This window comes from Ranitomeya imitator, chromosome 2, assembly GCF_032444005.1.
Source record: "Ranitomeya imitator isolate aRanImi1 chromosome 2, aRanImi1.pri, whole genome shotgun sequence".
In the NCBI taxonomy this organism is placed as follows: Eukaryota; Metazoa; Chordata; class Amphibia; order Anura; family Dendrobatidae; genus Ranitomeya; species Ranitomeya imitator.
In genome coordinates, this window is record NC_091283.1 from 286546820 (window position 1) to 286618908 (window position 72089).

General features: G+C 44.5%; 1 protein-coding gene across 1 annotated transcript; it reads right to left on the reverse strand.

Moving 5' to 3' along the window:
- Window positions 1-15186: 15186 nt before the first annotated feature.
- On the reverse strand, window positions 15187-47938 carry LOC138663198 (oocyte zinc finger protein XlCOF22-like). Its single transcript, XM_069749354.1, has 7 exons — window positions 47866-47938; window positions 46485-46637; window positions 46174-46353; window positions 45968-46091; window positions 45787-45884; window positions 36824-36914; window positions 15187-16984 (listed from the first exon to the last, which is right to left on the reverse strand). The coding sequence occupies exons 2-7, from the start codon at window positions 46554-46556 to the stop codon at window positions 15627-15629; spliced, it is 1923 nt and encodes a 640-aa protein (XP_069605455.1). The 5' UTR covers window positions 46557-46637; window positions 47866-47938; the 3' UTR covers window positions 15187-15626.
- Between the last annotated feature and the right edge of the window lie 24151 nt (window positions 47939-72089).

Here is a 72089-nt window from a genome sequence, read left to right on the forward strand (position 1 = left end):
GGGGGATGATGAGACCCTGTGTGGGGAATAGGGGGATGATGAGACGCTGTGTGGGGAATGGGGGCTGATGAGACGCTGTGTGGGGAATAGGGGCTGATGAGACGCTGTGTGGGGAATAGGGGCTGATGAGACGCTGTGTGGGGAATAGGGGCTGATGAGACGCTGTGTGGGGAATGGGGGCTGATGAGACACTGTGTGGGGAATGGGGGCTGATGAGACGCTGTGTGGGGAATGGGGAGATGATGAGACCCTGTGTGGGGAATAGGGGGATGATGAGACGCTGTGTGGGGAATGGGGGCTGATGAGATGCTGTGTGTGGGGAATTGGGAGATGATGAGATGCTGTGTGGGGAATGAGGAGATGATGAGACGCTATGTGGGGAATAGGGGAGATGATGAGATGCTGTGTGGGGAATGAGGAGATGATGAGACGCTATGTGGGGAATAGGGGAGATGATGAGATGCTGTGTGGGGAATAGGGGGATGATGAGACCCTGTGTGGGGAATAGGGGGATGATGAGACGCTATGTGGGGAATGGGGAGATGATGAGATGCTGTGTGGGGAATAGGGGGATGATGAGACCCTGTGTGGGGAATAGGGGGATGATGAGACGCTGTGTGGGGAATGGGGGCTGATGAGACGCTGTGTGTGGGGAATTGGGAGATGATGAGATGCTGTGTGGGGAATGAGGAGATGATGAGACGCTATGTGGGGAATAGGGGAGATGATGAGATGCTGTGTGGGGAATGAGGAGATGATGAGACGCTATGTGGGGAATAGGGGAGATGATGAGATGCTGTGTGGGGAATAGGGGGATGATGAGACCCTGTGTGGGGAATAGGGGGATGATGAGACGCTATGTGGGGAATGGGGAGATGATGAGATGCTGTGTGGGGAATAGGGGGATGATGAGACCCTGTGTGGGGAATAGGGGGATGATGAGGAGTTGTCTGGGGAATAGGGGAATGATGAGGAGCTGTCTGGGGAATAGGGGCTGATGAGACGCTGTGTGGGGAATGGGGGCTGATGAGACGCTGTGTGGGGAATTGGGAGATGATGAGACGCTATGTGGGGAATGGGGAGATGATGAGACGCTATGTGGGGAATGGGGAGATGATGAGATGCTGTGTGGGGAATGGGGGGAATGATGTGGAGCTGTGTGGGGAATGGGGGACATATATGAGGAAACAGTACAGGGGAATGGGTTGGCATGTATGAGGAAACAGTATTTTAAGGACACAAAATGAAGAGCAAAGGGGGAGATGGGGGGCATATATGAGGAAACAGTACAGGGGAATGGGTTGGCATGTATGAGGAAACAGTATTGGGGAACGAGGGCAGACTTCTGAGTTCTCACAGTGCGCACTGCACACTGTCAGAATTCTCTCATGCTGGCGATTTACATACATGCGGTCACATGCTGACTAGACGTGTGTGGCCTCACTCAATGAAAATTAACTGAGCGAGGTCAGACACGTCTAGTCGGAATGTGGCCAGAAGTATACAAATCACATACTTTTGCTGACATGACTGTCCACAGGCAAGGGAGAATCCTAAAAATGTGCAGCACATTAGTTGTGAGAATTCAGAAGCCTGCGATGTCAGGATTCAGCTCTGCATGTTCCAGTAGTCATCACATGGACACTTCTCTCATATGCGACTTTCATACTTACGGTCCTGTGACAACGAGCTTCTCTTCTGCTTCTCCGTTTTTCACTGAACATTGAGAGCATTAGGGAGAGGAGCTTGAAGGTACATGACTAAGTGTGAAAATCGCATATGTCCTGGGGGGGGGGGGGGGCGCCAAAATGAATTCTTGCCCTGGGTGCCAGAAGCCCTAGATACGCCTCTGAGACAGACTACAGTACACTGTGGCATAACGCGGTGTAACGTAATCCGTTAACACCGTCATTTAGTCCAATTTCAGGCGCATCGCTAGCGCACGCCCACAATATGCAGCCATTGAGTGACGGACCCTGAGACGCGGGCTGCAGCGGTTCTGAGTCTGTCACTGCTAGCGCAGATAGAGCATCTGCTAGCTCTATCTGCGCTAGCGGTATGACAAGTCGGCACTTGCGTTAACAGCAGCCCGGTAACGCATGTGTTGATCGGGCTGCTGTTAACGCAATTTGATCCCGGCCTAAATGGGGGAATTATTCTACTTTTTGCAATGTACTTGTTCTTAAAGGAGCAACTCCAGCAGACGAGCCGAATGGCTGTTCTGTGCGCACAGGACCTGTGATGAGGTCACAGGAGGGGAGGAGTCAGGGTCACATGATCAGGGGCCTCAGTGTATGCAGGACTCTGCTGTGCTGGTTGTCATGGTGCTGGATGAGGGGAAGTTTATGTGTGGGGTCAGGAGGGGTTTACAGTGTGGATGTAGCAGAGCCGTATGTGTGAGGTGTATGGAGCGGAGCCGCGTGTGTGTATGAGGTGTACGGAGCGGAGCCGCACATGTACAGAGTGGAGCCGCGTGTGTACAAGGTGTACGGAGCATTGCCGCACGTGTGCGAAGTGTGCGGAGCGGAGCTGCACATGTACAAAATGTACGGAGCAGAGCCGCGTGTGTATGAGGTGTATGGAGCGTTGCCGCATGTGTACTGGGTGTGTGGAGCTGTGTGTATACGAGTTGTACAGAGTGGAGCCGCATGTGTGCGAGGCATACGGAGTGGAGCCGTGTGTTTACGAGGTGTACGGAGCGTTGCCACGTGTGTAGTGGGTGTACGGAGTGGAGCTGCGTTTGTACAGAGCGGAGCCACGTGCGTGCAAGGTGTATGGAGCAGAGCCACGTGTGTGTGAGGTGTACGGAACGGAGCTGCATGTGTACGAGGTGTATGGAGCGGAGCCGTGCATGTACCAGGTGTATGGAGCAGAGTTGTGCATGTATGAGGTGTACAAAGCGGAGCTGCATGTGTACGAAGCGGAGCTGCATGTGTAGGTGTACGGAGCGGAGCTGCATGTTTACGAGGTGTACAGAGCGGAGCTGCATGTGTACGAGGAGTATGGAGTGGAGCTGCATTGTACGAGGTGTACGGAGCGGATCTGCATGTGTACGGAGCGGAGCTGCATGTTTACGAGGTGTACAGAGCGGAGCTGCATGTGTACGAGGTGTATGGAGTGGAGCTGCATTGTACGAGGTGTACGGAGCGGATCTGCATGTGTGCGAGGTGTACGGAGCAGAGCTGCATGTGTATGAGGTGTACGGAGCAAAGCTGCATGTGTACGGAGCAGAGCGTGTGTGTACGAGGTGTAGGAGCGGAGCTGCATGTGTACGAGGTGTACGGAGCGGAGCTGCATGTGTACAAGGTGTAGGAGCGGAGCTGCATGTGTACAAGGTGTACGGAGCGGAGCTGCATGTGTACGAGGTATACACAGCGGAGCTGCATGTGTACGAGGTGTACGGAGCAGAGCTGCAGGTGTACGGAGCGGAGCTGCAGGTGTATGAGGTGTACGGAGCAGAGCCGTGTGTGTACGAGGAATACAGAGCGGAGCTGCATGTGTATGAGGTGTATGGAGCCGAGCCGTATGTGTACAGAGCAGTCCATATAACATGAACTTCATGACATTTTGGTGTAATGACCTTTCTCAGACACTCGCTGGATGGGGGCGCTGTGGGCAGGAATATCTTATAGGACGCTGCACAATTTATAAAGCAATTTCTGGAGAATGAGGCGACCCCCCAGAATGTGGCAGGAGATCTCGCGGCTCCGGAGGGAAGAATCACCGTTTGGTTTCTGGATTGTACATTTGTTTGGAATAATGTGCGGCTGCAAGAACAGTGACCCCCCTGCTTTTGGAGCAGTAATTTGGCAGTCCTCGCTTGTGGGGCCAATTACAAAGCCCCCGTGGTGTGTGAACACATACAACCCCCTAAAGTGACCCCATTTTGGACCCTGCACCCACCAGGGAAGTCATCTCAGGGTGTAATGGGCATTTTTATCCCAAAGCCCCAGAAAAAGACCGGCATAGGCGGGCGCAAATGCCGCACCCATGGCGGTCCCCTGGAGCTGAAGGTAGAAGGACCCCTTAAACACAAAAAAGTTGTGGGTGAGAGTGAACTCCAATAGTGAAGGGAGAGGGACCTCTTCCTGTCTAATGAACAGGGGTTAATGGACCGTGTCCCATTTTGGACACGGTACATTGACGACATCTTCTTCATTTGCAGGGCACTCCCGTCGACCTTGAGCAACTGATTCTTACGCTGAACAGCAATGACCTCAATGTGCATTTGACTTTTTCTTTTGATTACCAGTCATTAGACTTTCTCGATGTCACCATCAGACGGGATATTTCCGGTGTTTTACAAACGGATATTTTTAGAAAGAAGACGGCTACTAACACACTGCTTCTTGCCTCCTCGGGTCATCCTAGGCACATGATTCGCTCTGTGCCAGTGGGGCAATTTCTCCGTCTCCGTAGAATATGCTCGTCTGATGGTGACTTCGAGTATAGGGCTGAGGAGCTTAGGCAGCGCTTCTATGCATGTGGGTATAGTCGTAGGATGGTGAAGGTAGCATACCATCGAGCTAAGTATGCTTCTCGCCATAACCTCCTATATGACAACGCACCCAGGCGGAGGAAGAATGATGATACTATTAGATTTGTGACGACATTTAGTTCCCGCTCCGATAGGGTTCGTTCCAGTTTGCAAAAGGCATGGCCGATTCTTAAAGTCGACCCAGTTCTCAAGAAGTTGATTCCTCCGGTACCATTGATATCCTTTAAGAGGGCAAAAAATCTTAGAGACCATTTGGTCTCTAGCCATTATCCTGAGCAGGTGTTACCTACCTTTTTGGATAATTTTTCTATGAGGGGTGGTTGTGTTCCGTGTGGCAAATGTGTCGCCTGTCCTAATGTGGTACGGTGTGATAGATTTACTAACGCTGATGGTACGAAATCTTTTAATATCCGTCAGCGTATCACGTGTACCACAAGATACGTCATCTACTATGCAACGTGCCCGTGTAAACTTATTTACGTTGGTTTAACTACATGCCAACTCAAAGTGAGGATTCGCGAGCACGTACTAGGGATTCAGGCGGCAATTGGTCACACGGACGCTTCCACCCTGAAAACAATACCACGCCACTTCAAGGACTTTGACAATTCTGATGGTACTCTTTTGAAGGTGCGTGGGATTGAGTCCTTGAAAATAAATATACGTGGTGGTGGTTTATCTAAACGCCTGTCTCAACTTGAGACTAGATGGATTTGGGCTCTGAACACCGTTCATCCCAATGGTTTGAATGAGTGTCTCTCATTTGCTCCCTTTCTGGGGTCGTCCTGCTGATGTGTAATGGGGTGGTACTGCACATTTGCTTCAGTGTTTTTATTCTTATTATGTTTTATTAATTTTGTTTTTCTTTTTAGTGACTTTATTCTTTGATGTCTTTTGGTGCCTGTGAAGTATCGCCGAGCCACTGGGATGAAGATATGTTGCGATTGTTGCATACTTTTTGTCTGTCGTTTTCTTTAATATTGAGCTCCTACTGTCTGGATGTAGTTTCTCCTTATATGCTGCGGGTATATATGTATATACAAATATGTCATCTGTTTTTGTAATTTGATATGGCAGATGTATTTATTTTGCGTGCCGTCTGTACATCTAGGTGGGCGCTTTTCTGTTTATCTGTGTTTACTTTTATGATGTATTTCCTAATATGTAATTGTTCTCTCTTTTGTTTGTATGCATTTTTTTATATATTCTGTAATATATCTGGTTCGTATTTTCATTATGTATTATGCCAAGCTGCGCTCTGCAGCGAAGTAATGGCAAGTTTCCCACATTCAAGATGGCCGCTGGGTATTGCAACGTTGTTATGACCCTCTTCCTGCTCGGCGCTGCTCGCCGCTTGTTGTTATGGTCACATGGGGCCCCATGTGTACCTGCATCAGCGGTGACGTCGGCGCCGGGGGGAGGTGTGTCTTCAGCGTCCAGCAAGGGTGATTACATCCGGCTCTGCTTGCATTTATATCGCTCTGGTGTCTTTTTCGGCACGCCCCCTGAGGAAGGAAGTGTATTACTTCCGAAACGCGCGTCAGGGAGGGTGGGAGCCCACACGTGCCCCCCTTCCCCCCTGCTTTTGGAGCAGTAATTTGGCAGTCCTCGCTTGTGGGGCCAATTACAAAGCCCCTGTGGTGTGTGAAGACATACAACCCCCTAAAGTGACCCCATTTTGGACCCTGCACCCACCAGGGAAGTCATCTCAGGGTGTAATGGGCATTTTTATCCCACAGGTGTCACTGATTTCTTTACCACTTGGTTGTGAAGATAATATTACATTTGTTCTGAGGCGCAACGAGGGGTTCAGCTCAGGGGGAAACATCTGAGTGGGTTCCTAACCAGGTGTCACGGTGGTACCTCACCTGCCCTCTCAGCACCTCCCTACTCACTATCATCACCGCACGGCTTCTTAGCATGTTGCTTATATTTGGCCTTATGGCAGGATTGGCCAGTCCCTACAGGAATATAACCCTGCTGTGTCCTTCAGAGATTATGTTCCCCAGCCTATCCCGTGCCGGCAGGTCCTATGTTAGGCAGCTCCACCCACCACTCTGCTGAATGTTGGTTCCTAGGCAGTTCATGCTGATAGTGGTTGGGCTCTGTTGCCTGTTGTACCTCACACTTGTGTCTCTGACCCCCGATCAGCTGCTTCAGTCCTGGGCATTATCGGCTGTCCAGCCTGTCCTCTCCACCAGTAGCTCTACCGAAGACCTGGTGGACACCTAGTAATATAGACGCAAACAGGGACTAAATAACAGCAAAAAAGGGAAATATAAATAGATGAAAGACGTAGGCAAAATACAGGGTGGAAAGGGTTAAGGATGAGAAGGGGGAGGGAAATATGGTTTATTAAGGAAAATGGGGAAAATGAAAGGGATAGAAGGACAATGAAAATTATTGGTCTGTACAGGATAGGCAGGGGAAGGGGTTACAGTACATGTATAAGACCTTATATATAAAACATTTAAGAGGCCGGAGGAAGGGAATGGGAAAGGCAAGGAAAGACGGGAAGGAAGAACAGCTGTAACAGGTGGAGGGACGACATATAGAGAAATACTGACTGTTACATAATGTGAGATACTGAGTGCTGGATCCTAATAGCGGCGCGGTTCTCATGGAATCTCATCCTCTTTGCTTGGACAGTTAAACAGCAGAATTTTTATGTAAAAAAGCAGCAGAAAATCCGCAGCATTTACTCTACATGTGAACAAGGTCTAAATTTCACAGCAGAGTGGACCTGATTCCATGAAATCTCCGCTCTCTGTGGTCTGAAGACGCTGCTGAAGACGCTGCTCTGGGGTTTGATGCATTTTTTCTCTATAAGCTTCTTCTGAAAAAAACGTAAGAAGAAAAAAATGTATGAAGAGAAAAAACGCCGTTACATTTTTAAGCGCAGAATCAAAGCTTTTCTGTACTATTAAAAAAGTGTTAAACTCTGCTTCATATCTGCCCCCAAAAACGCATCAAATATGGGGGAAAAATATCTGGTGTGGACACATGCAGCAGAAAGAACTCGGCATTTAGGCTACATGTGAACACGACCTCAGCATTACACTTTTATTACAGTATTTTATGGGTTTAATAGAGAAAAATATCAATTACGCCTTTTTTCCCCCATAATTTACCGATTCCTGTAAATAATCTGATCGCTGTGTTGTGCGGGTCGTTGCGATTATATTGAAACAAATATGTCCGGGTTCATTACTGATTTGTGATGCTTATTATTTTCCTGAAGCCGAAATCTAAATCTGCGAACTCAGCTTCAGGAAAATGGCCGCCGTGATCTCCATCTGCGTACACGAGGCCTCCCGCGGCCATTTTCCTGAAGCGCCGGGAAGCAGTGCACTTCATCTGCGTACGCGCGGCCTCAGGAAGATGGCCGCCGCCACCGATAAAGCCATGATTCACCCGGCTCTGCTGCTTACCTTGGATACCGCTGCGTCACCTCACCTTTGGAAGGGACCCTGCTCACGCCATACCACTCACTGCGCCTCATCATCCCTGCACCTCTGCCGCCGCCACAGCACTGCTGCAACCCCCCCATGGACACCAGGCCATGGCGTCGCCCACCTAAACAGGAAGGGACCCTGCTCAGGTGCACGCCATATCGCCCACCGCATCTCTGCCGACACCATGCCTCCTGTGACCCTGCTCTGCCACCTCCAGCCCTCAGGTAAGATACTTTAAATTCGGACAAAAAGACGGACCCCCATTTTATAAAAAATCTTTTTTTCTGCTATTTTCACCCCAAATTTGGCGTGCGTCTTATGGTCCGGTGCATCTTATAGTCCGAAAAATATGGTATTTTTCTTCACCTCAGTATACAGGCACCATAAAAAAAATATTTGTCTTCACCTCATTATACTGGTGCCAAAAATACATTGTTATACAGTTGTGCTCAAAAGTTTACATACCCTGGCAGAATTTTTGTTTTCTTGGCCTTTTTTCAGAGAATATGAATGATAACACCAAAACTTTTTCTCCCCTCATGGTTAGTATTTGGGTGAAGCCATTTATGCCGGGGTATGTAAACTTTTGAGCACAACTGTATACACAATGTATTGCTATGGATGTGTATACTCTTCTTCTGAGTCCATTGCCGGCAACATAGCGGTCAATATGACCAAATTCTCCCATCTCCAGCATTGTGAGCTTTGGCTCATTGGTAAAGCAACAGCCTGCAGACACTGAGATGGAAGTTCATAGTCCTGGGGAGACCAATCACTGGAGGGGAAGTGAATATTACATTTAATTTATGCACTCAGCAGAGAGAAGCAGCCCCACCCTCCGAGGAGGAGCTATGGGAGCAATGAAAATGTCGGAGAGGTGAGTATAGAAGTTGGGAGAACAGTTGAGATGTGACAGGACAGTCCAGCTGAATCCGGGACGGTTGGGAGCCATGCGATTGAGATGCTGTGTCATGACCTTAGAAAAGCGGTTCATGCTCGGAAATTCTACAAAGATGATTGGCCAAAATAACTCCAGAAACTCATTGCCAGTTATCGCAAACACTTGATTGCAGTTGTTGCTGCTAAGGGCGGCCCAACCAGTTATTAGGTTTAGGGGGCAATCACTTTTTCACACAGGGCTGTGTAGGTTTGGATTTCTTTTTCCTGTAATAATAAAGACCTTCATTTTAAAACTGTATTTTGTGTTATCTTTGCCTAATATTTGCTTTTGTTTGGTGATCTGACACATGTACATGTGACAAACAAGCAAAAGAATAGGAAATGTGTGTGCATATGTCTATGTATACACATATATATACAGTATATATGTGTGGAAAATGGAGAAGACGTGCTAAGTGCTGGCTCACAGGCCACTGCAACGCATGATGGAGCTTGCAGTATTAGAACACAGTACGCCTGGGGACAAGAAGTGATTGTAAACATCAAAGTTGCATCTGGCAGACACCAAGTGATGCTATCTGCATGATAGGCTGTGTGCACACGTTCAGGATTTTTCATGTTTTTTTCCGCTATAAAAACGCATACATATGCATCCCATCAATTATAATGCATTCTGCAATTTTTGTGCACATGATGCGTTTTTTTCCTGCAAAAAAACGCATTGCGTTAAAAAAGCATCATGTTCATTAATTTTGCAGATTTTTCGCATTTTTCCCACTATTTAATGCATTGGTAAGCTCCAGAAAAAACCGCGCAAAAAACGCATGCGGATTTCGTGCAGAAAATGTCCGGTTAGGTTTAGGAAATTTTTGACGTGTGCACATAGCCTTAAAGGTATATATAATAGGAGTAAGGATGCATTTACTGGCACATAATAAATTAATGAATAAAAAATGAAACTAATTAGGGTAGTGGATAACTTTTTTAATATTTGGTACAGAAACCTTTGTTTGAAATTACAGAGGTCAGACATTTCCTGTAGTCCTTGACCAAGTTTGCACACACTGCAGCAGGGATTTTGACCCATTCCTCCATACAGATCTTCTCCAAATCTTTCAGGTTTCGGGGGCTGTCGATGTGTAACATTGATATTCAGCTCTCTCCAAAGATTTTCTATTTGTTTCAGGTCTGGAGACTGGCTAGGCCACATCCAGGACTTTGAAATGCTTCTTATGGGGCCACTCCTTAGTTGCTCTTGCTGTGTGTTTTGGGTCATTGTCATGCTGGAAGACCCAGCCACGACCCATCTTCAGTGCTCCTACTCAAAGGAGGTTGTTGGCCAAAATCTTGTGATCCATGACCCATACATCCTCCCTTCAATACAGTGAAGTCGTCCTATCTGATTTGCAGAAAAGCACCTGCAACACCCCAGGTAACCAGTTGTTGCAGTGATGTTGCCTTCCTTTCGGGGAGACTGACATTAGCAATGATGAACAATGTGTGGGATAGAGGAGAAACTGTTGGGGATTAGGGAATACTCTAATTTTACCCCATTATGACAAAATCAGGGACTGGTGGATTTTGATAAATTTACTGGTTTCAGAGGTTGGGAATCAAGGCGCATTCAGACTTTAGATCAGTTAGAAGGAAATAAAACAGTTAAAGGCTTTAAGGGTATGTGCACATCTTGCGGATTCCATTGCGGATTTTTCCATGCGGATTCCCTGTGGATTTTGTGCGGAATTCGCCAGCGTTTCTCACCTGCTCATTCCGATTATGGAATAGGTGTAAAACGCTGCGGAATCCGCACAAAGAATTGACATGCTGCGGAAAACAAACCGCTGCGTTTATGCGAGGAATTTTCAGCAGCATGTGCACTGCGGATTTTGTTTTCCATGGGTTTACATGGTACTGTACACCACATGGAAAACAGCCAAATTCGCAACGTGCGCACATACCCTAACAAACTACAAAAAGAGTTTGGATTGCCTCACGGCCTCTTCTTTCGATACCTACAACTTAGGCATGCATATCTGACTCAGCTTAGCGCTGCCGCACAGGATATACTGAAAAAATATTTACTAGACTCAATAGCAGTGGCAAAATACACGACCGGCTTAATTTCAAACATCTATCAGAAACTCTCTCATAGTCTCGCATGGGAGACCATCCCCTGACAGCTACATTAAAATAGGAAGCAGATGTGATGCTGATTACGGAAGTTTTGAATCCACAATGGCTGTAGGTCTTTTGCGAACATTGTATCAAACTCGCAAACTTATTGCACAACATTGGCTAGACGCTCAACCACTGACAGTTAATGAGTTAATAAATAAGCAAAACAATATTATTTGGTTGGAAATTTGACAACATCTGGGGATTCTGGTTGAATGTTCCAGGCCTACCATCTGGAATACTCCTGAGAAATAACATATGGCAATTTCTGGCTTCAAGAACACTTGTAGTATCATCAATCCAGGTTAAATTATATAAGTACGGCGAGAACACATGCAAACTACAGTAATTATGATAACTGAATGGCAGATATTCTAATGTATACAGATCACTAAAAAAATAATAGTATGAATACAGATTTATCTGGAGTGCTATCGGGGAGGGGGTTGTATTAGTTTGAATGAAAAATAAAATTGAATCCTTGGAAGAAGATGACAACTTTATTATATTTTATGTAGAACAATAACATATGATACCATGTAACATTGAAAATATCTTTGTTCTACTGATGTCTCTTTCTAAAAACTATTGTGTAATTTTCTTAATAAAATTATCTAATAAAAAAGTGTGTCTTATAGTCTAAGAAATAATAATAATTTTTATTTATATAGCGCCAACATATTCCGCAGCGCTTTACAAATTATAGAGGGGACTTGTACAGACAATAGACATTACAGCATAACAGAAATACAGTTCAAAACAGATACCAGGAGGAATGAGGACCCTGCTCGCAAGCTTACAAACTATGAGGAAAAGGGGAGACACGAGAGGTGGATGGTAACAATTGCTTTGGTTATTCGGACCGGCCATAGTGTAAGGCTCAGGTGTTCATGTAAAGCTGCATGAACCAGTTAACTGCCTAAGTATGTAGCAGTACAGACACAGAGGGCTATTAACTGCATAAAGTGAATGAGAACATTGGAACCTGACCTGATTGTTTTTGTTTTTTTTCATAAATAGGCCACACAATGTAGTAAGTTCTAAAGTAATGTCCCTCTCTCATTCAATTATTTTTTTTTTTTTTTAAATCATATATTTGTAATTAAACCATAAATATTGCACATAAACAATAGAAGGAATACTTTGTTATCAGCAATATACCAGTGTACAATACTTGTTTTTTTTTTAAAAAAAAGGAAAACATATTTAGTCCCAAACCAAACTCCCACCCCCCTTCCCCCCCCCTCTAGAGACCTGTCAAGAGTCGACCCCCCCTACTTTGTCATATATAAAAGTACAAGAAAAGGAAGATGATTTGTCAATAAACCTCCCAATGGAGCACAAGGTCTTTTAAATCACATTGATTCAAGCCACGGGTTCCACAGCCTGTCAAAGAGGTCCGCCTTGCTCCTCCTAACATAGATACTCCTCTCCAAAGCAATGATATGGTCCACTTGCTTCATAAAGTCTCTCCTTGTTGGTGGCTCTTCTCTAATCCAGAATTTGGCAATCAACTTTCGCGCGATAAATAACAGTCTGGCAATAACCACTTTATACATCTTATCAGTTATGATCTCCTCAACATAGCCCAAAACACATACCAGGGGATCACGCAGCACAGTGCAACCATATGCCAGTCCCACTTTATTCAGCACCACCACCCAGAAGGAGGACAACCTGGGGCACTGCCATAACATATGAAGGATGCCCGCATCGGACTGCGAGCATCTGGGGCATTCTGACTCTCTCATTCAATTATACGTCTGTCTGTTATATGTTTTTGTACAATTTGTCAAAAAGGTATATAGTTTAGTATAGAGTATATAGTATAGAGTTATTTTTGATGGTCAACAAAATACTATTTTCCAGTAATTCATTTTTCACACTCTAGGTATGATAATGTCTTCTCCTCTGTGTGGGATTTTAACTTCTCATTCCTCATGTTTAGTCCTGTTAAAGGGAACCTGTCACCCCCAAAATGGAAGGTGAGCTAAGCCCACCGGCATCAGGGGCTTATCTACAGCATTCTGTAATGCTATACATAAGCCCCCGATGTATCCTGAAAGATGAGAAAAAGAGGATAGATTATTCTCACCCAGGGGCGGTCCCGTTGCTGTCCGGTCCGATGGGCCTCGCAGTCCGGTCCGAGGCCTCCCATCTTCTTACGATGACGTCCTCTTCTTGTCTTCATGCTGAGGCTCCGGAACAGGCGTACTTTGTCTGCCCTGTTGAGGTCAGACAAAGGTCAGAGGCCTGGCGCCAGCGCACTGCAGTACTTTGCTCTGCCCTCAACAGAGCAGACAAAGTATGCCTGCGCCAGAGCCGCAGCGTGAAGACAAGAGGACGTCATCCTATGAAGATGGGAGGCCCCGGACCGGACCGCGACGCCCATCGGATCTTACCACCTGCCCAGTTGAGTATAATCTAACCTCTTTCTCTCATCTTTCAGGATACATCGGGGGCTTATCTACAGCATTAAAGCATTCCAGAATGCTGTAGATAAGCCCCTGATGCCGGTGGGCTTAGCTCACCATCCATTTTGGGGGTGACAGGTTCCCTTTAAAATATATAGTGGATGCTTTCCTGAAACGGAAAGTACTTGCAAGCAGCATAATACAAAGAATAGCAGGTTTACCCAGAATCCTTTGCAGTAGGCAGAGCTATGCAAATCATCTCTTTAAAATATAAACACTTCTATAAACCTCCCATGCTGGCGCGGTTCCAGCAGTGTCAGCACTTGCATTTCGGGGGCTCAGGTTTTTATGTCATGTGAGCCCTGCATCCAATTAGCGGTGGCTTCAAGGGAATCTGTCACCCCAAAAATCGTATATGAGCTAAGGCCACGGGCATCAGGGGCTTATCTACAGCATTCTGTAATGCTATAGATAATCCCCCCCGATGTATCCTGAAACATAAGAAAAATAGGTTAGATTATACTCACCCAGGGGCGGTCCCGGTGCGGTTCGGGTCCGATGGGTATCAAGGTCCGGCACCTCCCATCTTCCTACGATCACGTCCTCTTCTTGCCTTCCTGCCGCGGCTCCGGCGCAGGCATGCTTTGTCTGCCCTGTTGAGGGCAGAGCAAAGTACTGCAGTGCACGGTGCCGGGAAAGGTCAGGGAGGCCTGGCTCCTGCGCACTGCAGTACTTTGCTCTGCCATCAACAGGGCAGACAAAGCACGCCTGTGCCGGAGCCGTGGTAAGGAACACAAGAAGAGGACGTCATTGTATGAAGATGGGAGGCGCCGGACCTGGATCGTGACACCCATCGGACCCGAACCGGGACCGCCCCTGGGTGAGTATAAACTAACCTGTTTTTCTTATGTTTCAGGATACATCGGGGGATTGTAGATAAGCCCCTGATGCCTGTGGCCGCAGCTCATATACGATTTTTGGGGTGACACATTCCCTTTCACTAAACAGATCAAGGGGATCACAGTCCAAAATGCAAAATTGTCCTCAAAAAAATAATGTAATATAATAGACTAATCCAAGGACCGCTGGAAATGAATGCCAAAATTTTTTTATTATTTAAAATAGTGACGCATGCTTTCCTACGCTTGCGCTCTAATTACATACACCTCATGCCCTGCGACACTGCATTACACGCCGCACCTTACCACTACGGCAGCTTTTCCACATAGCCTTAATATCAGGTAATACTTTATCTCTTCTGGGGATTTTATATTTCACTTTATATCCGTTTGGGATATTTATTCACTTTTCATTTCACCCTATTTCCTACAGTCCAAATCCACCATTCCTGTCATACAGGTAATTATTTGTTTACCGTTTGCACGCGTGGGACCATGTGGGATTATTCCTCTTTACTATATAAGACCTCTTACTTACACTTGTTGTATACGTTAGATTTACTATAGGTTATGGTATTTTTCATGTATAGTAATTGTCACTATTTTTTATTTCACAGCTTCTTTAATTTATTTTGTCACAGGATGATGTTATTATAGGTTCTTCATAACATGCACCATTATGGTCCTTGATGTACATATGTGCACACATATATATATGTGTTTATGGATGTATATTCATCTATTTCTTTAGCATCTATAGTCCGCTTCTGGTGTATGCCCTTTACATTGAGACTTTTGATTGACCAGTTGATGTATTGATTTATTGATCTGGATTATTTTATTTTGTGGTATTGTTTTGTAGATAAATACCTTGACAAAGGCTCTTTTGCTGAAACGTTGGTGTTACTTATGACTGGTTATTATTTAAATAAAGAATTTTTGGCATTCATTTCCAGCGGTCCTCAGAATAGTCTATTACATTCCCTTTCACTGTTCTCACCTTCAGACAAATCGAACAATAAGAGGAAGTTAAAGAGAAGTTACAGCAGTGGCTTCTTGTTCATGTTCAATACGTCTGAGGGTGGGGACAGTGAAGCTGGGGCTGATTGGGCACAGGGCTCGTGTGATGCAGCAACCTTATATGAGCCCCAGGAACGAGAGTGATGATGCCACTGGTACAGCACCGGCATGAAAGGTGAATATGATTTTTTTTAATTTTAACAAGGCCAAACATGATGACAACTCCTTTAAGAAAATACTATTTCCGTTTAAAACATTTCCCACATTAAGAACATGAAAAAGGCTTCCCTCCTGTGTGGGTTCTCTGGTGGTTATCAAGATGCGCTTTCTGGTTAAAATATTTCTCACATTGTGAACAGGAAAAAGGTTTCTCCCCTGTGTGAGTTTTCTGGTGTATAACAAAATATGATTTCTCGTTAAAACATTTCCCACATTCTGAACAGGAAAAAGGCTTCTCCCCTGTGTGAGTTCTTTGGTGTTTAATAAGATGTGAATTCTGGTTAAAACATTTCCCACATTCTGAACAGGAAATAGGCTTCTCCCCTGTGTGAGTTCTCTGGTGTATAACAAGATATGATTTCTGGTTAAAACATTTCCCACATTCTGAACATGAAAAAGGCTTCTCACCTGTGTGAGTTCTCTGGTGTATAACAAGATATGATTTCTGGTTAAAACATTTCCCACATTCTGAACAGGAAAAAGGCTTCTCCCCTGTGTGAGTTCTTTGGTGTATAACAAGATATGATTTATGGTTAAAACATTTCCCACATTCTGAACATGAAAAAGGCTTCTCCCCTGTATGGGTTCTATGGTGATTAACCAAATCTGATTTCTGGCTAAAACATTTCCCACATTCTGAACATGAAAAAGGCTTTTCCCCTGTGTGAATTCTCTCGTGCTTAAGCAAATTAGATTTCTGGTTAAACCATTTCCCACATTCTGAACATGAAAAAGGCTTCTCCCCTGCGTGAATTCTCTGGTGCTTAAGCAAATTAGATGTCTGGTTAAACCATTTCCCACATTCTGAACAGGAAAAAGGCTTCTCCCCTGAGTGGGTTCTTTGGTGTAAAACAATATGTGATTTCTTGTTAAAACATTTCCCACATTCTGAACAGGAAAAAGGCTTCTCCCCTGTGTGGGTTCTTTGGTGTATAACAATATGTGATTTCTTGTTAAAACATTTCCCACATTCTGAACAGGAAAAAGGCTTCTCCCCTGTGTGGGTTCTTTGGTGTATAACAAAATCTGATTTTTGGTTAAAACATTTCCCACATTTTGAACAAGAAAATCTGTTCTCTGCTGTGTGAATTTTTTGATGTTTAAGAAAAGACTTTTCAAGGGGAAAACTATTTCCATATTCGGAAGATGAAAAAGGCTTCTTTGATTTAGAAACAGTTTGTTTTTTAATGCTTATTGTGTGACTTTGAATTTCCTTAGTAGTTGGTAATGAATCAGAAGACACGACCTGTTTCAAAAGATCAAATGACAGATCTTTGCTATGAACGGATGATGGTACGTCTGGCGTAATAACATTCACTTCAAATGTATCCTGTGTGATCTCAAGATCATCTGATTTAAAAGTTGAAGATGTCAGCTGTCCCTCTGATCTCCTGGTACAGTAATCTAAGAATAAAACCAATTATTATTTTTCAATGAAACATCCTCAAATGTATTTTTTTAAATATTTCTACTTAAACTATAATTACAAATGAACCAAAAAACTGGCCTAATGAAGGCACTTCCAATTAAGCAAATCCTACACAAAACCACGGAAGTAATGCCATAGTAGAAGATTTAAAATGTCATTTTATTACATATATGCGAACATTACAAAACTTAATTAACAAAAAGGAAGGGGGGGGGGGGGGGGGAAACAACACAAAATAGCCGCAATACCAAAAATATAATGCACTTCAAAGTGCTAAAGGGGATGTTTAGAAAATTAATATCCCATGCTACTCTTACTCACTCCAGCAGTCACAGTGTAAGTTCCAAATATAGATTATACTAATAAATAATATAAAATCATAATGAATATAAATCATGTATCAAAGTGAAACAAAACACTGAGCTGCAGCCTGTATCATGACACTATTGCACTATACAAAAAGTCCTAATGTATACAAAAATATATATTTTTTTATATTTTAAGGACACGAAAAAATTTTTAATACATAATTAGTAAAGTGCAAAGTGCTTAGTATAAAAAGGATTTTTTTATATTGGAAAAGATTTTCAAATAAATGCCCTTAATACTGAGGTAGCAAAGAAAAGTGCCATATGCCAGAAACTATATAGCAGCTAAATAGTAATTGCAAAAAGTGCATAGTGCTATCCAGAATAGAGCTACAAATCAATACCTATATTACTGAGATTCAGAAAAAGTGCCATGTGCCAAGACACAGTAGCAGCCAAATGATAAGGGCAAAAGTGCACCGTGCAGACAGGAGTTAAAGAGAGCTAAATATAAGAGTAATACATGACCTGTTTGGGCGGCTCAAAAAACCCGCAGAACCCGACGCGCGTTTCGCGTATAGCTTCTTCGTTGGGGAAAGTGAATATGAGCAGGGAATACAAAGGGGTCCTTATATATACCTTGGAGATCAGTGGTGGCAGCGGCATGTGTGCGGCGCTTCCGTTACCAAGAACCGGATGTGAAGCCCACACAGATCGGCGTCCCACGTCACATGCGCGTGCCCCTCCTCCCGACGCGTCAGAGAGGGAGGCGCAGCACACGCGACGAGCACAGACGCGTCGCCATGGGAACGCACAAGCCGGAGATGCGGGAAGCGCACGCCGCTGTAGGAGAACAAAGTCAGGCCGTAAATATCTTAATACCTGCGCCAGAAGATGGGGAATCAGTGTCACAGTGAGCAGAAGAGCTACCAAATATAGCTGGTAGCAATAAAAAACAAGTGTCGAAGTGTGTGGGAGTAACTCCCATCAAAGACAAAAAGGGGGAGAGGTTGAATAACGCAAATACAATATAAAAAACAATTAATAGTGTGGGAAAGTGAATCCCAATATTATAAAAATAGAACGCAAAAATAATAATAATAACAGACGTCCGAAAAAACAGTGACAAAAATTACGTATGCATAAATCCTCCAACCCACCCAAGGGAAAGGGAGGAAAGAGGGAAAACATAATATAATTGAGAATGTCAATAATAAAAAACAGTGTAATATTAACAATATAATGCAAAAAATGCAATATTAAATATATATTTTTTCATGTTGCTTGACAAGAATCCTCATCAACATTCCGAAGGATCTCCCACGACGTTATCCATAATCTTCTGCCAGAACGAATTACCACATGCCACGAAGAACCAACCAGGACCTTCCGACTAACCATCATGACAGTCATCCTCAAAGGTAAGTATAAGAAACATAACTGAAAAAAACTAAGAAAAATGACAAATGTAAGAATAAAAACATTAAAATAAGGACACACTACATTAAAAAAAGTATCTAAACTAAAGAAAAGAGGAAAAACTAAGGATCTCATTAAGCCCATGTGGGTAAACGGAGTTTACCCTAGAGATCCATCTCGCTTCTAGCTGAGCCAAATTCCTACGCCAATTACCACCCCTCTGATCAACATAGACCTTGTCAATGCCAATTACCTTCAGAAGTTTTGCATTGCATTCATGTTCCAACCTAAAATGTCTAGGTACAGGTTTCAAAGAGGAAATGTCCTCAATATCCTTGGAATTCATGATGTCTCTGTAATGTTCCCTTACACGTATCTTCAAGGGTCTTGATGTTAGGCCTATATAAATCTTCTTACAGGGACAGGTGGCATAATATACCACCCCAAAGCTGTTGCAAGAAATATGTTGGGTAATTGCAAAAGTATGATTACCATCACTGGATAGAAACTCATTGGCTCGTAACATATTCGGACATGCTATGCAATCGTTACAAGGAAAAAATCCCCACTTGGGGCCTTTAGAGCCAAAAACTCTTTCTGGGGTTTGTCCTGAGTGGTAGCTATGAACCAATATATCTTTAAGATTTTTTGCCCTTCTGTATGTAATTGAGGGTTGATCATGCAAGTATTTAGACAAGGTTTTGTCCATCTTTAACATAGGCCAGTACTTCTCCAATGCCTGTTTCATAATCCAACATTTGTCACTGTAGGTAGAAATAAATCTCACTGTATTATCTGATGGAGGTTTTTCTTTGATTCGTAATAAATCTTCCCTTCTGGCTCTACATGCCTTCTTTCGCCCTTTCTTAATACTCCGTTTCGAATAGCCTCTATTCTCGAACCTTACAGATAGAGCATCAGCTTGTTCATTAAAGGCTTCTTCATTAGAACATATTCTTTTGATTCTCAAAAATTGTCCTGTTGGTATGCCATTTATTAATTGCTTAGGATGTGCTGAGGATGCGTGTAGTAGAGAGTTCACGGCTGTCTCTTTCCGAAAGACCTTTGTTTCAATGTAGTCATTACCTCCTTTCGTGACCATAACATCTAAAAATTCCAAATTACTCTGACTATATTTGCACGTGAGTTTCACATCGATTTTGTTGGTATTCAAAATGCCCAAGAAAGATACTGGTAAGTACCTTGAATTCCATCTTAAACCTTTGGTACACACTCTGCCTTCATACATCAGAGATACTGGAGATTTCTTATCTAAGATTGAGGGTATACCGATGGAGAGTGACATGTGGCTTGTAACATTCGATGTGGAGTCGTTGTACACTTGTCGTTGTACACTTCCATACAACATGGGGATGGCATTCGGGCAGTGAAAATGTTTCTATCTATGACGGACTATTGCACAGAATTTATTGAGTTTTTGATTTCTTTATTAGAATTTGCCTTGACTCATAATTTTTTCATTTTTAAAGATATTATTTATCAACAAAATCAAGGCACTGCGATGGGGGCATCTTTTGCCCCCTCGTATGCAAATTTATTTTTAGGTTTATGGGAGAGGTCAATTTTCTTTACTAGACCCATCGACTTTATTGAGAAGGTCCTGTTCTGGGTAAGATTTATTGACGATATCTTTCTAATTTGGCAGGGCACAGAACAGGACCTTCTATCTTTCTTGGGCATTTTGAATACCAACAAAATCAATGTGAAACTCACGTGCAAATATAGTCAGAGTAATTTGGAATTTTTAGATGTTATGGTCACGAAAGGAGGTAATGACTACATTGAAACAAAGGTCTTTCGGAAAGAGACAGCTGTGAACTCTCTACTACACGCATCCTCAGCACATCCTAAGCAATTAATAAATGGCATACCAACAGGACAATTTTTGAGAATCAAAAGAATATGTTCTAATGAAGAAGCCTTTAATGAACAAGCTGATGCTCTATCTGTAAGGTTCGAGAATAGAGGCTATTCGAAACGGAGTATTAAGAAAGGGCGAAAGAAGGCATGTAGAGCCAGAAGGGAAGATTTATTACGAATCAAAGAAAAACCTCCATCAGATAATACAGTGAGATTTATTTCTACCTACAGTGACAAATGTTGGATTATGAAACAGGCATTGGAGAAGTACTGGCCTATGTTAAAGATGGACAAAACCTTGTCTAAATACTTGCATGATCAACCCTCAATTACATACAGAAGGGCAAAAAATCTTAAAGATATATTGGTTCATAGCTACCACTCAGGACAAACCCCAGAAAGAGTTTTTGGCTCTAAAGGCCCCAAGTGGGGATTTTTTCCTTGTAACGATTGCATAGCATGTCCGAATATGTTACGAGCCAATGAGTTTCTATCCAGTGATGGTAATCATACTTTTGCAATTACCCAACATATTTCTTGCAACAGCTTTGGGGTGGTATATTATGCCACCTGTCCCTGTAAGAAGATTTATATAGGCCTAACATCAAGACCCTTGAAGATACGTGTAAGGGAACATTACAGAGACATCATGAATTCCAAGGATATTGAGGACATTTCCTCTTTGAAACCTGTACCTAGACATTTTAGGTTGGAACATGAATGCAATGCAAAACTTCTGAAGGTAATTGGCATTGACAAGGTCTATGTTGATCAGAGGGGTGGTAATTGGCGTAGGAATTTGGCTCAGCTAGAAGCGAGATGGATCTCTAGGGTAAACTCCGTTTACCCACATGGGCTTAATGAGATCCTTAGTTTTTCCTCTTTTCTTTAGTTTAGATACTTTTTTTAATGTAGTGTGTCCTTATTTTAATGTTTTTATTCTTACATTTGTCATTTTTCTTAGTTTTTTTCAGTTATGTTTCTTATACTTACCTTTGAGGATGACTGTCATGATGGTTAGTCGGAAGGTCCTGGTTGGTTCTTCGTGGCATGTGGTAATTCGTTCTGGCAGAAGATTATGGATAACGTCGTGGGAGATCCTTTGGAATGTTGATGAGGATTCTTGTCAAGCAACATGAAAAAATATATATTTAATATTGCATTTTTTGCATTATATTGTTAATATTACACTGTTTTTTATTATTGACATTCTCAATTATATTATGTTTTCCCTCTTTCCTCCCTTTCCCTTGGGTGGGTTGGAGGGTTTATGCATACGTAATTTTTGTCACTGTTTTTTCGGACGTCTGTTATTATTATTATTTTTGCGTCCTATTTTTATAATATTGGGATTCACTTTCCCACACTATTAATTGTTTTTTATATTGTATTTGCGTTATTCAACCTCTCCCCCTTTTTGTCTTTGATGGGAGTTACTCTCACACACTTCGACACTTGTTTTTTATTGCTACCAGCTATATTTGGTAGCTCTTCTGCTCACTGTGACACTGATTCCCCATCTTCTGGCGCAGGTATTAAGATATTTACGGCCTGACTTTGTTCTCCTACAGCGGCGTGCGCTTCCCGCATCTCCGGCTTGTGCGTTCCCATGGCGACGCGTCTGTGCTCGTCGCGTGTGCTGCGCCTCCCTCTCTGACGCGTCGGGAGGAGGGGCGCGCGCATGTGACGTGGGACGCCGATCTGTGTGGGCTTCACATCCGGTTCTTGGTAACGGAAGCGCCGCACACATGCCGCTGCCACCACTGATCTCCAAGGTATATATAAGGACCCCTTTGTATTCCCTGCTCATATTCACTTTCCCCAATGAAGAAGCTATACGCGAAACGCGCGTCGGGTTCTGCGGGTTTTTTGAGCCGCCCAAACAGGTCATGTATTACTCTTATATTTAGCTCTCTTTAACTCCTGTCTGCACGGTGCACTTTTGCCCTTATCATTTAGCTGCTACTGTGTCTTGGCACATGGCACTTTTTCTGAATCTCAGTAATATAGGTATTGATTTGTAGCTCTATTCTGGATAGCACTATGCACTTTTTGCAATTACTATTTAGCTGCTATATAGTTTCTGGCATATGGCACTTTTCTTTGCTACCTCAGTATTAAGGGCATTTATTTGAAAATATTTTCCAATATAAAAAAATCCTTTTTATACTAAGCACTTTGGACTTTACTAATTATGTATTAAAAATTTTTTCGTGTCCTTAAAATATAAAAAAATATATATTTTTGTATACATTAGGACTTTTTGCATAGTGCAATAGTGTCATGATATAGGCTGCAGCTCAGTGTTTTGTTTCACTTTGATATATGATTTATATTCATTATGATTTTATATTATTTATTAGTATAATCTATATTTGGAACTTACACTGTGACTGCTGGAGTGAGTAAGAGTAGCATGGGATATTAATTTTCTAAACATCCCCTTTAGCACTTTGAAGTGCATTATATTTTTGGTATTGCGGCTATTTTGTGTTGTTTTTTTCCCCCCCTTCCTTTTTGTTAATTTTTGTAATGTTCGCATATATGTAATAAAATGACATTTTAAATCTTCTACTATGGCATTACTTCCGTGGTTTTGTGTATAATTACAAATGGCAAGTTATGTAAAATATTGTAATTTTTCACAAACAAAATGACAGTTCACTGTCTAACAGAAAACCTTATCGCATGAACCAGTGGAGCGTGGTGTTCAACTGTTTGTTCATTCTGCCTCCCAAATATGGAAAAAAAAGCCACCAAACAATGTTATGTAGACAAAATAATACCAATGAAAAGTTCTACTCATCTTACAAAAAACAAGTCCCCACTCAGGGCCATCATCTGTCAAAGGAAAAATAGAAGTTTCTACATTATTAGTGGCTTGAAAAGCAACATGGCTTCTATAAACCAATCTAGCAAAATCCACTCTTCCAAAGTTAAATCTCCCCCTCGCTTCTGAGCCTCGCAGTGTTCCCAAACCACATTTAGCATCCATGTATTTGGCATTACTATAGCGAGAAGAACCCACTTAATTTATGGTGCGTGCGTCTTCTGGAGCACAATCTGGGCCCTATGTGTTGGGTAATAAAATGGTATATTTTCTATTTTTACTCTCCAACATCCACTGCGCGCTAATTACCGGGAAGTGGCTGTGGAGTCAAAATTGTCACTACTCCTATAGATTAATTCACATAGGGTTATACTGTCAAAAATGGAGTCACTTGATGGGGATTTATACTGCTCTGGTTTTCTAGCATTTTGTCATTTTAGGGCTTCTACAAATGCTGTGTCTCATCTTCTCTCGGATCAGCTCCTATGACGTCTGCTTAATCATTCTGTAGGCGGCGCTAGTAATGGAGGAGACATCAGAACCAGAAGCTCTGGGGGGCGCAGACTGTTGAGCCACCAAGTTTAAGGTGCCTGCAACCTGTGATACCATCTATTCCGGCAGGGGTACCATATATTCTGGCAGTTTGAGTGTGCACGGTGTACAGCTAGAGTAATCTGCACCCTACTTTAGCCAACTGGAAAGCACCGTGCTCTACTAAAGATTGAAGCATATTGCCAAAAGCTGCGAGATACAGGCTTGTTCTCCTCTGGTCCAGTCCTCTGTAATCAGCTCCCAGCTTGTGTATTTGTTTCCTGTTGTGATCCCGGCCTGTTTACTGACTACTCTTGTTTCTTTTGATTTTGTATTTTCTCTTCACTCACGGTTCTAGCCAGACTACCTGACTATTCTTCTTGCCATCTTATACTACTGAAAAGCAAGTATCAATGTGGCCCAAGCCTAGGGGTCTGTGTGTAAGTCCATATGTAAAGGGGTTAAAGAAGTTAAAGGATGATGGGCAAAACTGCGACTATATAACACACCTACTGAAATAATCATGCTGAACAGTGTTTTGAAGTGTAAAAAAATGAGGATCTAATGGCAAAACCTCTTTGGGGTAATTAGAGTATGGGACTCAGTGGCTCTTAGAAAATATTGGCCTTTATGATAGCAATATAAACTATCACATTAATTTCAAATATACTTTTAAATAGCACTATTTATAAGGCTGTGTGTGAACGTTGCGTATTTGCTTGCAGAAATTTCTGCAAGCTTTCTGCATCTCTTGGCAGAAAAACACATCTTACAATACGCGCTGTTTTTATGCATTTTTGTGAATCCAAAGAGCTAAATAAAGATATATTAAAAAAATAATAATAGTTGTGATGTAATTTCCTTGTTCAACCTCTTCAGCCAGATACCCTCATTAATATTAAATAAAGACACACACACACCAGCCTATGTAGGAGAAGTAACATAATTAACCTACATATGCTGTAACAAAAAATCAATTATCAATTATTGCGTAAAATGTAATATCTGTTTATACTTCAAAATATTTTTTTTAAAAATTGCATGGGCTCTCGCATAATTTTCATAACCAGCAGAGGAAAAGCCGACAGCTGATATTAATATTCTGGCAAGGAGCCAATAGCCAAAGGTTTGCAGGCTACGAGTATTAATATCAGCTCACAGCTGTTTACTTAGCCTTTACTGGCTAGTTTACAGGGAAACCCCCAAAATTTTTTTACATGGGCTTCCCCTATAAAATCGGACCAGCAAAGGCTAGGAAGCCAGATATGGGCTGATATTAATAGCCTGGGAAAGGGCCATGGATATTGGCATCCCCCCCAGGCTAGAAACAACAACTCTCAGCCACCCCAGAAATGCTGCATCTTATAGATGCGCCAATTCTGGCACTTAGCCTCGCTCTTCCCTCTTGCCTTATAGCAGTGGCAAGTGGAGTTAACATTTGTGGGGTTGATGTCACCTATGTATTATCAGGTGACATCAAGCCCACAGGTTAGTAATGGAGAGGCATCTATAAGACACCTATGCATTACTAACCATAGTGATATTGTATAAAACACAGACACCCAGAATAAAGTCCTTTATTTGAAATAATCACATAGACTCCTTTATTGAATCAAAATGTACCATACTTACTGAACGCCTAATCTCCAACTCCCTTGTCTCCTGCAAACAATCAAAAATAATAAACCAACATATAATACTATCCTGTCCACCGTAGTCCATTTAATACCGAGTGTCCCATGGGGATCTCACGTGTAGAACAGTCACATCAGTAGATGTGACTGCTCTACCCGGCCTCCGGTAACACAGTGACAGGAGGTAATTATTCCCGCAGTGTATCACTGCGCTGTCGTGAAACTTCACTGGAGTTCATCAGCTCCGATGCTCTCACTTACGGCACTACCACTGTGTGAGAACTTTTCCACGCAGCGATGCCTTAAGTGAGAGCACCGGAGCTGATCAGCTGATTAACTGATCACTTAGTCCAAAAGAAGATGAACAGCGCTCCAGCCGGGTGTCGTGGTAAAAAAGAGAACTTTATGTATCCATGTAGAAGCAACGTTTCGACCAGTATCCTGGTCTTTTTCAAGCATGCAACACAGTACAAAGTGTCGGCTTAAATGGTGTGGATACCACACAGGGCACCAATCACCAGCCAGCCACTAATTACATAAATACATATAGCAAATAACATCGATCAGACAACCCCTAATACATTAAAATGGATACACACAATACCAGCAGCATGGAAAAAAAGGAAAAATCGAAACAAAAAAGCATATACCATATAACATTACTGCAGTGTTTATTTATCGTCCAACCAATTAGGTTCCGGCATACCCGTAACCAGGGCTACAAAGCTCCAATGGGATAGTCATCACAGTCCTCATATCCAATCCGGATCCTTTCTATGTTCGGCGCCGAAATTCAACCAGCCTATCTGGCCTCATCACGCTTCCAAAGAGCCCTGAATAACAAATCAGGCAGCCGCTTACAACTTACATCATAACTACATCACAATCCCGCGTCATATCCCGGCAAGCCACAGGACCGCAACGAACTCAGAAGCACCCTGATGAGTGTAGCTGTGCGTTGTGGCAACAGCCCGCCCATCTCACATGACTGTAGAGCAGGGCCCGCCCCGCTGCGACGCGATCATCCATCTCCCATGCAAAGGAGAGGCCACGGACGCGCGCAGGCGCGATACCGCCGGAAGCCGCAGCATCGCAATACACGATACAAGCAGGTCCAGCGGCGCCGCGCATGCCACACCCCCGACTCCTCCCACGCAGGGAGGACGCCGACGCGTCACAGCCAGAACATCCCAAACACGACGTCACGGAGCCGGCAAGCTAGATGTCAATGCGCAGGCGCCCGAAACATCATTGGATCTACGCAGCCACGGCCACAATGGGTTGCCACGGTAACCTAGAAAACATAAATAGATTAAATAAACCAACTCTAGATAGTACAGCTCGAATGTAATGCATAAGAGCATCCACAATAATTATACAAATCTAAAGAGTTTCACTGACGGAGGACAACAAAACCGATATTGTATGTTCAATCCTACAGATTAAAAACATTAAAAAGTAAAGACACTTTAAAAACAAAATACCGATAAAGATGCCATAACTGAGGGGAGAGAGAACTATTTAGGAATACAGACCTGTAAATTGAAATCTAAATTAAGACCTCCAGGTTGTAAGGTCCCCAAAGAGTAAATCCATCTCATTTCCTTCTTCCTAAGCAATGATAATCTATCCCCTCCTCTCCTTAGAACCGGAACACTATCTATTACCCTAAAGCGTAATTGGTTGACAGAATGCTTGTTATCCAAAAAATGTTTGGGGATTGGCAAATCTGTAAGTCCAGTACGTATCGTGCTCTTGTGCTTACTGATTCGTGTCCGCACCTCCATCGTGGTCTCCCCCACGTAAGCTAACCCGCACGGACACGTAATCATGTAAACAACAAAGCTCGAAGAGCAAGTGTAACGTTCCTTTAAGAAAATTTTCTTCCCCGTATGGGGGTGATAGAAGAACTCTCCTTTAAGCATGTTGTTACAGCTTGCACAACCCAGGCATGGAAAATTTCCAAGTCTGAGTGTGCTCAGAGTTGTTTGAATTGAAGAGCTCTTGAAGGACCCAATATCCGATCTTACTAGACTATCACCCAGATTGCGTCCCCTTCTGTAAGACATCATTGGATAATTGTTAAACGTCAGTATTGATGGTAAACCGCGTTGTAAGCCCAACCAATGTTTTCCCAAGGCCCTGTCAATTTGACCACTGGCTGAAGTATATGTACAGTGGGGCAAAAAAGTATTTAGTCAGTCAGCAATAGTGCAAGTTCCACCACTTAAAAAGATGAGAGGCGTCTGTAATTTACATCATAGGTAGACCTCAACTATGGGAGACAAACTGAGAAAAAAAAATCCAGAAAATCACATTGTCTGTTTTTTTATCATTTTATTTGCATATTATGGTGGAAAATAAGTATTTGGTCAGAAACAAAATTTAATCTCAATACTTTGTAATATATCCTTTGTTGGCAATGACAGAGGTCAAACGTTTTCTGTAAGTCTTCACAAGGTTGCCACACACTGTTGTTGGTATGTTGGCCCATTCCTCCATGCAGATCTCCTCTAGAGCAGTGATGTTTTTGGCTTTTCGCTTGGCAACACGGACTTTCAACTCCCTCCAAAGGTTTTCTATAGGGTTGAGATCTGGAGACTGGCTAGGCCACTCCAGGACCTTGAAATGCTTCTTACGAAGCCACTCCTTCGTTGCCCCGGCGGTGTGCTTTGGATCATTGTCATGTTGAAAGACCCAGCCACGTTTCATCTTCAATGCCCTTGCTGATGGAAGGAGGTTTGCACTCAAAATCTCACGATACATGGCCCCATTCATTCTTTCATGTACCCGGATCAGTCGTCCTGGCCCCTTTGCAGAGAAACAGCCCCAAAGCATGATGTTTCCACCACCATGCTTTACAGTAGGTATGGTGTTTGATGGATGCAACTCAGTATTCTTTTTCCTCCAAACACGACAAGTTGTGTTTCTACCAAACAGTTCCAGTTTGGTTTCATCAGACCATAGGACATTCTCCCAAAACTCCTCTGGATCATCCAAATGCTCTCTAGCAAACTTCAGACGGGCCCGGACATGTACTGGCTTAAGCAGTGGGACACGTCTGGCACTGCAGGATCTGAGTCCATGGTGGCGTAGTGTGTTACTTATGGTAGGCCTTGTTACATTGGTCACAGCTCTCTGCAGTTCATTCACTAGGTCCCCCCGCGTGGTTCTGGGATTTTTGCTCACCGTTCTTGTGATCATCCTGACCCCACGGGGTGGTATTTTGCGTGGAGCCCCAGATCGAGGGAGATTATCAGTGGTCTTGTATGTCTTCCATTTTCTAATTATTGCTCCCATTGTTGATTTCTTCACTCCAAGCTGGTTGGCTATTGCAGATTCAGTCTTCCCAGCCTGGTGCAGGGCTACAATTTTGTTTCTGGTGTCCTTTGACAGCTCTTTGGTCTTCACCATAGTGGAGTTTGGAGTCAGACTGTTTGAGGGTGTGCACAGGTGTCTTTTTATACTGATAACAAGTTTAAACAGGTGCCATTACTACAGGTAATGAGTGGAGGAAAGAGGAGACTCTTAAAGAAGAAGTTACAGGTCTGTGAGAGCCAGAAATCTTGATTGTTTGTTTCTGACCAAATACTTATTTTCCACCATAATATGCAAATAAAATGATAAAAAAAACAGACAATGTGATTTTCTGGATTTTTTTTCTCAGTTTGTCTCCCATAGTTGAGGTCTACCTATGATGTAAATTACATACGCCTCTCATCTTTTTAAGTGGTGGAACTTGCACTATTGCTGACTGACTAAATACTTTTTTGCCCCACTGTAGATACAAAAGGGATACGCTCCCCAGACTGCTTAGAAGAGCCTGATTTACGAGTGGACTCCCGTGGTAAATTACGGGCCTTGTGATTAAATCTACTTAGCTCCTTCTTAGGATAACCCCTGTTGGAGAACTTAAGACACATCTCGTCCAGCCTCCGGTCCACCACAGTGTCATCCGACACAATCCTCCGCACCCTCAGGAGTTGGCTCCATGGTAAGGAGTTAACCATTCTCCGAGGATGGTTGCTATCAAAAAGCAACAGGCCATTTCTATCGGTCTCTTTCACAAAGATGTCTGTCTTTAATTTATCTCCTTCTTTGTACACAAGGGTATCCAAGAACTGGAGCTGAGAAGTAGAGAATGTCAAGGTGAACTGTAATTCCACGTATACTCCATTAAGATATTGATGAAATTCATTAAGCTCCGTCTCATTACCGTCCCAAATAAGAAAAATATCATCAATGTAACGCCACCAGGCTCTGACGTGGCGCCAGAGGTTGGAACAGTACACAAACCTGTCCTGTTGGATATTGGGTCCTTCAAGAGCTCTTCAATTCAAACAACTCTGAGCACACCCAGACTTGGAAATTTTCCATGCCTGGGTTGTGCAAGCTGTAACAACATGCTTAAAGGAGAGTTCTTCTATCACCCCCATACGGGGAAGAAAATTTACTTAAAGGAACGTTACACTTGCTCTTCGAGCTTTGTTGTTTACATGATTACGTGTCCGTGCGGGTTAGCTTACGTGGGGGAGACCACGATGGAGGTGCGGACACGAATCAGTAAGCACAAGAGCACGATACGTACTGGACTTACAGATTTGCCAATCCCCAAACATTTTTTGGATAACAAGCATTCTGTCAACCAATTACGCTTTAGGGTAATAGATAGTGTTCCGGTTCTAAGGAGAGGAGGGGATAGATTATCATTGCTTAGGAAGAAGGAAATGAGATGGATTTACTCTTTGGGGACCTTACAACCTGGAGGTCTTAATTTAGATTTCAATTTACAGGTCTGTATTCCTAAATAGTTCTCTCTCCCCTCAGTTATGGCATCTTTATCGGTATTTTGTTTTTAAAGTGTCTTTACTTTTTAATGTTTTTAATCTGTAGGATTGAACATACAATATCGGTTTTGTTGTCCTCCGTCAGTGAAACTCTTTAGATTTGTATAATTATTGTGGATGCTCTTATGCATTACATTCGAGCTGTACTATCTAGAGTTGGTTTATTTAATCTACTTATGTTTTCTAGGTTACCGTGGCAACCCATTGTGGCCGTGGCTGCGTAGATCCAATGATGTTTTGGGCGCCTGCGCATTGACATCTAGCTTGCCGGCTCCGTGACGTCGTGTTTGGGATGTTCTGGCTGTGACGCGTCGGCGTCCTCCCTGCGTGGGAGGAGTCGGGGGGTGTGGCATGCGCGGCGCCGCTGGACCTGCTTGTATCGTGTATTGCGATGCTGCGGCTTCCGGCGGTATCGCGCCTGCGCGCGTCCGTGGCCTCTCCTTTGCATGGGGGATGGATGATCGCGTCGCAGCGGGGCGGGCCCTGCTCTACAGTCATGTGAGATGGGCGGGCTGTTGCCACGACGCACAGCTACACTCATCAGGGTGCTTCTGAGTTCGTTGCGGTCCTGTGGCTTGCCGGGATATGACGCGGGATTGTGATGTAGTTATGATGTAAGTTGTAAGCGGCTGCCTGATTTGTTATTCAGGGCTCTTTGGAAGCGTGATGAGGCCAGATAGGCTGGTTGAATTTCGGCGCCGAACATAGAAAGGATCCGGATTGGATATGAGGACTGTGATGACTATCCCATTGGAGCTTTGTAGCCCTGGTTACGGGTATGCCGGAACCTAATTGGTTGGACGATAAATAAACACTGCAGTAATGTTATATGGTATATGCTTTTTTGTTTCGATTTTTCCTTTTTTTCCATGCTGCTGGTATTGTGTGTATCCATTTTAATGTATTAGGGGTTGTCTGATCGATGTTATTTGCTATATGTATTTATGTAATTAGTGGCTGGCTGGTGATTGGTGCCCTGTGTGGTATCCACACCATTTAAGCCGACACTTTGTACTGTGTTGCATGCTTGAAAAAGACCAGGATACTGGTCGAAACGTTGCTTCTACATGGATAAATAAAGTTCTCTTTTTTACTACGACACCCGGCTGGAGCGCTGTTCATCTTCTTTTGGACTACTTGATATATCCAGGTTGGTTCCCTGGACAAGGAACGAGCGCCCGTTTGTGTGAGTGCTGTCAGCCCCACTTTTTTCTATATTAACTGATCACTTAGTCTCATCAGATGATGCCTGGGTATACACGTCGCATGAGTACACATACACACACGCACATATTCGCCACCCACACACAGAGACACACACACATTCTCCGCCCACACACTCTTCCTCTGACATTTCCCTGTCACGCCGATTATGGCAAAAATGGGCAGGACGGCGTATTAAGAACCCGCACCTGTCTCTGCACTATAAGGGGCCCTGGCTTTCCCTTATCTTGGGGGTACCTATGAAGGTTAGGAGGCCTGAGCCGCCAGCGTATCCCTGTCTCCTATGCAGGCCCTATAGTGACCCCCACTCCCCCCAAGGGAGGTGGACTGCACCAGTGTATAACTATACAATAAACAGGTAAACAGACAACGTAAAAGGAAAAGGTAAACCACACTTAGCTTAATGCTGCAAGGCACAGCACTGCAGGAAAAAACACCAGATGTAAACGGACACAGCAGTAGAGCAACAGTTCCCAGCTAGCTCTTACTCCTGGCTTGGTTGCTGAAGAATGTCATAACAAAGCAAAAAAGTGGAAAATAAAACAACTTTTAATACACTAAAGTCAGTAAAAATCAGTCACCCAAGTGAATATATAAAACAAGGGGGCCAAGTCTCAACCATGTGTAATGGACTTAAGAGACTAATGAGCCCTGGACAGGATAAAATGTTTCCGACCGTAATTTCGGAACCAATATTTCTTAGACTGGATTCAAAGAAGCTAAGCCAGAATAAATGAGAGACAGCAACAATACCTGTACACTCAGACGCATATATAAACAATGAACAGTTATTAGCATGTACTGTGAGAGATGCTTACTGTAACTTTTAAACAAAGTAAAAGGAACGGTCTCACCAATTCCCTCAGGCAGGTATTGGAGCGTCGGGTGTTCCTTTGTCAGATGAACATCCGGGTAAAGAAGAGATGACAGGACTTTTTGTCCCTCCTTTTACCAGGACATAGCATTATCTCCTCATACAAGCAAGTCCCCTGATGACTTGAGCTTGGAAGAAACGCGTCGGGACGATAAGATAGGGAGAGTGCAGGGCATGTGTATACAGGAGTAGCTGTGGACTGCCCTTGTAAGGGCAGGAGCTTTGGGGATAGCTTACTGGTAGCCCCGTAGGGATTGACATAGGGATTGTCATCTCTTCTTTACCCGGATGTTAATTTGACAAAGGAACACCCGGCGCTCCTATACCTGCCTGAGGGAATTGGTGAGACCGTTCCTTTTACTTTGTTTAAAAGTTACAGTAAGCATCTCTCACAGTACATGCTAATAACTGTTCATTGTTTATATATGCGTCTCAGTGTACAGGGATTGTTGCTGTCTCTCATTTATTCTGGCATAGCTTCTTTGAATCCTGTCTCAGAAATATTGGTTCCGAAATTACGGTCGGAAACTTTTTTATCCTGTCCAGGGCTCATTAGTCTCTTAAGTCCATTACACATGGTTGAGACTTGGCCCCCTTGTTTTATATATTCACTTGGGTGACTGGTTTTTACTGACTTTAGTGTATTAAAAGTTATGTTTTATTTTCCACTTTTTTGCTTTGTTACGACTTATGATTAGTGGGATCACCTGTATGACTCACACTTAATATACAGATTTTTGCTTTGTTGTCGCTGAAGAATAAACTAACACCGACAGTCAGCTGATGAACCAGCTGACCTCTTAAAGGATGGAGGGAGTGGTCATCACAAGCATCAGCTGAGCAAGCAGCAATGCAGTAACATCAGCGGCCACCGGGGGTAAGAAACTGCATTAACCCCCGATGACCAGAAAGGAAAAAAGGTATTAAACTGAAGCAAACCAGATCTGCCACAAATCCAAAATTGGATCGTGACATTCCCTTTGACAATTTGCTGCGTTTTTGGCAGCAAATCTGCAAACCTTTTATACCTGCGTTTTTGCTGCAGATTTCACTGACTCAATTGAAGTCCGTTAATCAAAAGTGCTGCAGAAATGCAAAAAGAATTGACATGCTGCAGAAAATAAAACGCTGCAAATAAGGATGGAAATTTACTGATAATGTGCACAACACTTCAGGATTGTCATTGAATTCCCTTGCTTTAGTATTCCATTGCGTTTTTGGAGCATTTACACACGTAAAAAAAACGCAGAGAAAACGCATTGTGTGCATACAGCATAATAGTGCAGATCTGACGTGTGATAAGGGAAAAGGGAATGGAGACCTTTTTTAACCCCTTAACAACCAGAGGCATTTTTGGTTTTGCATTTTCATTCTTTGCTCCCCTTCTTCCCAGAGCCATAACTATTTTTTTTCGTAAATATTGCCATGTGAGGGCTTGTTTTTTTGTGGGTTTAGTTGTATTTTTGAGTGAGAGCTTAATTTTAACATATCGTGTACTGGAAAACGGAAACAAAATTCCGTGAATTTGCTGTGAAATTGCAAAAAAGTGCAATCCCACAGTTTACATTTTTTACTATGTTCATTAAATACTAAAACTGACCTGACACTATGATTCTCCAGGTTATTATGAATTCATAGACACCAAACATGTCTAGGTTCTTTTTTATCTAAGTGAAGAAAAAAAATTCCGAACTTTGTTAAAAAAAATAAATTGCGCCATTTTCCGATACCCGTAGATTCTCCGTTTTTCGTGATCATGGGTTTGGTAAGGGCTGATTTTTTGCACACCGAGCTGTCGTTTTTAATTATACTATTTTGGTGCAGATACGATCTTTTGATCGCCAGTTATTGCATTTTAATGCAATGTCGTGGTGAGCAAAAAAACGTATTTCTGGCATTTTTACTTTTTTTCTGGCTACGCTGTTTAGCGATCAGGTAAATTATTTTTTAATATTGATATATCGGGTAATTCTGAACATTGCGATACACATATTTGATATGTTTGATTTTTTATTATTTTATTTTAATTAGGGCAAACGGGGGGTGATTTGAACTTTTATATTTTTTTATATTTTTAAAAACTTTTTTTTTTTCTTTTGGCAAGCTTCAATAGCCTCCATGGAAGACTAGAAGCTGCCATAACCCAATCGGCTCAGCTACATACAAACGATGATCAGATCACCTGGATGTAGCAGAATTAGTCACTTGATATGAGCGCTCACCACGTGGCGGCGCTCACTGCAAGCTGGCAGTGACAACCATAGAGGAATACAGGAGACCTCTGGTTGTCATGCCAACCCATTGGTGACCTGTGATCACGTGATGGGGGTCACCGATGGGCAGATTTCTGGCACGATTGCCAGAAGAGCATGTTAAATGCTGCTGTCGGCGTTTGGCAGCAGCATTTAACGTGTTAATAGCTGAGGGTGGATCGTGAATTCACCCGCGGCTGTTCCTTGCACATGTCAGCTGTTCAAAACAGCTGACGTGCCAGGAAAATGTGCACTCCCCGCCGGAGCCCACATCAAAGGGAAGGTGTCCGACATCGGCGTACATTTACGACCGATGCAGGAAAGGGGCTAAGGACTAACACGGAGTTACAGACTCAGATAACTGAGGTAGGGCAATCCCAGCACAATCAAACTATCATACAGATGAACAGGTAAAAAAGACATAGAATAAAAAACTATGTTACATCCCCAACAACAGCGTATGTATGATGGGAGAGCTCAAACACTAAACTGGAGTTGCACTCATTTATGGTGGACTACTGGAGCCATTGCGAGTCCTGTTCAGAAGAGTAGAGAAAGTATCAGTGCCTCCATTTCAGGACAGATTACTGCACAATCTAAATTCCTTAGGATTGAAAACATAATGTAATTTATGACGTGGAGTGAATCCATGAAACCAGAGCTCGAGCCAACACATCTCCTGAAGGTGTGAGTAAATGTACAGTACAGACCAAAAGTTTGGACACACCTTCTCATTTAAAGATTTTTCTGTATTTTCATGACTATCAAAATTGTACATTCACCCTGAAGGCATCAAAACTATGAACTAACACATGTGGAATTATATACTTAACAAAAAAGTGTGAAACAACTAAAATTATGTCTTGGTTTGCGTTTAGTTGGACCATAATTTATTTTTCAACAGGACAATGACCCAAAACACCTCCAGGCTGTGTAAGGGCTATTTGATCAAGAAGGAGAGTGATGGGGTGTTACGCCAGATGACCTGGCCTCCACAGTCACCAGACCTGAACCCAATCGAGATGGTTTGGGGTGAGCTGGACCGCAGAGTGGAGGCAAAAGGGCCAACAAGTGCTAAGCATCTCTGGGAACTCCTTCAAGATTGTTGGAAGACCATTCCCAGTGACTACCTCTTGAAGCTCATCAAGAGAATGCCAAGAGTGTGCAAAGCAGTCATCAAAGCAAAAGGTGGCTAATTTGAAGAACCTAGACTATAAGACATAATTTCAGTTGTTTCACACTTTTTTGTTAAGTATGTAAAATTTTGATAGTCATGAAAATACAGAAAAATCTTTAAATGAGAAGGTGTGTCCAAACTTTTGGTCTGTACTGTATATTACAGTCATCAGCCACACACAGCTTAGATATATATCATGGCACAGGGGTAAGGTCTTTTAAGAAGTTTATCACAATCCTCCTTGAAGTTATTCGGTTTTAAAAGAAACTGAAAATTCAGGATAAAGGGAAACTCTGTTGTTACAGTACAGAAATTCACGCTTGGCCTCACTGCACATTCAATGTTGTTGATCATAAAAGTGAAGTTTGGCCAGAAAGACTGGACCTGGTCTTGTAGGGACCATATGAGCACATTCAGCAGCACAGGAGGGAGAGAAGGGAGATTCATCCAATAAGATCTCAGGGTTCTAGGAAGCCAACAGCATCATTACCCTCCCCTTTCCCTTACAGGCCATCATCATATTTTTCTTCAAGTTTTTCTAACTTGTCAGCACATTCTACATTCTACGTACGCTGTCATTTGGCTTTGGAGTTTACAGATCTGGGCAGGTTACAGTCAGTGTATCCTAATTTCAGGGTATAGGTTGGTCCTCCAGGCTCTATGTTCTATAGAAAAGGGCTTTTAATGCCCAAAGCCATTTGAAGAGTTTTGGAAGGAGGAGAATGTTGTAGTCTAGAGGAAAAATGGTGATCACATGATTGCGATACAGCCAGACTACACCACTGATAAAGCAGCCACAGCCGGTGACTGAGAAGAATCTGTGACTTCTCTACTCACCTGGGTAGTCATATACAGGAATCTTCTCTTTACATCGCTCATCACCCCTCACATATGTCTCTGTAGTATTAATATGGGTCAGATCTTCACCCTGAAACAGATATTGTAAAAGTCACAGACAGATGGAGAAGTCACATCTATGATCAGCTCTAATCCTACCATCTCCAACGTTCTGATTACACAAATATAATCCGGATTACTTAACGGTAATTGTATTTTATGGAGTCCACGACAGCACCCACTGAGAGAGGGGATCCGCTCCCAGGAGCAGGAAACCTACAGATAAAAAGGAGCGGTGCCCCTCACTGTTGTGAATTCTGTGGCTGAATTCACTCCTGTGGTCACAAGTGGTACTGCAGCTTCTGAGCTTCCTCCCTCAGGTGTTCTGGTGAGCTCGTTAACTGCTTCATTACTTAACTCCGCCTGATGCTGCTATCCTTGCTCCTTGTCAATGTTTCAGTGTTGGATCTGAGCTTCTCCTGATTGTTCCTGTGACCTGCTGATCTGTATAGCTAAGTGCTTTTTGCTTTTTTGTTGCTTTTTTTCTGTCCAGCTTGTCTTTTGTTTTGCTGGAAGCTCTGAGACGCAAAGGGTGTACCGCCGTGCCGTTAGTTCGGCACGGTGGGTTTTTTTGCCCCCTTTGCGTGGTTTTGCTTTAGGGTTTTTTGTAGACTGCAAAGTTCGCTTTACTGTCCTCGCTCTGTCCTAGAATATCGGGCCCCACTTTGCTGAATCTATTTCATCCCTACGTTTTGTCTTTTCATCTTACTCACAGTCACTATATGTGGGGGGCTGCCTTTTCCTTTGGGGAATTTCTCTGGGGCAAGTCAGGCCTATTTTTCTATCTTCAGGCTAGCTAGTTTCTTAGGCTGTGCCGAGTTGCCTAGGTAGTTGTTAGGCGCAATCCACAGCCGCTTTTAGTTGTGTTTAGGATAGGATCAGGTGTGCAGTCTACAGAGTTTCCACGTCTCAGAGCTCGTTCTTGTATTTTTGGGTATTTGTCAGATCACTGTGTGCGCTCTGATCGCTAAGCACACTGTGTTTCTGGATTGCCTTCATAACACCTGTCATTAGCAAACATAACACCTCACCTCCTCAGTTAGATTACAGAGTACAAGAGGAACCGCCAAGAAAACATTAGAACATCTTTATAAAAACCACACGAGCGGTCAGGTGAGCGGTCACCTGAGCGGTCAGGTGAGCGGTCACCTGACCGCTCAGGTGACCGTGACGTCATTGAAGGTCCTTCACTCACCGCATTCTAAGGAACAGAGGGAGACGCTTGCAGCGCTGTGATCCAGGGCCCGTCCGAGGGTGAGTATATCCATGTTTTTTATTTTTTATTTTTTACATGAATATGGATCCCAGGGCCAGAAGGAGCGTCTCCTCTCCTCCAGACCCTGGGAACCACACGCCAAAATGCAGTATCCCTGCACACGCCGTACCCGTCGTATAAGACGATCCCCGACTTTTGGGACAATTTTTATGGGTCAAAAAGTCATCTTATACGCCGGGAAATACGGTACCTCAATATATACTACCATCACCCGGAGTGAGTTACATACACATCTCTAGTATGTGCTACTAAAGGGAGGGAAGTGAGTGGGTGCTGTCGTGGACTCCATAAAATACAATTACCGGTAAGTAATCCGTTTTTTTTATTCTCGCCACGACAGCACCCACTGAGAGACTTTCAGAGAACCATCATCTGGGAGGGACCACCATATTGAGGACAGATCTCCCGAAAACCAAGTCAGAAGATGATGACAAATCGAGTCTCTAGTGGTTGTAAAAGGTAGATGGTGAAGACCATGTTGCAGCATTACATATCAGATCAATCGAGACATCCGCCTTCTCAGCCCAGGAGGATGTCATAGCCCGTGACGAATGTGCCCTTTTCCATCCGGAGGACCTTTACCCTTTGCTGAGTAGGCCAGACAGATTATATCTCTGATCCAATGTGATAAATTGATCTTTGTGACTCCAAAACCCTTCCTGTGGCCCTGAAAAGACACAAACAGAGCCCTACTCTGCCTATATAATGTAGGACCGCTCTCCTCACATCTAAGGTGTGGAATCTCTTGGTCCAGGTGATGGGGAGGGATCCCTTGGTTCAGGGGTTGGAGGCAGGATGTTTCAGGAAGATGTTCTTGGTGTATCCTACTTTAGAGCTGATGCATAAAGTCTGGGAGGCAATTAAAAAGATTAGGGGTTTGGAGCTCTTGACAAATTTTTCCCCGATATGGCAAAACGAGACTCTACCGGAATTTGTTAAAATGGGAGAATTTAAAAATTGGATGAGACTGGGAATACAGTACATGGTTGAGATGCAGGACGTGCAGGGACTGGTGCCCTTTGGTAAGTTGCAGGATTATGGTCTACTGGAGGTCTGCAGATTTCAATATGGAAACAGGAACACATGGGCTACTTGCACAGTGAACAAGTCTGTAAGAACATGTTCACACACCACCACGAAACCTGAAGACACAAAAGAGAATGGTAAAACCAAAAACACTCAGTTTGAAAAAATGTTTGCAGTAATCCGCAAGTGCTAGTAAAAGATGTAAATAACAGGGTATTTGGTTGATACGTTTTTTGCAAAAAATGTATACTAAGCTGCTCTACCAATCTTCACGGTATACCCATATCAGAGCAGTCCTAACTAATGTATGCAATCCCTATCTGATGTATTTAAAAACCTGATCATCTGTATATTACCTGTGTGAACAGGGTTCAGAGAGGAAAAATCCATGTGTGCATACAGGGCAGAACAGCTTTTGTGCAGCTAGCCCAAGAGGAGTGGTGGAACTCCCCAGTCTTGTAGACACAAGAGAACAATCATGGAAACAGGAACACATGGGCTACTTGCACAGTGAACAAGTCTGTAAGAACATGTTCACACACCACCAAGAAACCTGAAGACACAAAAGAGAATGGTAAAACCAAAAACACTCAGTTTGAAAAAATGTTTGCAGTAATCCGCAAGTGCTAGTAAAAGATGTAAATAACAGGGTATTTGGTTGATACGTTTTTTGCAAAAAATGTATACTAAGCTGCTCTACCAATCTTCACGGTATACCCATATCAGAGCAGTCCTAACTAATGTATGCAATCCCTATCTGATGTATTTAAAAACCTGATCATCTGTATATTACCTGTGTGAACAGGGTTCAGAGAGGAAAAATCCATGTGTGCATACAGGGCAGAACAGCTTTTGTGCAGCTAGCCCAAGAGGAGTGGTGGAACTCCCCAGTCTTGTAGACACAAGAGAACAATCATGGAAACAGGAACACATGGGCTACTTGCACAGTGAACAAGTCTGTAAGAACATGTTCACACACCACCAAGAAACCTGAAGACACAAAAGAGAATGGTAAAACCAAAAACACTCAGTTTGAAAAAATGTTTGCAGTAATCCGCAAGTGCTAGTAAAAGATGTAAATAACAGGGTATTTGGTTGATACGTTTTTTGCAAAAAATGTATACTAAGCTGCTCTACCAATCTTCACGGTATACCCATATCAGAGCAGTCCTAACTAATGTATGCAATCCCTATCTGATGTATTTAAAAACCTGATCATCTGTATATTACCTGTGTGAACAGGGTTCAGAGAGGAAAAATCCATGTGTGCATACAGGGCAGAACAGGATTGCATACATTAGTTAGGACTGCTCTGATATGGGTATACCGTGAAGATTGGTAGAGCAGCTTAGTATACATTTTTTGCAAAAAACGTATCAACCAAATACCCTGTTATTCACATCTTTTACTAGCACTTGCGGATTACTGCAAACATTTTTTCAAACTGAGTGTTTTTGGTTTTACCATTCTCTTTTGTGTCTTCAGATTTCAATATGGGCAGTTTCGGCATGCTTATGTTACGCAGAGCAAGACGATGAATATGGAGATTCACAAGGATATATTGATTGATTATGTCTGCGCAGAGGGGGGAACAAAAGGGGTGGTGTAAGGCATTTATAAGGATCTAATGCATACTTTTTTAAATAATTATCCTATTGGAGCACAGGGGAAATGGGAGGAGGAATTGGGTAGGATAGAGGAAAATAAATGGGAAGTGATTATGGAATATATACCCCAGTTATCGCTGAGTGAACCGGGCAGACTCTCGCAGATATATGTACTCCATAGAGTATATAGGACTCCTGAACGGCTGTATAGAGCAGGTCTGAGACAGACTTCTGAGTGTCCTCGGTGCCGGGTGGAGGGGGCTGGAATTCTCCGTATGTTATTGCAGTGTCCAAATCTGAACCCCTATTGGACAGTGGTGCTTAATGCCATTGGGGGAGCGTATGGTTGTAGGATTGAGAGGCATCCTGTGGTTTGTATTCTGGGATATGTGGAGGAGGTCCAGGTACATAATAAATATAAGGTGGCAATAGCTAGATTATTATATATTGTGCGGAAGCTAATCGCCAGATACTGGATAAATGAAGATCCGCCGACATTGAGGGAATTCTTCAGACAGTCTGACTATGTGAATACGGAAAAAAAACATTTGTTAAGAGAAAAGGCATAAGAACATTTGAGACACTGTGGACACCTTGGGTGGAGAGAAGATGACCCTGAACTTAGGTTATACCATGCATTATTCGCTGCACTTGTATGTAATGGGGAGAAAGGGAGGGGAAGGGAGGGAGGGAATTTCTGAAATTAATGACCATTGTTAATGTTGTTCTCATTGCGATTTTTGTTTTACTGCTTTGTACCTTGAATTTGGTTAAATAAAAATGTATCTGATTTAAAAAAAAAAAAAAAAAAGGTGTGGAATCTCTCTTCCTCAGCAGTACAAGGGTTATCAAAAAAGGAGGGAGGGAAAATCCCCTGACTTCTATGAAACCTGGCGGCTACCTTAGGGAGGTAGGAAGGTTCTGTCTTCAGCAGTATCCTATCAGGAAATACAGGAAAGGAGGGTCGATAGATAGAGCCTGTATGTCACTAACTTTTCTAGCTGATGTTAAAGCAACTAACAGAGCAGTCTTTAATGATATGTACTTTAATGCGACAGACTCTAAAAGGTTCAAAAGGAGGACCCGTCATGGCATCAAGGACCAGGTTCAGGTCCCAGGGAGGCAAGCGAGCAATGTGTACAGGGTCACTACGCTCACACAATAAAATAAACAGTACAAACCATCTATCTCCCTCAATATTACGACTAAATAGGGCTCCCAAAGCTGATATCTGAACCTTTAATGTGTTAACTGAAAGACCCAGCTCCCGACCTTTCTGCAGAAACTCGAGAATTGCAGAAATTGGAACCTCACTACAGAAGGGCCCAGTATGAAAATTAAGGAACTTCCTCCACACTCTACTGTATATCTTCGTTGTGGATTATTTCCTACTCTGCAGACTGGCACTAATCAGGTTGGCAGAAAACCCCCTTAGTTTCAACATCTGCCTCTCATGTTCCACGCTGTCAAGCAGAGACCCTTCACCCAAGCATGAGGGAATTGACCCCGAGAGATCAGGCCTGGATCTGATGGGAGGATCCAGGGGTCGGATATTAACATGGCCCTGAGCCATGAAAACCATGGTCTCTTGGGCCAGAAAGGAGCAATGAGAATTACCCTTGCTCTATCGTCCCTGATCTTCCTGATGACTAGTGGAAGCACCATCATTGGGGGAAAGGCATAGGCCAGACTAAACCGCCAAGGGAACTGGAGGGAGTCGACCATCTCTGGCTGATCTGCCCTGTCCAGGGAGGCAAACCTTTGGAACGTTCTGTTGTCCCTGGTAGCATACAAGTCTATTTCTGGAAGCCCCCACAAGTCCACTAACTTTCTAAATACTTGGTGACTGAGACCCCATTCTCCCTGATATAACGTATGGCAACAGAAGAAGTCCGCTTTGAAATTTTCCACTCCTTTGATGTGAATCGCTGAGAGGGACAAGAGATGGGTTTCAGCCAGTTGGAGAATCTCCAACGCAGTAGACATCAACACTTTTGATCGAGTTCTGCCTGGCCAATTTACATATACAACCCACATGGTATTGTCCAACAAAACTCTCACATGAAACCCCGGTGAAAGTGATGTAGAGCATGACTGACTGCCTTTTGTTCCTTTAGATTTGAGGAGTCATCAGCCTCCTCTATGGACCACTGCCCCTGGACCAGGTTATCGTCCATATGAGCTCCCCATCCATCAGGATTAGCATCCGTAGTAACTATCCTGGACAGTTTCACTACCCATGGAATCCCCTTCCCGCCTCGTCTCCCGGGACCTCCATCAGGACATGCTTAGATAATAGACATAAAACCTCCAACTCAAGAGCCTCCTGTTGTGCTGGAGATCTAAGGGTATGTGTCCACGGGTTGGTTTACATCCGGATTAACTGCGGATTGAATGCTGCATACAACAGCAGCTTCAACCAGCAGCATCCAGATGTTACAGCATAGTGGAGGGGATTTTAAGAAATCCCGTCTCCTCTATGCGTGCAAACACGCGCCCAGCGTTTACGGACATGCGGCGCATCTTTTTAGAACGCAGCATGTCTGTTTACCTTTCAGCGACGCTCCGTCGCCGCAAGGTAAATCACAGGGCCCTATGCATAGGGTGCGGAGATTCCGGATGTGTGCAATGAACACATCTGGAATCACGGCGCGTTCAGAAGGGGGCGGCACTTTGGGCGGAGAGGGTTTCCGGTCCGTCCAAAGCGCCGTAAATCCAGACAGTGGACATGCACCCTCAGAGAGGTCATGACAAAGGAATCCGGGGGGATACGAAGAAACTCTAGCTTCAACCCTGATGTTACTAAGCCCAGGGTCCTGGGATTAGAAGTGATCTCCCGCCATCTGTGGCAAAAGAATTTAACCTGCCGGCCACAGGGGGTCAGGGTCAATGGAATTTATTACTCTTCCTGGAAGAAGATCCGCTAAAAAGGGCACCTTTTTGTTTGGTCTCCTTTGTATCCCAGCGATCTCGGTTTTCATAAGGCCTCCTCCTACCGAATGGTCCCTTTCTGAAGGCCCTCCTGTAGGACAGAACAGACTGGTTAGGGAACCCCTTCTTTCTCTCTCCCGCCTTGGTGAGAATATGATCGAGCATGCTGCCAAACAGGAACTCACCCTGGAATGGATTTGCACACAATTTAGACTTTGATTGCGCATCCCCCTTCCAGCCCATCAGCCATAGGGCACGACAAGCAGAATTAAGAAGACCAGCTGACCTTGCCACCAGGCGTAGGGAGTCCACTGAAGCATCAGCTAGATATGCTGTAGTTCCCCTGATCAATGGAATAGAGGACAACAGCCTCTCTCTAGACAATCCTTTCTTGATCTGTTCCTCCAGCTGGTCCACCCAAAGAAGCACTGACCTTGCTGTACATGTGCGGGATATAGCCGGTCTAAAGGCTCTGGTGCAGGACTCCAATGATCTTTTAAGTAATGTCTCTGCTTTGCAGTCTAGAGGGTCGTATAAGACCCCAGAATCTTCTACAGGCAGCACAGAGTGCCTAGAAGTCGAGGTCACTGCAGAGTCCACCTTGGACCAAGCTGTCAGGTCATCAACTTCAAAGGGACAAAGGGATACATCCTCCTGGAAGATGAAGAGAGGAACCCTCGCGCTGTCCCTGCTTGCTCCATTCCTTCCTGGCCAAATCCTTCAACGCACCAAAAACTGGGAAAGCAAGTCTCTTTTTCTATGAGAGACCTGCAAACATAATTTCCTGCGTAGATCTAGCCTCTGTCGCCTCTGAAAGCCCCATGGTATTTCTAACTGATTTCACCAGGTTATCCATACTCTCTATGGGAAAACAAGATAACCCTTCTTCACCAGATGATGATGAACCAGAAGCCCCAGGGAATCCAGTCTGGTCACTACCGGAAGCAGAACTGGAGACAGGGGTAACACTCCTTGCTTTGGACTTTTGTTTCCTAAGGACTGAAGTTCCTCTCTTATCATTAATCGTATATCAGCGGATCTAACCGAGGACTCCTCCTCTAACGTCTGGGTGATACAACTCTGACACAGTCTTTTAAGATAGATGTCAGGAAGGGGTTGTGAGCACAATGCACATTCTTTGTGCTTGGCTTTTGTAGTTTTCTTAGCCTGAAGGGGAGGTACACAGAAAGAAGGTGAATCAGCTTAGTAGGCAGAGTCATGTAACACTCACCCAGTGAAGCTGTGATATGGTACCGGTTCTGGAAGCGGAGGCACAGCACAAGTTCTAGACGGTTCAGCTCTCTTACTCCGTACTCTCTTGTCAGTGGAGTCGCCCTCTCTGGAGCACCCACTGCTGCTCTTGGGATTGCTGTGCAGCTGCACTTCTACCACCTGTGGTGCACCTTAGTTTCTCCTGGAGAGGACATCTTTGGGACACATTGGCAGCAGGAGGCCGCCGGATCTTATACTTACAGCCAGTCCATCTCCAGAACAAGCCTCCCCTGACCCCCGGAAATGAAACCAAGCAATTTTAGTTCAGGAATGCTGAATGGGCAGTACGCATGCGAGGGCCGAAACCTGGAAGCACTGCCCGATGGAAGAGCAGGGCAGCCGATGCATGCATCCCGCTCCACAAGATGAGTGCCGGTCTGTTCCTACCGCACCACGTTCCGCGTGAACCAGGAAGGCCTCTCCCGGATCCTGGCCTCACATCATCCACCATCAGACGAGGGGGGAGTCTGACAGGCAGAGCTCTCCCGACACTGCTTCTGGTGCCACAGCCCCTGCTGTTCCCCAGACACCGCACAGGCGGCATGCACAGGCCCAGGTAACGTTTGCAGGTTTCCACAGGAACAGGAAACCAACATAGGAGGCGAGGGGGACCACCCCTTTCTATCTGTAGGTTTCCTGTTCCTGGGGGCGGATCCCCTCTCTCAGTGGGTACTGTCAGCGACAATAAAAAAAACATATAATACTGGTGGATAAAACAAGACTGAGCACAAAACCTTCACAGTTGTCTACACATCATAGGGGAGATATCATGACTCCTTCTCTCCATCTACCTGATGAATCTGAGGAACATTGGGATCTTCTTGTTTACAGTCCTGTGAAAGAAGAGGATGGGGACATCTCTCTGGTGTTGTCGTCTCACTGGATAGAACTGGAGGAAACACATACAGGGACTGAATTCATTCTTTACATACAGATAATTATAGACCGTGTGTATTTAGTCCTGTCTATTACCTTGTGATTTGAGGGGCTGGGGAACCTCCATCATGACGTCCTTGTACAGATCTCTGTGTCCTTCTAAATACTCCCACTCCTCCATGGAGAAGTAGACTGCGAGATCCTGACACCTTATAGGAACCTGACACATACAATGATAACGTCATCCCCCGATCCCTTCATAGCGTTACTGTATAATGTCCCAACATTCCCAGCAGTGTCACCTCTCCAGTCAGCAGCTCAATCATCTTGTAGGTGAGTTCTAGGATCTTCTGGTCATTAATGTTCTCATGTATCAGGGGGTGAGGTGGAGGCCCCGTGATTAAGGGATGGGGAAGACCCCTGAGCCCAGACACAGGGTCCTGACAGCACTCACTAGAGGTCTTCTTCACTACTGTGTAATCCTGGTTATGGAGAGAAACATTAATAAATCTCACTACAGACATTTCCAGAGTCCTCACCTCTCCAGTTCTGTCCATTTCTGTTATTCCCATAGATAAGAATGATGTAATGTGACATCATCAGAATCTCTCACCTCTCCAGTAAGCTGGAAGAGGATTTCTAGGGTGAGGTGTAATATCCTCTCCGCCATCTTGTCTCTGTCCATATCTATCTTCAATGGGTAAATCAGGAAAATTATCTTCTATAGAAGATCTTCACAGAGGATCGGATCGGATATTGAAGGGACCTGAATGAGAAGAAGACGAGTCAATGTAACATCATAAAATTCCTGTAGATAATAAGGGGAAACATATAAGAAGGTAGAACTTGTAGATGTTGTATTCTATAGTCTTGTATGGACTGGAAGATAAGTTGAATTGCTGACTAAGACATCTCCTCCATGCTCCCAATCACTGGCGATGTTATTCACAGTTTTGGCGACTGATTGGCTGCAAGAATCATAAGTTCGTTAAGTCAGAAAAGAAAATATAGAGACTAGCGGGAACCCAAGCAGTAATAGTATTTTTGTTATTTTACAGTATTCAGTTTTCTTCTTTATATCCAGTAATAAAACCTATATATATTTAGGCCACAGACAACAAGCAGTTTGTTCCTCGGAGTCGGCAGCTGAATACGTTCCTCATAGACTCATCTTCCATAACGTTAATTCTCGTCTCATTTACCGACACTGGAATCGGCATTAGCAATACTGCAGGAGATATTCATTACACGCGACAGGAGAAATAACTACTTCATGATGAGGACGACATCTTCATCTTCTACTACGGCTCTAGAAACATATTTGTCCAGAGTCGGTCACTGACTCCATCACCACCGGCCTCTATATGAAGGTTTCCCGACAATACTGTGTGGGGGCTGCGTACTATGAGAGTAATACAGGTTTCTTTTGTTCCCGTCTTGCATAGACCCAAGAAATTGGGTTGGAGATACTGTGAGAACATTATACTGTGTGTGCGAACCAAGGAAGTGGCAATATACAGTATCAAGAATGGGGATAAATGAGGATTTATTATCTAGTGGTTTAGGTGGTAGCAGATTGTGTGAGGCATTTTGTATTATTATAATGTGTGGAGGCTACTGGGGAACATTACACTGTGTGAGGCCCCGTACTATGGGAGTAATACATGTTTCCGTGGTTCCCGTCTTTCATAGTTGGGTCGTTTGTATTTATCAGCGGAAAAGGAACAAAACCATTGTGATTCTTATAAGGAGACAACACAAACCCCCTAAATATAACATTTTATAACAACCCCACAATCAGTGACTCTTCAGGGTAAATCGCTCTCTCACCATTGGATTAGAGCTGATACTATGGAGCTAAAGGGACTAAACAGACTTTCTGTCACCTCCATAAAGGGGCACTTTACTGTGTTCGTCAGAACTGTCCGAGGATTATTAGAGGGGATAGTTTCCCCCCAATTAGAAGGGACACCTGTGGATATTGGGGTCTTTACCTGCTACAGTCCTGGTGTGGACCCTCCACCAGCAGAGCCGCACTCCACCTATATGGCTACTCTGTGCGCACAGGACCTGTGATGAGGTCACAGGAGGGGAGGAGTCAGGGGTCACATGATCAGGGGCCTCAGTGTATGCAGGACTCTGCTGTGCTGGTTGTCATGGTGCTGGATGAGGGGAAGTTTATGTGTGAGGTCAGGAGGGGTTTACAGTGTGGATGTAGCGGAGCCGTGTGTGTATTAGGTGTCTGGAGCTGAGCCATGTATGTAAGAGGTGTACGGAGCGGAGCCGTGTGTGTATGAGGTGTACGGAGCAGAACCGTGTGTGTATGAGGTGTACGGAGCAGAACCGCCTGTGTACGAGGTGTCTGGAGCTGAGCCATGTGTGTACGAGGTGTATAGAGCGGAGCTGTGTGTGTGTATGAGGTGTATGGAGCAGAGCCGTGTGTGTATGAGGTGTACAGAGCAGAGCCGTGTGTGTATGAGGTGTACGGAGCGGAGCCATGTGTGTATGACGTGTACGGAGCAGAACCGCCTGTGTACGAGTTGTCTGGAGCCAGGGTCGGCTCCAGGTTTTTGAGGGCCCCGGGCGAAAGAGTCTCAGTGGGCCCCCCTCTTTAACACATACCATGATTCATGATGCACAGATACAGCAGAGAAATATACCACAGCCAAGTAGCATATAACACAGCCCACGCAGTATATAACACAGCCCACGCCGTATATAGCACAGCCCACGCAGTATATAACACAGCCACCCACGTAGTATATAACACAGCCACCCATGTGACGTAGTATATAGCACAGGCCCAGGCCATGACGTAGTATATAACACAGCCCACGCACATAGTACGTAACTTAGCCAGCCATTTAGTATATACAGACAGTCTAGGACTACAAGTCCCAACATCGCTAACATACCATATTGTTGCACAAGTCCCAGACAGAGACACTCAGACAGTACTGTCTGTCTTGCAAGTTGCACAGAGCAGAGACCAGGCATGATGATCCACTGTGACTCCCAGGCTCACAGCAGGCTGCATCCCACCCCGTCCTGTTGCGTTGGGACCACCAGGAACTTGGATCTTGGGAAGACTCACTTTTCACTCACTGCTTCACTTCGCTATTGCTTCCATTGTGGACACAGGGACAGGGACCGTCCGTGCACCTGACTGCAGTGCTGCACCTGCCTCCTGCTCATCTTTCTGCTTGGCGCTGCGCCTGCGCTGCCGCTGGACCTGGACGATGGAGGACGTGGATGACAGGATCTCTTCTCTGAGCTCTTAGGATGACGAGCTCTCACCCGACCGGAAGTGACAGGACAGACGGCTCGGGAGTGACTCTGCGTAGCCATGGTGACAGTCCCGGAGGTGAGTATTCCTGCAGCTGCGCAGCGGGGCGGTGATGATGGATGTGCTCCGCCTCTGAGTCCTGGCTGGGAGACTGTCACACTGTGTCACACAACAGCACAGGGTCAGCGGGCCCCCCCCAGGAGCGCATAACGGCATAAGTGTGTCTGTGTGGAGTGTGTGAATGTACAGTACTACTTGTGAACCAACCGTTACTACCGTAAATGGGGCCCCCTGTCTCGCCAGGGCCCCGGCACTTGCCCGGGTATGCCGGGTGCTGACGCCAGCCCTGTCTGGAGCTGAGCCGTGTGTGTATGAGGTGTACGGACCAGAACCGCCTGTGTACGAGGTGTCTGGAGCTGAGCCATGTGTGTACGAGGTGTACAGAGCAGAGCTGTGTGTGTGTATGAGCTCTATGGAGCAGAGCCGTGTGTGTATGAGGTGTACAGAGCAGAGCCGTGTGTGTATGAGGTGTACGGAGCGGAGCCATGATTATAATCAGCCTTTGGGGGCAAAAAGGAAATGGTTTTCTGTCCTTGACCGTAGAGGGGCTTATAATTTGATATGCATCAAGACAGTTGATGTGTGGTGATGGGAGAACGTGCTCAGTACTTGATCGAGTATCCGGGTATTTGGGTGTTATACTCACGTGTTTAGCGGCTATTAGACAGCCAATAAATACTCGGGGATTGCCCACCATACACAGTAATGCCATTAACATGTTGGCTACTGGCATTACTCTGACTGCCCGCCGCATAGTATCATCAAGTCTGTATAAGACCTGGTGACGCCATGTTTGGAGCATTCCACACGGACATAGTGTAGAGAGAGTTTCTGCTGGTGTTACATTAAACCAACAGCCCTTTTCAGGACTAATTCAAATACAAGTGCTTCTCACAAAATTAGAATATCATCAAAAAGTTAATTTATTTCTGTCCTTCAATACAAAAAGTGAAACTCATATAGAGTCATTACAAAGAAAGTGATCCATTTCAAGTATTTATCTATGTTAATGTTGATGATTATGGCTTACAGCCAATGTAAACCCAAAAGTCATTAGTGATGAGCGAATATACTCGTTATTCGAGATTTCCCGAGCACGCTCGGGCGTCCTCCGAGTATTTTTTAGTGCTCAGAGATTTAGTTTTCATCACTGCAGCTGAATGATTTACATCTCTTAGCCAGCTTGATTACATGTGGGGGTTCCTTAGCAACCAGGCAACCCCCACATGTACTTATGCTGGCTAACAGATGTAAATCACTCAGCTGCGGCAATGAAAAGTAAATCTCCGAGCACTAAAAAATACTGGGAGGACACTCGAGCGTGCTCGGGAAATCTTGCTCATCACTAGTCATTAGAATAACTAATAGTGATGAGCGAATATACTCGTTACTCGAGATTTCCCGAGCACGCTCGGGTGACCTCCGAGTAACGAGTATATTCGCTCATCACTAATAACTAACAAAAATCACCTGCAAAGGTTTCCTAAGCATTTAAAACGGTCCCCTTAGTCTGTTTCAGTAGCTTCACAATCATGGGGAAGACTGCTGACTTGACAGATGTCCAGAAGGCAGTCATTGACACAATCCACAAGGAGGGTAAACCACAAAAGGTCATTGCTAAAGAAGCCGGCTGTTCACAGAGTGCTGTATCCAAGCATATTAGTGGAAAGTTAAGTGGGAGGAAAAAGTGTGGTAGAAAAAAGGTGCACAAGCAATCGGGATAACCGCAGCTTTGAAATGATTGTTACGAAAAGGCCATTCAAAAAATTGGGGAAATTCACAAGGAGTGGACTGCTGCTGGATTCATTGCTTCAAGATCCACCACAAACAGACATATCCAGGACATGGGCTACAAATGTCTCATTCCTTGTGTCAAGCCACTTATGACCAATAGACAACGCCAGAAGCGTCTTACCTGGGCCAAGGAGAAAAAGAACTGGACTGTCGTCAGTGGTCCAAGGTGTTTTCAGATGAAAGTAAATTTTGCATTTCATTTGGAAATTGAGGTCTCAGAGTCTGGAGGAAGAGTGGAGAGGTAGACAATCCAAGCTGCTTGAGGTCTGGTGTGAAGTTTCCACAATCAGTGATGGTTTGGGGAGCCATGTCATCTACTGGTGTAGGTCCACTGTGTTTTACCAAGACCAAAGTCAGCACAGCCGTCTACCAGGAAATTTAAGAGCATTTCATGCTTCCCTCTACCAACAAGCTTATTGGAGATTAAAATTTCATTCTCCAGCAGGACTTGGCACCTGTCCACGCTGCCAAAATTACCAATACCTGGTTTACAAACAACAGTATCACTGTGCTTGATTGGCCAGCAAACTCGCCTGACTTTAGCCCCATAGAGCTGGGCTGTGGATGCGATAGTTTTGACTTGAGATGTGTATACTGTATATACATTTTTAAACATGTCTTTTTCCCTCTTGCGGACAGAATGTGCAGATGGCCGTGTGTGTCCTTTGTAGACACCCATATATTTTGCGTTTAATATCTCATGATGTGTGTATACATCTATATATTCATCTACTGAAGTGCAGGCAGTATTTGCATATCCATAATTTCCATATTTTACTTACATTTTTAAATATATATCTTTTTTGCTTTTAATCTTGAGTTCCATTTGTAAATAAATTGTTTGTATATGTTTATGTACATTTTATTTTGTCATTATATACTTATTATTTAACCATAATCTCACTAATCTGCTGCATTAATGGGACACCAAAGCTGCTCAGTATAGCTTGTTACCAGTCTCCTCTGTTACAGCTACGACTGCAGACACTTCCCAGCTGACGCCTCCACATTGCCAGGCCATGACGACGTGGGGCAAGCGTCCCAGGTGCGAATGGAATGTGGACCCACTGGACCACAGAAGGGAACCTGGACCTACCCAGACTAGTAAAGGGCAGGGAGCAGGGTCTGTGGCAGCTGAGCTTGTGGACAAGATGGTGACATGCAAAACTAGATAACACCGCATAACTTCAGGTAAGAAGAAAGATAAAGTTTACTCAAACTAAATCACAGTACATAAACAGAACATAACCATGCCATGCTCCCGATTCCGCACATCAAGAAAGAGTACACATCTCAAGGAAACAGACGAAGGCAGGAGGACATCACGGGTTGATGCAGTCCAGGGTTATCTGGCACGGACATACTAGGACGGCCTCTCTCAGGTCTTGGGCGTAGCACAGGCTCAGCGGGAGAACATCAGACGCTGACGTCGGACAGACTTCAGATGATAGCATGGGTCATCACAGGTTGATGCAGTCCAGGGTCATCTGGCATAGGCATACTAGGAAGGCCTCTCTCTCAGGCCTCAGGCATAGCACAGGCTCAGCAGGAGAACATCAGACACCAACCCAGGACATCATCACAGGGTGGACCCTGGGGTACCGGTGTGACATCGGGACACAGGCAGAACATCAGGACATCTGGAAACAGGATGGACATCTCCATCTTTAAGGGTATGTGCACACGTCAGGATTGCATCAGGATTTTGTCAGGATTTTTCATCAGTATTTGTAGCCAAAACCAGGAGTGGGTGATAAATGCAGAAGTGGTGCATATGTTTCTATTATACTTTTCCTCTAATTGTTCCACTCCTGGTTTTGGCTACAAATACTGATGAAAAATCCTGACAAAATCCTGATGCAATCCTGACGTGTGCACATACCCTAAAAGACAAACCCAGGTTAGTTCACAGTCACTGGGTATAGGGTTCCAGACACAGAGGGACTTCAGGAACATAACACAGTGGACACAATTCAGACAGGGTCAGGTACAGGAACGAAAACCGGATCAAGAGTTCAGACCTGAGAATGCAGCCCTCAGGGAGGTGGGAAACAAAACAACAGAAATGGGCCTGGATTTGCAGCCTCCAGGAAAGGTGGATCTGGGTACTCAGCCCCCAGAGCAGGCGGAAGAACAGGTATCAGTTTTCTCAGAACTGAACGCAAGCAGAACAGGAGCTGAACACCCCACACACCAGGGGTGAAACCAGGGATTCAAGCTTCAGGAGGCTAATTTGCATATTCCAGGTGCCTTCTGGGAGAAGCGAAGTCTCCCTAAGCTAGAAGATCGTTGGGTACAGCCGGGACCAGCTGCTTCGAAAGCATCACCAAACCAGGGATTCAAGCTTCAGGAGGCTAATTTGCATATTCCAGGTGCCTTCTGGGAGAAGCGAAGTCTCCCTAAGCTAGAAGATCGTTGGGTACAGCCGGGACCAGCTGCTTCGAAAGCATCACCAAACCAGGGATTCAAGCTTCAGAAGGCTAATTTGCATATTCCAGGTGCCTTCTGGGAGAAGCGAAGTCTCCCTAAGCTAGAAGATCGTTGGGTACAGCCGGGACCAGCTGCTTCGAAAGCATCACCAAACCAGGGATTCAAGCTTCAGGAGGCTAATTTGCATATTCCAGGTGCCTTCTGGGAGAAGCGAAGTCTCCCTAAGCTAGAAGATCGTTGGGTACAGCCGGGACCAGCTGCTTCGAAAGCATCACCAAACCAGGGATTCAAGCTTCAGGAGGCTAATTTGCATATTCCAGGTGCCTTCTGGGAGAAGCGAAGTCTCCCTAAGCTAGAAGATCGTTGGGTACAGCCGGGACCAGCTGCTTCGAAAGGATCACCAAACCGCGCGCCGTAGGACATTATTGCAAGAGAGCTTGGCTGAGTAGATTACACAAGAAGGAAAACACACAGCAAGTCAGCAGGATCTAGGAGCAACATGGCAGATGTGACAACCTACATGGTGAGCTGCAGCATGTGCTACATGTTCACAGATCGACCAGAAGAAGAATCCAATTTCACCTGTCAGAAGTGTAGACTAGTGGCCCTTTTAGAAGAAAAGGTGCGGGGTCTGGAAGAAAGAATAGCAACTTTGAAACTCATCAAAGAGAATGAAGACTTTCTAGACAGAACAGAAGCATCTCTACTGGTCACAGAAGGTGCAAAAAGTGTCAGAGAACCTCCAAAAGCAGATGAGTGGAAGCATGTGACCAAAAGAAGCAAGAAGACCATGGAGAAATCACCAACCACACAACTGAAGAACCGATATCAAATCTTTGTAGAGGATGAAGATGGCACACCTAAGAATGAAGCAATACCAGCAAGCAAAAAAGAAAAGGGCACACAGCAACAAGTGACAGCAAAAAGTACAGCCAAGAAGCAACGAAGAGTGGTGGTGGTGGGAGACTCACTACTGAGAGGCACCGAAGCAGCCATCTGCAGACCGGACATAACTGCAAGAGAAGTATGCTGCCTTCCAGGTGCGATGATCAAGGATGTGACCGATAGGATACCAAAGCTCTTCAGCTCCAAGGACGTCCACCCATTTCTTCTGATACATGTTGGCACCAATGACACGGCAAGGAAGGACCTACCGACAATCTGCAAGGACTTTGAAGAGTTGGGGAAGAAAGTAAAGGAACTGGATGCACAGGTAGTTTTTTCTTCTATCCTTCCAGTAGACGGGCATGGCACCAGGAGATGGAACAGGATCCTTGATGCAAACAACTGGCTAAGACGATGGTGCAGACAACAAGGATTTGGATTCCTGGACCACGGTGTGAATTACTGGTATGATGGACTCCTCGCCAGAGACGGACTACACCTCAACAAACCTGGGAAACACACATTCGCCAGAAGACTCGCTACACTCATCAGGAGGGCGTTAAACTAGAAGAAGAGGGGACGGGAAGAAAAACATTAGACTCGAACAAAGACGACCCAGGAAAACATACTCAGAAGGGAGGTAAGAACATTTCTAAAACAATCCACAGTGAGGAGATTGGAACAAAACAAAATCCTCTAAACTGCATGCTCGCAAACGCCAGAAGCCTGACAAACAAGATGGAAGAACTAGAAGCAGAAATATCTACAGGTAACTTTGACATAGTGGGAATAACCGAGACATGGTTAGATGAAAGCTATGACTGGGCAGTTAACTTACAGGGTTACAGTCTGTTTAGAAAGGATCGTAAAAATCGGAGAGGAGGAGGGGTTTGTCTCTATGTAAAGTCTTGTCTAAAGTCCACTTTAAGGGAGGATATTAGCGAAGGGAATGAGGATGTCGAGTCCATATGGGTTGAAATTCATGGAGGGAAAAATGGTAACAAAATTCTCATTGGGGTCTGTTACAAACCCCCAAATATAACAGAAAGCATGGAAAGTCTACTTCTAAAGCAGATAGATGAAGCTGCAACCCATAATGAGGTCCTGGTTATGGGGGACTTTAACTACCCGGATATTAACTGGGAAACAGAAACCTGTGAAACCCATAAAGGCAACAGGTTTCTGCTAATAACCAAGAAAAATTATCTTTCACAATTGGTGCAGAATCCAACCAGAGGAGCAGCACTTTTAGACCTAATACTATCTAATAGACCTGACAGAATAACAAATCTGCAGGTGGTTGGGCATTTAGGAAATAGCGACCACAATATTGTGCAGTTTCACCTGTCTTTCACTAGGGGGACTTGTCAGGGAGTCACAAAAACATTGAACTTTAGGAAGGCAAAGTTTGAACAGCTTAGAGATGCCCTTAATCTGGTAGACTGGGACAATATCCTCAGAAATGAGAATACAGATAATAAATGGGAAATGTTTAAGAACATCCTAAATAGGCAGTGTAAGCGGTTTATACCTTGTGGGAATAAAAGGACTAGAAATAGGAAAAACCCAATGTGGCTAAACAAAGAAGTAAGACAGGCAATTAACAGTAAAAAGAAAGCATTTGCACTACTAAAGCAGGATGGCACCATTGAAGCTCTAAAAAACTATAGGGAGAAAAATACTTTATCTAAAAAACTAATTAAAGCTGCCAAAAAGGAAACAGAGAAGCACATTGCTAAGGAGAGTAAAACTAATCCCAAACTGTTCTTCAACTATATCAATAGTAAAAGAATAAAAACTGAAAATGTAGGCCCCTTAAAAAATAGTGAGGAAAGAATGGTTGTAGATGACGAGGAAAAAGCTAACATATTAAACACCTTCTTCTCCACGGTATTCACGGTGGAAAATGAAATGCTAGGTGAAATCCCAAGAAACAATGAAAACCCTATATTAAGGGTCACCAATCTAACCCAAGAAGAGGTGCGAAACCGGCTAAATAAGATTAAAATAGATAAATCTCCGGGTCCGGATGGCATACACCCACGAGTACTAAGAGAACTAAGTAATGTAATAGATAAACCATTATTTCTTATTTTTAGTGACTCTATAGCGACAGGGTCTGTTCCGCAGGACTGGCGCATAGCAAATGTGGTGCCAATATTCAAAAAGGGCTCTAAAAGTGAACCTGGAAATTATAGGCCAGTAAGTCTAACCTCTATTGTTGGTAAAATATTTGAAGGGTTTCTGAGGGATGTTATTCTGGATTATCTCAATGAGAATAACTGTTTAACTCCATATCAGCATGGGTTTATGAGAAATCGCTCCTGTCAAACCAATCTAATCAGTTTTTATGAAGAGGTAAGCTATAGACTGGACCACGGTGAGTCATTGGACGTGGTATATCTCGATTTTTCCAAAGCGTTTGATACCGTGCCGCACAAGAGGTTGGTACACAAAATGAGAATGCTTGGTCTGGGGGAAAATGTGTAAATGGGTTAGTAACTGGCTTAGTGATAGAAAGCAGAGGGTGGTTATAAATGGTATAGTCTCTAACTGGGTCGCTGTGACCAGTGGGGTACCGCAGGGGTCAGTATTGGGACCTGTTCTCTTCAACATATTCATTAATGATCTGGTAGAAGGTTTACACAGTAAAATATCGATATTTGCAGATGATACAAAACTATGTAAAGCAGTTAATACAAGAGAAGATAGTATTCTGCTACAGATGGATCTGGATAAGTTGGAAACTTGGGCTGAAAGGTGGCAGATGAGGTTTAACAATGATAAATGTAAGGTTATACACATGGGAAGAAGGAATCAATATCACCATTACACACTGAACGGGAAACCACTGGGTAAATCTGACAGGGAGAAGGACTTGGGGATCCTAGTTAATGATAAACTTACCTGGAGCAGCCAGTGCCAGGCAGCAGCTGCCAAGGCAAACAGGATCATGGGGTGCATTAAAAGAGGTCTGGATACACATGATGAGAGCATTATACTGCCTCTGTACAAATCCCTAGTTAGACCGCACATGGAGTACTGTGTCCAGTTTTGGGCACCGGTGCTCAGGAAGGATATAATGGAACTAGAGAGAGTACAAAGGAGGGCAACAAAATTAATAAAGGGGATGGGAGAACTACAATACCCAGATAGATTAGCGAAATTAGGATTATTTAGTCTAGAAAAAAGACGACTGAGGGGCGATCTAATAACCATGTATAAGTATATAAGGGGACAATACAAATATCTCGCTGAGGATCTGTTTATACCAAGGAAGGTGACGGGCACAAGGGGGCATTCTTTGCGTCTGGAGGAGAGAAGGTTTTTCCACCAACATAGAAGAGGATTCTTTACTGTTAGGGCAGTGAGAATCTGGAATTGCTTGCCTGAGGAGGTGGTGATGGCGAACTCAGTCGAGGGGTTCAAGAGAGGCCTGGATGTCTTCCTGGAGCAGAACAATATTGTATCATACAATTATTAGGTTCTGTAGAAGGACGTAGATCTGGGTATTTATTATGATGGAATATAGGCTGAACTGGATGGACAAATGTCTTTTTTCGGCCTTACTATGTTACTATGTTACTATGTATGTTACACATGGCAAGACTCAGAAAATTAATGTGAAGCTCTGGCATCGAGGGAGTTTATATAGGAGCTGCCCCTCAGCAATAGGCTGGGGAAGGCAACTCAGGTGCACACACTAACCTTAATAAAAGCAGGGAAGGTGTGGCTGCGTGCACCCTAAGCACAAACAGAGACTATTACAGAACAGTCAGCACAAGAACTGAGGCTTAGGGCACCTGGTAGAGGCTTCAAGCCAGGACACACGTGGAAAGTCATGCACCAAAAATGTAGTGGTTTATTGTATTGTCCACCAAAAAGCATCATTGCAGCAAAACATAAAATAGATGAAATAGTTACAAAGAGATTGTCCATATCAAAGTTTGCTCCCCATCATACCTGAGATTCTGAATGGTAAATGGCATCTGTCTCTGTTAAAAGTATGGTAGAAGTTCCTCAAGTGGCTAAGGCTACGTTCACATTAGCGTTTTGCGTGTTTGCGTCGGGTTTGCGTCGGGCGACGCAGCGGCGACGCATGCGTCATGCGCCCCTATATTTAACATGGGGGACGCATGCGTTTTTGTGTGCTGCGTTGTGCGACGCATGCGTTTTTTTCTACGCAAGCGACGGACACAGAAAACGCAACAAGTTGCATTTTTCTTGCGTCCAAATTTCGGCAAAAAACGACGCATGCGTCGCAAAACGCAGCGTTTTTGCGTGCGTTGTGGTGCGTTTTATTGCGTTGTGCGTTGCGTCGCCGACGCAGCGGCGCACAACGCAAATGTGAACGTAGCCTAACTCACATACTGTCACAGATCGGGGGTGACGTTTGGCCAGCACACGGCTATCACATGTGCAGGGGGCTTATCTTAGTTATCCCTCCACTGCTACAATGTGATGAAAACACAAATAAGGCTTATGACCTATCAATTTACCACAGGGGCTTATTTTAGTTTTCCCACTGCTGCTACAATATCACGAACTGCAGGGATTTATGAATATCCCGCTTTCCAGTTCCGCTTTGGAACTTGAAGCTCTCCGGCGCCCCCTTACCATCAGGTCAGTCAGGGAACTACACGTGGGATAATTAGTCGCCGGACAGGCCGCTTCACTGTGGACTGGCTAGCAGGCACGCTGGAGCGAGGGAATTATAAATGCTCAGGCCGCAGCCAGACAATAGCTCATAAAACCCTGTTCCGTCGGTGCCAGCGGCACCCACCTAGCCCAGAACACACTTCGATGCCACCGGCTCAGATTTTTCACAGAGAGGGGTTCGAGCCAACCCAAATTAGTAGTGTAATTAACTTCAGGCACGTGAAAATTGGCACCGAGCATGGAGAGACGACTAGGAATTTTATATTTTACTCCGAAAAGGTAGGCAGTGTTTACAAAAGGTCTATCAAGATTTTACAATATGAGACAAAGTACATACAAGCAATCACATAAAAAAAGGGTTTAAAACAGAAATTAACACTCACATGTGCTTAGATCATTTCAGGCTAATCATGCTGGTAGGAGTAGCCAAATGTCCCAGTTTATCAGGGGGTCTTTCTGTAGTGAAGTCCCAGGCAAGAAAGAATGCTGGACTCACTGGCAGTAACTTATACTTGTAGGCTACGACATCACTAAAGGGGGTCTAGTTACCCTCGCCCTCCCCTTTCTTCCAAGTTACAGATTTACCGGCAATACCTATAATTCTCAAAATTTGGCTTGAGAATCTAGCAGAGTAACGGCACACACATCACTCATCTTGTATTGAAATTAGCTTTCTAATGATACCGCACTCGGACTAGTTGTTCCACATGGTTCAGGGGAAATCTGCACTTTGTACTTGTTACGTTTAGCTGCTAGTGCTTACATTGATTGACTGATTGACAGATCTACCGATGGAAATTCGCAATATGTACTCCTTATTTTCCTAGCCAAATCGGTGGCCCAATATCTCACTATAATAGAACAAAGAACCTCATGTCTTTTGAGAGGGACTATACCACTTTCAGCTGGTACTAGATGGGAGAATTGTCTACTGCAGCTACAGGGGCCATAAACATTCTTTTGGGAGGAGGGAATGAGAGGTTTGGGATTCACACACACACACACACACACACAGCAGCAGAAGCGAATAGAAAGGGGGGTTGGACCAGCCCGCAGCATGCTTGACAAGGGAAAATAAAAATCATATTATACATTAACGTGACACATCCCAGCTGTTCATTTAATCTGAAGTCTGTGTGGAGTGTGTGAAGTGAAAGAAGAGAGCAAAGAGACCCCAAGAGCGCCCCCTGCCTCCTGTGAGTCATGGTTATTTATGTCACATAGAACACGTGTTCTCTCTATATGGTGTTAACTTTTACTCTGAGCTAAAAATACCTGAGCAATACATGTAATGTCAGCAAAAGGCAATGTGCTCAGTATAGAATTGAGTGTAATAAATGAATAACTATTAATTAATATTTAACATTCACTGAATTCTAAAACTGACCTGCCAGTATGATACTCCAGATGATTATGAGTTCACAGACATCAAACATGTCTAGGCTCTTTTTTCTTTAACCCCTTTACCCCAGGATGGTTTGCACGTTAATGACCGGGCCAATTTTTACAATTCTGACCACTGTCCCTTTATTGAGGTTATAACTCTGGAACGCTTCAACGGATCCTGATGATTTTATGTTTAACCCCTTAATGACAGCCAATACGTCTTTTAACTGACCTGAGATATAAGAGAATAGCCTCCCCATACAGGTGACAGTCCAGCAGCTGATGGCTGTACACTATAGCTGACAACTTGCTGCATCAGCCACGATCAGTGTTTGCACCGTCCAACTCTGTTTAACCCCTTGGATGCTGCTGTCAATAGTGACTACATCATTGTAAATGGTAGCAGAGTGTGGGGGCTTCCTATTTAACCAAATTGGTGCCCTCAGATCTTGATTTTGTGGTCCTGATATTTGCTATGGCAATTCATGACCAAATAGCGGCCTTAAAGTCTGTCGGCTGTAGTAATCTGTTCAGAAGTTAGAGGCATTTAGGTGGTAAAAATGCACATTTTCATTCCTATCATGCCACTTTGCATTAATTCCTGTAAAGCACCTGAAGAGTTAATAAACTACCTGACTGCAGTTTTCAATATGTCTGGGGGTGCTGTTTTTAAAATGGTATCACGTTTGGGGGTTTTCCAATATATGAGACCCCTAAAGGCACTTCAAACATGGATAAGTCCCTAAAAAAAATACATTTTGTAAATTTCCTTGAAAAAATTAAAAATCGCTGCTACATTTTTAATCCTCCTAAAATGCTAACAAAATAAAATAAAATTTTACAAATGGTGCTGATGTAAAGCCGACATGTGGGAAATCTTATTTATTAATGGTTTGCTGTGGTATGGCCATCTGGATTAAAGGGATAATCATTCAAAGTTTGAAAATTGCTAATTTTTTAACATTTTTCTCAAATTTTTGATATTTTTTATAAATAAACACAAAACATATTGACCTAAATTTACCATTATCATAAAGTATAATGTGTCACGAAAAAACAGTCTCAAAATCACTGGAATTTGTTGAAGCGTTCCAGAGTCATTACCACATAAAGTGACACTGGTCAGATTTCAAAAATTTGGCTCCGTCACTAAGGGGTTAATCTGGTTTTTATTGAAAAGAACTTCAAAACAAACAAGGAACAAAGGATTCAACAACATAAAAAGTATTGGTACAAAAAGAAATGTCATATACAACTGTATATCAAGACCTGTAACCAACAAGTCCCGAAATAGTATAGCTTTCAGGTCAAAATCATTTTCAATCAAGTCCAACAAGTTCTGAAAAGAAAAAAAAAAATCCATAGCGGATGTAGGTATCCCCTATCCAGGGAGACTGTATGACCTTTGGTGATACATATGAGGTATCCTCTGAAAGAGAGCGACCCAAACAAGAGGAGCTAGGTCACTACAAGTAATAATGGTATAAACAAGAACGGAAAGAATGAGACTAAGAAGAGGAATATGGGGGAGGAGAGAGGATAAAAAAAAGGGGGGAGAGGGAGGAACCATGGAGTCTGATATAGAAGGGGCAACTTGCACCCCTATAATGACATCCGAAGAGAGAAAAGAGGGATTGAAAGTCCTGAGAGTCCATATACAAAATCCAAGGACTCCAGACCAACAGATATTTCTCCATTGAACCGTTAACCTCAGCAGACAATTCCTCCATACTTTGAAGGCTGGTCATGTCCTTGACCCATTCAGACACATTAAGAGATTGGGAGGATTTCCAATGTCTCAGGTTCACAGTGCGTGCAGCAGTTAAGCAGAATCTTAGGAACCCCTTTTTCTGGAAGCGAAACGAGCTCGGGAGGATAGATAATAAAGCCACCTGGGGGGAGTTGGTCACCAAATGACCCAAAATGGCTTAATATGCTTACATCCCCACCAAATGTGTAGCATGGTACCTCTCTCTACTCCACAATGCCAGCACCTATCGGAGACAGAGGGAAAAGCGGCATGTAAGACATCAGGACAGCGATACCACCTGGTGAGAATTTTGTAATTCTTTTCCTGTGCGGCACAGGCAATAGAGAATTTATGTGAATATACGAACGCCTTCCTCCATTTTGCCTCCGATATAGCAGCTCCCAACTCACCCCTCCACCTCTCCACATACTTGGGGAACTTGTCTTTGGTATTTTGGTTCAAAAGAGCATATATTAAGGAGACAGCATGTGCAGGCGGCGACCCTAACAGGAAAAGCTTTTCAAACGGCATAGGAAGGGAGGAGTATGAGCCTGCGCCCTCTGGAGACGAGAGGAAGGATTTTAGTTGGAGGTATTCCAACCAATCAGAAGGGCCCCTCCCTCTAACGGCTGCACTGATTCAAAAGCGGGCATGGCCGAACCCTTGAGGACATAAAAGCATCTGGTATTGTCCCTTCTCTCCCACCCAAGAAAACGATCCCTCTCCACCCCCGGGGGAAACTCTGGATTAGAGAAGAGAGGCGTAAGCGGTCCACTGCCCAAGGACAGAGAGCTTCTGCGGGTCTCCAGGTCCCATCCTCTAAGTGTATCTTTAAGGAGGTCAGCTTCAGAACTGAATTGACCTCTACTTTTAGGGCTGATCCATTGAAGGTTATGGAGTGGAATTGTAGAGCTAATTTGTTCTATTCCCACCCATTGTTTGTCTGAACTGTGGAACTGCCAGTCTAGCATGCGTGTCAATAGCACTGCTCTGTGATACAATTTGAAATCTCGAGATGGCTGATTGGATTCTGGAAAAAAAAGAAGGAGGAGGAATTAGAGTAACTGTCTGGAAAATATACAGGAAACGAGGAAGTACATCCATTTTTATCGCATTTATACGGCCGAACCATGAGAGCTTCCGCTTATCATAGCTACCTAAGTCTTTCAAAGTCTTATCCAAAAGGGGTTGGAAGTTTAAAGAATATAGTTTAGTATGATCTGTCGGGATGGTTACTCCCAAGTATCTTAATGCTGTTTCCTGCCATTTAAAGGGAAAATTATCTTTAAGATGTTGAACTTCATCTCTAGATAAAGTTATATTAAGGGCCTCTGATTTAGAATAAATCACTTTAAAATTACTAAGATGGCCAAATGTCTCAAATTCTTTGACTATGGAGGGGAAGGAAATGCGAGGCTGTGATATAAACATGAGGTCATCTGCATATACGGCCGATTTACATTGACCTACCCCAACTGGAATACCGTGAATGTTGGGGTTCTTTCTAATGGCTATTGCCAAATGTTCCATTATCAATACATACAAGAGAGGGGACAGAGGACACCCCTGCCATGTCCCGTTGTTGATGTGAATAGGGGAGAACAGGAACCCATTAACCCTAAAGGTACCGTCACACTTAGCGACGCTGCAGCGATACCGACAACGATCCGGATCGCTACAGCGTCGCTGTTTGGTCGCTGGAGAGCTGTCACACAGACAGCTCTCCAGCGACCAACGATCCCGAGGTCCCCGGTAACCAGGGTAAACATCGGGTAACTAAGCGCAGGGCCGCGCTTAGTAACCCGATGTTTACCCTGGTTACCAGCGTAAAAAAACAAACAGTACATACTTACATTCAGCTGTCTGTCCCTTGCCGTCTGGTTCCGGCACTGACTGCTGGCCGTAAAGTGAAAGTGAAAGCACAGCACAGCGGTGAGTCACACAGCGGTGACTCACCGCTGTGGCTGTGCTCTGCTTTCACTTTACGGCCAGCAGTCAGTGCAGGAACCAGACGGCAAGGGACAGACAGCTGAATGTAAGTATGTAGTGTTTGTTTTTTTACGCTGGTAACCAGGGTAAACATCGGGTTACTAAGCGCGGCCCTGCGCTTAGTTACCCGATGTTTACCCTGGTTACCAGTGAAGACATCGCTGAATCGGTGTCACACACGCCGATTCAGCGATGTCTGCGGGGAGTCCAGCGACCAAATAAAGTTCTGGACTTTCTTCCCCGACCAGCGACAGCACAGCAGGATCCTGATCGTTGCTGCCTGTCACACTGGACGATATCGCTAGCGAGGACGCTGCAACGTCACGGATCGCTAGCGATATCGTCTAGTGTGACGGTACCTTTACCCTAGCTGTAGGGCCCCTATATAGAGAGAGAATCTTCTCAATAAATTTGGTGCCCAGACCCAATTGATGCAAGGAAGCCGACATGAAGCTCCAACTGACCCGGTCGAAGGCCTTCTCTGCGTCAACCGAAAGCAAACACAATGGGAGTGATCTGGACCTCACCCGAGCCATCAGGAAAATAGTTTTATACGTATTATCTCTGGCCTCTCGGCCCTTGGCAAACCCTACTTGATCTGTATGAATAACCCCGGGTAACAAAGGTGACAACCTATTTTCCAGGGCCTTCGAAAATATTTTGATGTCCACATTAATCAAAGAGATGGGCCTATAATTGGAAATTAACAATGGATCTTTCCCTGGTTTTGGTAAAACGCTGATGTGGGCCTCCAGGGACTGGGGCACGAATGGGGATCTCTCTGACACAGAACTGAAGACTTTTGTTAGGAAAGGGACAAGCTGTTCGCTAAACCTTATTAAATTTTGGTGTGAACCCATCAGGGCCTGGGCTCTTTCCCACAGGATTTGATTTAATAATGGCAGAAATCTCTTCCTCTGAAAAGTCCTCCTCCAGAGAGTCTGCGAGTTCAGGATGGACAGCTGGAAGGGCGTTTTGTCTGATATAGTCGTTTATTTTAAGGTGAAGAGATGAAGCTGACATGTCCCTGAATTGTCCCTTAATATTATAAAGGTCACTATAATAAGCTCGAAAGGATTCGGTAATTTGGGTTGGATCCTGTGTGCGGGCCCCCCTGATCCTCATGATTTGTGGGATATAACTAGTGTCCTTTCTGGGATGTAGCACCCTAGCCAATGCCCTGCCACATTTATCCGCATGTTCATTCATAAATCGATGGAATCTGATTTTTTGACGGGAATATTTTTGATCCAGTAGGACCCTAAGCTCCCCCCTTGCTTTTAACAGGTCCGCGTACACAGAAGAGGATAAAGATTGTTTATGTGAGGATTCCAATGTATTAATTCGCTGGAGCAGACTGGAAATTAGAGAGGCCCTTTCTTTTTTCAATCTAGAGCCTTGCTTAATCAAAAGACCCCGTATAACACACTTAAGTGTTTCCCACTGGTTAGGAAGGGACGTCTGGTCACGTTCATGGATTTCTAGAAAGTCTGAGATAGACTTCCTAATCTCCATAGTGCATAGAGGGTCTTTAAGTAAGTTATTGCAGCGCCCCAGAGATCTGGTCGTTGCAGTAACGTCGCTCTGCCGCTAAGGGGAGTGATGGTACGTCTGGTGGCACTAAAGGAGTTCTTCTGACCAGGTATCACCAACACACATTACACTTCACACTCCGGCCACTAGGGGGAGAAAAAGGCTTTATTTATTGGGCCACTCCTCACACTGGTAAAACTAGAGGTTGGATAGGAAGTTAGATCAGAAGCTGACTGGGTTGGATTCAGGCAACATCCCGTGGCAGGGGGTGTTGCAGGGAGAAGATTCAGGGGGGTCCCTGTCAGGCATGGGAACCTGGCAGGTACCTAGCGACCAGAACAGAACGTTACGGAACCGCGCCTGCACTACCTTGCGGCGGTATCCTAAGAAAGAGACACGAAGCGAAGGATATTGTGGAACAGTGAGAAACGAGATCAAGCACAAAGGAGAGCCAGTAGGAGTCGTGCCCCGAGAACGGCAACATCCTACTGAGGCGCGTAGCCAGTGGCCGGAACACTGAGGAAGTAACTGACTCTATGCCTTACTTCAAACTTCGCAGGACAGTTAATTATAGGTTGGCTGTCTACCTTACATCACTTACGCAGACATAGGGGGCAAAGCGTGGAGAGGGGCATCTCTAGGGTCCCGGAAGAGCTCTGGGCCTACCTGTCAAACGGGTGCATCCGAGCCATAACATACCTGGGGGACAAAGAACTAGAAAGATCTGGAACGAATTAGAACGAAAGAACGAGAATAGAAGTTGTGAGGACTATTCCGAATGCTCAGCAGGGTAGCACTACAACACACACAGGCACTATTGGTAGGCAATGATTTCCACCTGTAAAGAGAACTCTGGATGTGCCTTCGGACCGGCCGGTCTCAGACAGCCCTGTTAACTGTGCTCTGGATTGCGGATCCTGAAGTCTTCAGTAAAGAGGTAAAGAGACTGCAACCCTGTGTCCTCGTTATTGTCTGCACCTCCCACCACCACCATTCACCTTACTGGGAAGCCCTGGGGACATACTTCACCTGTGGGAAGGTTTACCATCTAGCTGCCATCACATCAGCCCAGTGGACCCCAAGCAGCGTCGGTCGCCCTGACCGAATACCACAGGTGGCGTCACAAAACCTTGACAGACTCGTATCACCTTTCATTGGACGCCCCTTAGCAGGGTCACGGACCGGGTCCAGCCACCGTGACATCCCCAGAACTGAGCCAGCAGAGGACCGGTATCGAGTAACCCGCGACCCTGCGTCTGGGGGCGCTCCATTATCGTTGAGACGCCATGTCCATGGTCGATGAAGGCCATTTGGTGGGATAAGATGGAGAAACACCGGAGCATGGTCCGACTTGGCAATGTGACCAATAGAAGCCTGGGCTTGCCAGGTCAGGGCATGCTGGCTTATTAACAGCATATCTATGCGGCTGTATGAAGAGTGGGTCGAGGAGTAATACGTATAGTCCCTATCCGTAGGATGCAGGACTCTCCAGGAGTCTACCAGGCGTAGGTTCTGAATCCTACGTTTAAAAGCATTGATACGTCTATGGGGCAGGAAATGAGGCTGAAATGAAGTATCCACCTCCGGATCAAGGGTAAAATTGAAGTCACCGCCTGCAATCTGACAGGAGCGACAGAATAGCGGAAAAAGCTAAAGTCGGATCTTTATTGGGTAGGTACCAATTAGCTATGGTGAATACCATTGAGTTAATGCAAAGTTTTAGGAGAATGTACCTGCCTTCTGGGTCAATCCTAGAATCTAGGACTGAATGGACCAATGACATCGATCCTTCAGGGTGGGGAGACAGCCAGCCTTGAAATGAGTCTTTTGGAGCAGGAGGATGTGAGTCCACTTTTTATGCATATCATACAAGATCTGGGACCATTTCTGAGGGACATTCATCCCTTGGGCGTTGATGGATCCTATGTTGATCCGTTTCATGGTAATGGTAAAGTACTTTATAAACAGGGGAGGAAAAGGGAGAGAAAGAAGAAAAAGAGAAGCAAGAAGAAAAAGAAAAAAAGGAAAAAAAGAAAATAAATAAATAAATAGAAAAAATTATGGGGGGAGGAAAAGAAGAAGGGACAGAAGCAGACACAGGAGTGAGTAGAGGGAAGAGAAAGGAAAATATTAAAGAAGAGTCAGCAGGGGAGAGAATAAAAATGTAAGGGAAGAAAACAGACAAACGTACTAACTAGGTTAGAGTGAGTATACTAAGATACAAAAGAACATGTACCAAAGAATGTGCGAAGCACACAAGTATTGTTGGGAAAATTGTTTAACGTCCAACAATGTGACGTGAATTCCCGGTGGGGACTATGCTTTCCATAGAGGGGCTCCCCTCACCAGGCCGAGATGACACCAAAGCTAAATCTGCCCCCTAAATGCCACCGCCCCCCCCCCCCCCCCATGTAAAAACCAATGAGAACAGAGTATAGTCAAATAATCAGAATATAAGCCCCAGGACCCTCCCTCACCCAAGACTATTATTAACCTGTTGTCTATGACTAGGGAAGGGGGAGAAGGTCAAGCCCCAGGGTGAAGAAAATATTGATAACCCAACTCCTGATGATGGTTACAAATAAAGATAACTGGAGCAACATTCCACAATCAGTATCTGAAAGCAAAACATGGACACATATTATTGCATATGAGAATAGTGCATTAATTTTGAAAGGAAATCATCCCCAGACCACAGATCTCAAGGAGGAGGGAAAGATTCCCGCCCCCTCCTGCCCCAGCGTTGAGTGGCCCTTGGCAAACTTTGGGATAACCTGCCAAAGGCCTCCACTGGAATAGTAGGCCAGTCCATAATTTCAATCCGAGGGAGGTTCGAGGTTGATGTAAATGATGCAATGTCCGATGGGGACCTGAAGATATGCATGCGGCCCGCATGACGGACCTGCAAACGAAATGGAAACCCCCAGCTATATGGCAAGTTATGATCTCGAAGCAAATCCAAGAGAGGTCTCAATGCTCTTCTTTGCAAAGTAAGGCGGGACAGGTCCAGTAGGATTAGAATCTTTGATCCTTGGAATAGAGCAGAGGATCCATCTGTGAGCCTCTGCAGGATGGCTTCTTTTTGTACATAGTGATGAATGCGGCATATCACGTCCCGTGGGGGTCTGGGTCAGATGCTCTGGGGCCAAAGGCTCTGTGAGCTCTGTCCAGTTCAATCTCCTTCTCAGGAGGCTCACCCAGAATTCTGTTGAAAATGCATGTCAATGTGTGAGAAAGATCTTTAGATTCTACTGACTCAGGTAGACCCCGTATCCTCAGATCATTGTGCCTTCCCGTTTTCTGCATCATCCTGGGCTTCTATTAGGTAGTGAAGCTGGCTGGAGTATATGTCTAGTGACTTCTGATGAGAAAGCATCTTCCTTTCAATATCTTGGATTCTGTTAGTATGGTCCTGGACCTGAGTATCTACTTGTTTAACCCCTTCCCGACCCATGACGCCACGTAGGCGTCATGAAAGTCGGTGCCAATCCGACCCATGACGCCTATGTGGCGTCATGGAAAGATCGCGTCCCTGCAGATTGGGTGAAAGGGTTAACTCCAATTTCACCCGATCTGCAGGGCAGGGGGAGTGGTAGTTCAGCCCAGGGGGGGTGGCTTCACCCCCCCCCCATGGCTACGATCGCTCTGATTGGCTGTTGAAAGTGAAAATGCCAATCAGAGCAATTTGTAATATTTCACCTATTAAAACTGGTGAAATATTGCAATCCAGCCATGGCCGATGCTGCAATATCATCGGCCATGGCTGGAAACACTTATGTGCCCCCACCCCACCGATCGCCCCCCCCAAGCCACCGATCTGTCTGGTACACTGCTCCGGCTCCCTTCCGTCCTGTGCTCTGCTCCCCCGGTGCTCTTGTCCGCTCCCCCCGTGCTCCAATCACCCCCCCCCGTGCTCCGAACCAACCCCCCTGCACTCCGATCCACCCCCCCATGCTCAGATCCACCCCCCGTGCTCCGATCCACCCCCCATGCTCCGATCCACCCCCGTGCTCCGATCCACCCCCCTGCGCTCCGATCCACCACCCCCGTGCTCCCCCCACCCCATCATACTTACCGATCCTCGCGGGGTCCGTCCGTCTTCTTCATGGGCGCCGCCATCTTCCAAAATGGCGGGCGCATGCGCAGTGCGCCCGCCGAATCTGCCAGCCGGCAGATTCGTTCCAAAGTGCATTTTGATCACTGTGATAGGTTATATCATTTCACTGCAGTTTTACAACTGCGATTTTCTATTGGAGCAGTTGTAAAACCGCTGCAGAATCCGCAGAAAGAAGCGACATGCTGCGGATTGTAAACCGCTGCGTTTCCGTGCAGTTTTTCTGCAGCATGTGTACAGCGATTTTTGTTTCCCATAGGTTTACATTGAACTGTAAACTCATGAAAAACTGCTGCGGATCCGCAGCGTTTTCCGCAGCGTGTGCACATATCTTTAGAATTAGGCCATGTGCACACGGTGCGGATTTGGCTGCGGATCCGCCGCGGATTGGCCGCTGCAGATTCGCTGCAGTGTTCCATCAGGTTTACAGTACCATGTAAACCTATGGAAAACCATGGTGCGGAAAATACCGCGCGGGAACGCTGCATTGTATTTTCCGCAGCATGTCAATTCTTTGTGCGGATTCCGCAGCGTTTTACACCTGTTCCTCAATAGGAATCCGCAGGTGAAATCCGCACAAAAAAACACTGGAAATCCACGGTAAATCCTCAGGTAAAACACAGTGCCTTTTACCCGCGGATTTTTCAAAAATGATGCTGAAAAATCTCACACGAACCCGCAACGTGGGCACATAGCCTTAGGGTTAGGGTTGGAATTAGGGTTGTGGTTAGGGTTGTGATTAGGGTTATGGCTACAGTTGGGATTAGGGTTAGGAGTGTGGGGGGGTTAGTGTTGAAATTAGAATTGAGGGGTTTCCACTGTTACGGCACATCAGGGGTCTCCAAACGCAACATGGCACCACCATTGATTCCAGCCAATCTTGAATTCAAAAAGTCAAATGGTGCTCCCTCACTTCCAAGCCCCGACGTGTGCCCAAACAGTGGTTTATACCCACATATGGGGTACCAGCATACTCAGGACAAACTGCGCAACAATTACTGGGGTCCAATTTCTCCTGTTACCTTTGTGAAAATAAAAAAATGCTTGCTAAAACATCATTTTTGAGGAAAGAAAAATTATTTTTTATTTTCACGTCTCTGCGTTGTAAACGTCTGTGAAGCACTTGGGGGTTCAAAGTGCTCACCACATATCTAGATAAGTTCCTTGGGGGGTCTAGTTTCTAAAATGGGGTCACTTGTGGGGGGTTTCTACTGTTTAGGCACACCAGGGGCTTTGCAAACGCAACGTGACACCCGCAGACCATTCCATCAAAGTCTGCATTTCAAAAGTCACTACTTCCCTTCTGAGCCCCGACGTGTGCCCAAACAGTGGTTTACCCCCACACATGGGGTATAAGCATACTCAGGAGAAACGGGACAACAACTTTTGTGGTCCAATTTCTCCTGTAACCCTTGGGAAAATAAAAAATTCTGGGCTAAATAATTATTTTTGAGGAAAGAAAACGTATTTATTATTTTTATGGCTCTGCGTTATAAACTTCTGTGAAGCACTTGGGGGTTCAAAATGCTCACCACACATCTAGATAAGTTCCTTTCGGGGTCTAGTTTCCAAAATGGGGTCACTTGTGGGGGGTTTCTACTGTTTAGCCACATCAGGGGCTCTGCAAACGCAACGTGACGCCCGCAGAACATTCCATCAAAGTCTGCATTTCAAAACGTCACTACTTCACTTCCGAGCCCCGGCATGTGCCCAAACAGTGGTTTACCCCCACATATGGGGTATCAGCGCACTCAGGAGAAACTGGACAACAACTTATGGGGTCAAATTTCTCCTGTTACCCTTGGGAAAATAAAAAATTGCAGGCTAAAAGATCATTTTTGAGAAAATAATTTTTTTTTTTTATTTTCATGGCTCTGCGTTATAAACTTCTGTGAAGCACTTGGGGGTTCAAAGTCCTCACCACACATCTAGATTAGTTCCTTTGGGGGTCTAGTTTCCAAAATGGGGTCATTTGTGGGAGATCTCCAATGTTTAGGCACACAGGGGCTCTCCAAACGTGACATGGTGTCCGCTAATGATTGGAGCTAATTTTCCATTTAAAAAGCCAAATGGCGTGCCTTCCCTTCCGAGCCCTGCCGTGCGCCCAAACAGTAGTTTACCCCCACATATGGGGTATCAGCGTACTCAGGACAAACTGGACAACAACATTTGGGGTCCAATTTCTCCTATTACCCTTGGCAAAATAGGAAATTCCAGGCTAAAAAATAATTTTTGAGGAAAGAAAAATTATTTTTTATTTTCATGGCTCTGCGTTATAAACTTCTGTGAAGCACCTGGGGGGTTAAAGTGCTCAATATGCATCTAGATAAGT

Bases quoted from the DNA above. Each gene is read 5' to 3' on its own strand.
- LOC138663198 (XM_069749354.1), bottom strand. From the start codon at position 46,556: ATGGACAGAGACAAGATGGCGGAGAGGATATTACACCTCACCCTAGAA. The intron at 46,354-46,484 runs GTGAGAGATTCT...CTCCATAACCAG, and splicing joins TCTTCCAGCTTACTGGAGAG to GATTACACAGTAGTGAAGAA. The intron at 46,092-46,173 runs GTGACACTGCTG...TGTATGTGTCAG, and splicing joins TTGAGCTGCTGACTGGAGAG to GTTCCTATAAGGTGTCAGGA.